This window comes from Aristolochia californica, unplaced genomic scaffold, assembly GCF_029961685.1.
Source record: "Aristolochia californica isolate CCGP_79_NKW_82.1479 unplaced genomic scaffold, dmAriCali1.0.hap1 SCAF_2, whole genome shotgun sequence".
Classification (NCBI taxonomy): domain Eukaryota; kingdom Viridiplantae; phylum Streptophyta; class Magnoliopsida; order Piperales; family Aristolochiaceae; genus Aristolochia; species Aristolochia californica.
In genome coordinates, this window is record NW_027181881.1 from 28655130 (window position 1) to 28727218 (window position 72089).

Sequence of the window (72089 nt, forward strand, 5' to 3'; positions counted from 1 at the left end):
ACTCTATAATTTTCATTTTGGTGTGATCTATTTGCGTTATGTTTTTGTTTATAAGAAAAATGGGAGAGTGAAAAGTCATGTTTGGATTTGAAAAAAAATTGAACGTCCAAAATGGAAATGTACAAATGCTGAGAGAGATAATTACAAAAAGTATCTGAGATTTTTAAGGATTGTAAACACTTTTAGTTTTTTTATATATTAGGTTTTGCAATCTTCAGAAAACATGGGGTGAGGTTTTTTTAACTGAGTGTTGACTCCCAAACCATCAGTCATTTCTTACAAAAATTATGGCCGTTACACATCATTAATCGATCAAAAAATTTACGATGATGTATGATTGTTAGGTCCGCTTTTTGTAAAAAGGCAAAACTTGGGCTGTTTCGCTGTCGTAAATATCCCACCGCACGTTAACTTGAGAATTTAGTTTTTTCTACTCCTTGAAATTTTTGGATCATTAGGTCATTTGCATCTTCAACATGTTTCAAGCATGCATATCCATATTTAAAACATGTTAGGATCAATTAGAAATCTCTTTCTTATAAAATTCAATGAAGCTATTAGGGATTGTAAAATTGGAATTTCCCAAACATGGATAACAAAACTTTGGTGTTCATTTTTAGTATGTAAAATAATTTTCTTCACTTAAATTTATTATAGTTTTCAATTTTTACATGCATAAATTCTAAAATTTTCATTTTGTTGTGATCTACTTGCCTTATATTTTTTTATTACGAGAAAAATGGTATACTGAAAACTCATGTTTGGATTAGAAAAAATATTGAACATCCAAAATGGAAATGCACAAATGCAGAGAGTGATCATTCCAAAAAGCATCTGTGATTTTTAAGGATTGTAAACTCTTTTAGTTTTTAATATATTAGGTTTTGCAATCATCAGACATGGTGAGGTGAGGCATTTTTAACAAAGTGTTGACTCCCAAACCATAAGTCATTTCTAACAAAAATTATAGCCGTAACACATTATTAATCGATCAAAACTTTTACGATGATCTATGATTGTTATGTCCACTTTTTGTACATAGGCAAAAACTGGGTTGTTAGGCTTCGGTAAATATCCCAATGCACATTAACTTGAGAATTTAATTTTTTCTACTCCTTGAAATTTTTGGATCATTAGGTCATTTGCATCTTCAACATGTTTCAGGCATGCATATCCATATTTAAATCATGTTAGGATCAATTAGAAATATCTTTCTTATAAAATTCCACCAAACTATTAGGGGTTTTAATAGTGAAATTTCCCAAACATGGATAACAAAGTTTTGGTGTTCATTTTTAGTGCGTGAAATAATTTTCCTCACTTAAATTTATTACGGTTTTCAATTTTTGCATACATAAATTCAAAAAATTTCATTTTGTTGTGATCTATTTGCCTTATCATTTTGTTTACGAGAAAGATGGGAGAGTGAAATTTTCATTTTGTGGTGATCTATTTGCCTTTTTTTTTTTTATGTGAAAAATGGGAGAGTGAAAACTCAAATTTGGATTTGAAAAAAATTTAACATCCAAAATGGAAATGCACAAATGCTGAGAGAGATAATTACAAAAAATATCTAAGATTTTTAAGCTTTGTAAACACTTTTAGTTTTTTATATATTAGGTTTTGAAATCATCGGAAAAAGGGGGGGCGAGGCATTTTCAACTGAGTGTTGACTCCCAAACCATCAGTCATTTCTAATCAAAATTATAGTCATTAATTTTTTTTTTAATATATTAGGTTTTGCAATCATCCGAATACAGGGGGGGAGGCATTTTTAACACAGTGTTGACTCCCAAACCATTAGTCATTTCTAACAAAAATTATAGCCGTTACACATTATTAATCGATCAAATCATTTACGATGATCCATGATTGTTAGGTCCACTTTTCGAAAATAGGCAAAAACTGGGTTGTTCGGCTCTTGTAAATATCCCAAGGCACGTTAACTTAAGAATTTAATTTTTTCTACTCCTTGAAAATTTTGGATCGTTAGGTCATTTGCATCTTCAACATGTTTCAGGCATGATTATCCATATTTAAAACATGTTAGGATCAATTAAAAATCTCTTTCGTTTAAAATTCCACCAAGCTATTAGGGGTAGTAATAGTGGAATTTCGCAAACATGGATAACAAAACTTTGGTGTTCATTTTTAGTGAGTGAAATAATTTTCTTCACTTAAATTTATTATAGTTTTCAATTTTTTGCATACATAAATTCTAAAATTTTCATATTTTTGTGATCTATTTGCTTTATCTTTTTATTTACGAGAAAAAGTTGGATAGTGAAAACTCATGTTTGGATTTCAAAACAAAATTGAACTGCCAAAATGGAAATGCAGAAATGCTGAGAGTGATAATTCCAAAAAGTATCTGTGATTTTTAAGGGTTGTAAACACTTTTAGTTTTTGATTTATTTGGTTTTGTAATCATTGAAAAAGGGAGGGCTGGGCATTTTTAACAGAGTGTTGACTCCCAAACCATAAATCATTTCTAACAAAAATTATAGCCGTTACGCATTATTAATCGATCAAAACATTTACGATGATCTATGATTGTTCGGTTCGCTTTTTGTAAATAAGCAAAAACAGGGTTGTTAGGCTTGGTAAGTATCCCAACGCACGTTAACTTGAGAATTTAATTTTTCTACTCCTTGAAATTTTGGATCATTAGGTCATTTGTATCTTCAATGTTTCAAGCATGCATATCCATATTTAAAACTTTTTAGGATCAATCAAAAATCTCTTTCTTATAAAATTCCACCAAGCTATTAGGGGTTGTACTAGTGGAATTTCCCAAACAAGGATAAGAAAACTTTGATGTTCATTTTTAGTGCGTGAAATAAATTTCTTCACTTAAATTTATTAAAGTTTTCAATTTTTTCATACATAAACTCTAAAATTTTCATTTTGTTACGATCTATTTGCCTTATCTTATTATTTACGAGAAAAAGGGCGACTAAAAACTCAAGTTTGGATTTTTAAAAAAAATTGAACTTCCAAAATGGAAATGCACAATGATGAGAGAGATAATTCCAAAAAGTATCAGTGATTTTTATAGATTGTAAACTCTTTTAATTTTTTATATATTAGGTGTTGCAATCTTTGGAAAAGTGGGGGCAAGGAATTTTCAACGGAGTGTTGTCTCCCAGACCAAAAGTCATTTCTAACAAAAATTATAGCCATTACACAATTTAATTTATCAAAACATTTACGATGATCTATCATTATTAAGTCGGCTTTTTGTGAATAGGGAAAAAGTGGGTTCTTTTGCTCTGGTAAATATCCCACCGCACGTTAACTTGAGAATATATTTTTTTCTACTCGAAATTTTTGGATCATTAGGTCATTTGCATCTTCAACATGTTTCAGATATGCATATCTATATTTAAAACATGTTAGGATCAATTAGAAAACTCTTTCTTACAAAATTCTACATAGCTATTAGGGGTTGTACTAGTGGAATTTCCCAAACAAGGATAACAAAACTTTGGTGTTCATTTTTAGTGCGTGAAATAATTTTCTTCACTTACATTTATTATCTTTTTCAATTTTTAGCAGACTTAAACTGTAAAATTTTTATTTTGTTGTGATCTATTTGCCATTTCTTTTTCTTTACGAGAAAAATGGAAGAGTGAAAACTCAAGTTTGAATTTGAAAAAAAATTGATCACCCAAAATAGAAATACACAACTGCTGAGAGAGATAATTAAAAAAAGTATCTGTGATTTTTATGGATTGTAAACTCTTTTAGTTTTTTATATATTAGGTTTTGCAATCATTGGAAAAGGGGGGTCGAGGCAATTTTAACTGAGTGTTGACTCCCAAACGATCAGTCATTTCTAACAAAAATTATAGCCATTACACATCATTAATCGATCAAAACATTTACGAGGATCTATGATTGTTAGGTCCCTTTTTTTGTAAATAGGCAAAAACTGGGTTATTTGGCTCTAGTAAATATCCCACCACACGTTAACTCTAGAATTTTTTTTTCTACTCCTTAAAATTTTTGGATCATTAGGTCATTTGCATCTTCAACATGTTTCAGGCATGCATATCCATATTTATAACATGTTAGGATCGATTAGAAATCTCTTTCTTATAAAATTCCACCAATCTATTAGGGGTTGTAATAGCGGAATTTCTCAAACAAGGATAACAAAACTTTGGTGTTCATTTTTAGTGTGTGAAATAATTTTCTTCACTTAAATTTATTATAGTTGTTAATTTTTTCATTCATAAATTCATAAATTTTCATTTTGTTGTGATCTATTTGCCTTATCTTTTTGTTTACAAGAAAAATGGGAAACTTAAAACTCATGTTTGGATTTGAAAAAAAATTGAACATCCAAAATAGAAATGCACAAATGCTGAGAGAGATAATTCCCAAAAGTATCTATGATTTTTAAGGATTGTAAACTCTTTTAGTTTTTAATATGTTAGGTTTTGCAATCCTCGGAAAAGGGGGGTGTGGCATTTTTAACAGAGTGTTGACACCCAAACCATAAGTCATTTCTAACAACAATTATAGCCGTTACACAATATTAATCGATCAAAACATTTACGATGATCTATGACTGTTAGGTCCGCTTTTTGTAAATAGGCAAAAACTGGGTTCTTTGGCTATGGTGAATATCCCAATGCACATTAAGTTGAGAATTTAATTTTTTCTACTCCTTGAAATTTTTAGATCATTAGGTCATTTGCATCTTCAACATGTTTCAAGCATGCATATCCATATTTAAATTTTTTTTAGGATCAATTATAAATCTCTTTCTTATAAAATTCCACCATTCAATAAGGGGTTGTACTAGTGGAATTTCCCAAACATGGATAACAAAACTTTGGTGTTCATTTTCAATGCGTGAAATAATTTTCTTCACTTACATTTATTATAGTTTTGAATTTTTTGCATACATAAACTCTAAAATTTTCATTTTGTTGTCATCTATTTGCCTTTTCTTTTTGTTTATGAAAAAAATGGGAGAGTAAAAACTCTTGTTTTGATTTTAAAAAAATATTGAACATCCAAAATGGAAATGCTCAAATGCTGAGAGAGATAACTTAAAAAAGTATCAATAATTTTTATGGATTGTAAACTCTTTTAGTTTTTTATATATTAGGTTTTGCAATCTTCTAATATGGAGGGCGAGGCATTTTCAACTGAGTGTTGACTCCCAAACCATTAGTCATATCTAACAAAAATTAAAGCCGTTACACATCATTAATCATTCAAAATATTTACGATGATGTATGATTGTTAGGTCCGTTTTTGTAAAAAAGGCAAAAATTTGGTTGTTTGGCTCTGGTAAATATCCCAACGCACGTTAACTTGAGAATTTAATTTTTTCTACTCGAAATTTTTGGATCGGTTAGGTCTTTTGCATCTTCAACATGTTCCAAGCATGCATTTCCAAATTTAAAACATGTTAGGATCAATTAGAAATCTCTATCTTATAAAATTCCACCAAGTTATTAGGGGTTGTAATAGTGGAACTTCCCAAACATGGATAACAAAAACTTGGTGTTCATTTTTAGTGCATGAAATAATTTTCTTCACTTAAATTTATTATAGTTTTTAAGCTTTGCATACTTAAATTCTAAAATTTTCATTTTGTTGTGATCTATTTACCTTATCTTTTTTATTAAGAGAAAATTGGGATAGTGAAAACTCATGTTTGGATTTGAAAAGAAATTAAACATCCAAAATGGAAATGCACAAATGCTGAGAGTGATAATTCCAAAAATTATCTGTGATTTTTAAGGATTGTAAACTCTTTTAGTTTCTAATATATTAGGTTTTGCAATCCTCAAAAAAGGGGGGCGAGGTATTTTTAACAGAGTGTTGACTCCCAAACTAGAAGTCATTTCCAACTAAAATTATAGCCATTACACATTATTAATCGATCAAAACATTTATGATGATCTATGATTGTTAGGTCCGCTTTTCGTAAATAGGTAAAAACTGCGTACTTAGGCTTTGGTAAATACCCCAATGCACGTTAACTTGAGAATTTAATTTTTTCTACTCGAAATTTTTGGATCATTAGATCATTTGCGTCTTCCAAATGTTTCAAGCATGAATATCCATATTTAAATTTTTTTAGGATCAATTAGAAATCTCTTTCTTATAAAATTCTACCAATCAATTAGGGGTTGTACTAGTGGAATTTCCCAAACATGGAGAACTAAACTTTGGTGTTCATTTTTAATGCATGAAATAATTTTTTTTGCTTACATTTATTATAGTTTTCAATTTTTTGCAACTGAAACTCTAAAATTGTCATTTTGTTGTGATCTATTTCCCTTTTCTTTTTGTTTATGAGAAAAATGGGAGAGTAAAAACTCATGTTTGGATTTTAAAAAAAAATTGAAGATCCAAAATCGAAATGCGGAAATGCTGAGAGAGATAATTCTAAAAACTATCAGTGATTTCTATGGATTGTAAAATCTTTTAGTTTTTTATATATTAGGTTTTGTAATCTTTGGAAAAGGGGGGCAAGGTATTTTCAACGGAGTGTTGTCTCCCAAGCCAAAAGTCATTTCTAACAAAAATTATAGCCGTTACACAACTAAATTGATCCAAACATTTACGATGATCTATGATTGTTAGGTCCGATTTTTGTGAAGAGGCAAAATGTGGGTTGTTTTGTTCTAGTAAAATATATGTCTGCACGTTAACTTGAGAATATAATTTTTTCCTCTCCTTAAAATTTTTGGATCATTAGGACATTTGCATCTTCGACATGTTTCAGTCATGCATAAACATGTTAGGATCAATTAGAAATCTCTTTCTTATAAAATTCCACCAAGCTATTAGGGGTTGCAGTAGTGGAATTTCCCAAACATGGATAACAAAACTTTGCTGTTCATTTTTACTGCGTGAAATAATTTTCTTCACTTACATTTATTATAGTTTTAACCTTTTTACAGATAAACTCTATAATTTTCATTTTTTTATGATCTATTTGCCTTATCTTTTTGTTTACAAGAAAAATGGGAGAGTGAAAAGTCATGTTTGGATTTGAAAAAAAATTGAACACCCAAAATGGAAATGCACAAATGCTGAGAGAGATAATTAAAAAAAGTATCTGAGATTTTTAAGGATTGTAAACACTTTTAGTTTTTTTATACATTAGGTTTTGCAATCTTCGGAAAACATGGGGTGAGGCTTTTTTAACTGAGTGTTGACTCCCAAACCATCAGTCATTTCTTACAAAAATTATGGCCGTTACACATCATTAATCGATCAAAAAATTTACGATGATGTATGATTGTTAGGTCCGCTTTTTGTAAAAAGGCAAAAATTGGGTTGTTTCGCTGTCGTAAATATCCCACCGCACGTTAACTTGAGAATTTAGTTTTTTCTACTCCTTGAAATTTTTGGATCATTAGGTCATTTGCATCTTCAACATGTTTCAGGCATGCATAACTATATTTAAAACATGTTAGGATCAATTAGAAAATCTCTTTCTTATAAAATTCCACCAAGCTATTAGGGATTGTAAAAGTGGAATTTCCCAAACATGGATAACAAAACTTTGGTGTTCATTTTTAGTAAGTGAAATATTTTTCTTCACTTAAATTTATTATTGTTTTCAATTTTTGCATACATAAATTCTAAAATTTCATTTTGTTGTGATCTATTTGCCTTATCTTTTTTATTACGAGAAAAATGGTATAGTGAAAACTCATGTTTGGTTTAGAAAAAATATTGAACATCCAAAATGGAAATGCACAAATGCAGAGAGTGATCATTCCAAAAAGTATCTGTGATTTTTAAGGATTGTAAACTCTTTTAGTTTTTAGTATATTAGATTTTGCAATCATCAGACAAGGTGAGGTGAGGCATTTTTAACAAAATGTTGACTCCCAAACCATAAGTCATTTCTAACAAAAATTATAGCCGTACCACATTATTAATCGATCAAAACCTTTACAATGATCTATGATTGATATGTCTTCTTTTTGTAAATAGGCAAAATCTAGGTTGTTAAGCTTCGGAAAATATCCCATTGCACGTTAACTTGAGAATTTAATTTTTTCTACTCCTTGAAATTTTTGGATCATTAGGTCATTTGCATCTTCAACATATTTCTGGCATGCATATCCATATTTAAAACATGTTAGGATAAATTAGAAATATCTTTCTTATAAAATTCCACCAAACTATTTGGGGTTTTAATAGTGAAATTTCCCAAACATGGATAACAAAGTTTTGATGTTCATTTTTAGTGCGTAAAATAATCTTCTTCACTTAAATTTATTACTGTTTTAAATTTTAGCGTACATAAATTCAAAAAATTTCATTTTGTTGTGATCTATTTGCCTTATCTTTTTTTTTACGAGAAAAATGGGAGAGAGAAAATTTCATTTTGTGGTGATCTATTTGCCTTATCTTTTTGTTTATGTGGAAATGGGAGAGTGAAAACTCAAATTTGGATTTGAAAAAAATTGAACATCCAAAATGGAAATGCACAAATTCTGAGATAGATAATTACAAAAAATATCTAAGATTTTTAAGCTTTGTAAACACTTTTAGTTTTTTATATATTAGGTTTTGAAATCATCGGAAAGGGGGGGCCGAGGCATTTTCAACTGAGTGTTGACTCCCAAACCATCAGTCATTTCTATAAAAAATTATAGCCATTATACATCATTAATTGATCAAAACATTTACGATGATGTATGATTGTTAGGTCCGCTTTTTGTAAAAAGGAAAAAATTGGGTTGTTTGGCTCTGGTAAATATCCCACAGCATGTTAACTTGAGAATTTAATTTTTTCTACTCCTTGAAATTTTTGGATCATTAGGTCATTTGCATCTTATACATGTTTCAGGCATGCATATCCATATTTAAAACATGTAAGGATCAATTAAAAATCTCTTTCTTATAAAATTCAACCAAGCTATTAGGTGTTGTAATAGTGGAATTGCCCAAACATGGATAACAAAGCTTTGGTGTTCATTTTTAGTGCGTGAAATAATTTTTTTCACTTGAATTTATTATTTTTCTCAAGTTTTTGCATACATAAATTCTGAAATTTTCATTTCGTTGTGATCTATTTGCCTTATCTTTTTTATTACGTGAAAAAAGGGAGAGTCAAAACACATGTTAGGATTTTAAAAAAAAATGAGCATCCAAAATGGAAATGCACAAATGCTGAGAGCGATAATTCCAAAAAGTATCAGTGATTTTCAAGGATTGTAAACTCTTTTAGTTTTGTATATATTAGGTTTTGTAATCTTCGGTAGAGGGGGGTGAGGCATTCTTAACAGAGTGTTGACTCCCAAACCATAACTCATTTCTAACTAAAATTATAGCCCTTACACATTACTAATCGATCAAAACATTTATGATGATCTATGATTTTTAGGTCCGCCTTTTGTGAATAGGCGAAAAGTGGGTTGTTTGGCTCTGGTAAATATCCCAACGCACGTGAACTTGAGAATTTAATTTTTTCTACTCCTTGAAATCTTTGGATCATTTGGTCATTTGCATCTTCAACATGTTTAAAGCATGTATATCCATATTTAAAACTTTTTAGGATCAATTAGAAATCTCTTTCTTATAAAATTCCTCCAAGCTATTAGGGGTTGTACTAGTGGAATTTCCCAAACATGGAAAACAAGTTTTCATTTTTAGTGCGTGAAATAATTTTCTGCATTTACATTCGTTATAGTTTAAAATTTGTTGGATACATAAATTCTAAAATTTTCATTTTGTTGTGATCTACTTGCCTTATCTTTTTTATTACGTGAAAAAGGGGAGAGTAAAAACACATGTTAGGATTTTAAAAAAATTGAGCATCCAAAATGGAAATGCACAAATGCTGAGAGCGATAATTCCAAAAAGTATCAGTGATTTTCAAGGATTGTAAACTCTTTTAGTTTTGTATATATTAGGTTTTGTAATCTTCAGAAGAGGGGGGTGAGGCATTCTTAACAAAGTGTTGACTCCCAAACCATAAGTCATTTCTAACTAAAATTATAGCCCTTACACATTACTAATCGATCAAAACATTTACGATGATCTATGATTTTTAGGTCCGCTTTTTGTAAATAACCAAAAATTGGGTTGTTAAGCTCTGGTAAATATCCCAATGCACGTTAACTTAAGAATTTAATTTTTTCTACTCCTTGAAATTATTGGCTCATAGGTCATTTGCATCTTCAATATGTTTCAGGCATGCATATCCATATTTAAAACTTGTTAGGTTCAATTAGAAATCTCTTTCATATAAAATTCCACCAAGGTATTAGGGGTTGTACTAGTGGAATTTCCCAAACATGGATAACAAAACTTTTGTGTTGATTTTTAGTATGTGAAATAATTTCCTTCACTTACATTTATTATAGTTTTCAATTTTTTGCATACATAAACTCTAAAATTTTCATTTTGTTGAGATCTAATTTCCTTATCATTTTGTTTACGAGAAAAATGGGAGAGTAAAAACTCATGTTTGGATTTTAAAAAAAAATTGAACATCCAAAATGGAAATGCGCAAATGCTGAGAGAGATAATTCCAAAAAGTTTCAGTGATTTTTATGGACTGTAAACTCTTTTAGTTTTTTATATATTAGGTTTTGCAATCTTCGAAAAAGGGGAGGCGAGGCATTTTCAACTGAGTGTTGTCTACAAAACCAAAACTCATTTCTAACCAAAATTATAGCTGTTACACAATTTAATTGATCAAAGTATTTACGATGATCTATGATTGGTCCGCTTTTTTTGAATAGGCAAAAAGTTGGTTGTTTGACTTATGTAAATATCCCACCGCACGTTAACTTGAGAATTTAATTTTTTCTATTGCTTGAAATATTTGGATCATTAGGTCATTTGCTTCTTCAACATGTTTCAGGCAAGCATATCCATATTGAAAACATGTTAGGATCAATTACAATTCTCTTTCTTACAAAATTCCACCAAGCTGTTAGGTATTGTACTATTGGAATTTCACATCTTCACCATGTTTCTGGCATGCATATCCACCACATTTAAAACATTTTCAGATCAATTATAATATCCTTCTCATAAATTTCCACAAAGCAATTAGGGGTTGTACTGGTGGAATTTCCCAAACATGGATCACAAAACTTTTGTGTTCATTTTTAGTGCGTGAAATAATTTTCTTCACTTACATTTATTATAGTTTTCAAATTTTTTTGCATAAGTAAACACTAAAATTTTAATTTTGTTGTGATCTATTTGCCTTTTCTTTTTTTTTTAAGAGAAAAAAGGAAGAGTGAAAACACAAGGTTGGATTTAAAAAAAAATTGAACACGCAAAATGCACAAATGCTAAGAAAGAGAATTCCACAAACGTATTTGTGATTTTTAAGGATTGTAAACTCTTTTATTTTTTGATATATTGGATTTTTCAATCATCGGAAGAGGAGGGGGGGGGGGGGGGAGGCAAGCTTTTTTATCTGAGTGTTGACTCCCAAACCATAAGTTATTTTAAAAAAAAATTATAACCATTACACATCATTAATTGATCAAAACATTTACAATTTTCTATGTTAGTTAGGTCCGCTTTTTGTAAAATAGGAAAAAAATTTGGTTGTTTGGCTCTGGTAAATATCCCACTGCACGTTAACTTGAGAATTTAATTTTTTCTACTCCTTGAAAATTTTGGTTCATTAGGTCATTTGCATCTTCAACATTTTTCTGGCATGCATATCCACCACTTTTAAAACATGTTAGGATCAACTAGAAATCTCTTTCTTTAAAAATTCCACAAGCTAATAGGGGTTGTACGAATGGAATTTCCCAAACATGGATAACAACACTTTGGTCTTCATTTTTAGTGCGTGAAATAATTTTCTTCACTTACATTTATTATAGTTTTCTAATTTTTTTGCATATATAAGCTCTAAAATTTTCATTTTGTTGTGATCTATTTGCCTTTTCTTTTTGTTTATGAGAAAAATGGGGGAGTGAAAACTCAAGTTTGGATTTGAAAAAAAATTGAACTTCCAAAATGGAAATTCACAAATACTGAGTGAGATAATTCCAAAACATATCTGTGATTTTTTAGGATTGTAAACTCTTTTTAGTTGTTGATATATTGGGTTTTGCAATCATCAGGCGTGGCTATTTTCACTGAGTGTTGACTCCAAAACCATAAATCATTTCTAACAAAAATTATAGCCGTTACACATCATTAATCGATCAAAAAATTTACGATGATCTTTGATTGTTAGGTCCGCTTTTTGTAAAATAGGCAAAAAGTGGGTTGTTTGGCTCTAGTAAATATCCCACCGCACGTTAACTTGAGAATTAAAATTTTTCTACTCCTTGAAATTTTTGGATCATTTGGTCATTTGCATCTTCAACATTTTTTTTGCATGCTTATCCACCACATTTAAAACATGTGAGGATCAATTAGAATCTCTTTCTTATAAAATTCCACCAAGCTATTAGGGGTTGTACTAGTGGAATATCCCAAACATGGATCACAAAACTTTGGTGTTCATTTTTAGTGCGTGAAATAATTTTCATCACTTACATTTATTATAGTTTTCGAAAAAATTTCCATACATAAAATTTTACATTTTCATTTTGTTATGATCTATTTGTCGTATCTTTTTAATTACGAGAAAAAAGGGAGAGTGAAAACTCAAGTTTGGATTTGTAAAAAAGTTGAACACCCAAAATGCACAAATGCTGAGAGAGATAATTCCGCAAACGTATCAGTGATTTTTAAGGATTGTAAACTCTTTTAGTTTTTTATATATTGGGTTTGGGAATCAACGGAAGAAGGGGGAGCGAGGCATTTTTAACTAAGTGTTGACTCCCAAACCATAAGTTATTTTTAAAAAAAATTATAATCGTTACACTTCAATAATCGATCAAAACATTTACGATGATCTATGATTGTTAGGTCCGGTTTTTGTAAAATAGGAAAAAAGTGGGTTGTTCTGGCTCTGGTAAATATCCCACTGCACATTAACTAGAGAATTTAATTTTTTCTACTCCTTAAAATTTTTAGATCATTAGGTCATTTGCATCTTCAACATGTTTCTGGCATGCATATCCACCACATTTAAAAAATGTTAGGATCAATTAGAATCTCTTTCTTATAAAATTCCCCCAAGCTATTATGGGTTGAACTAGTGGAATTTCCCAAACATGGTTCACAAAACTTTGGTGTTCATTTTTAGAGCATGAAATAATTTTCATCACATACATTTATTATAGTTTTTAATTTTTTTTGCATACATAAACTCTTGAATTTTCATTTTGTTGTGATCCATTTGCCTTATCTATTTATTTACGAGAAAAAAAGGAGAGTGAAAACTCAAGTTTGGATTTGAAAAAAATTTGAACACCCAAAATGCACAAATGCTAAGAGAGATAATACCACAAACGTATCTATGATTTTTAAGGATTGTAAACTCTTTTAGTTTTACATATATTGGGTTTTGCAATCATCGGAAGAGGCATTTTTCACTGAGTGTTGACTCCCAAACCATAAGTCATTTCTAACAAACATTATAGCCGTTACACATCATTAATCGATCAAAACATTTACGATGATCTATGATTGTTAGGTCCGCTTTTTGTAAAATAGGAAAAAAGTTGGTTATTTCGCTCTGGTAAATATCCCACCACACGTTAACTTGAGAATTTAATTTTTTCAACTCCTTGAAATTTTTGGATCATGAAGTCATTTGCATCTTCAATATTGTTTTTGGCATGCGTATCCACCACATTTAAAACATGTTAGGATCAATTATAATCTCTTTCTTCTAAAGTTCCACCAAATTATTAGGGGTTGTCCTAGTGGAATTTCCTAAACATGGATAACAAAACTTTGGTGTTCGTTTTTAGTGCGTGAAATAATTTTCTTGACTTACATTTAATATAATTGTCAATTTTTTGCATACATAAACTCTAAAAATTTTATTTTGTTGTGAACTATTTGTCTTATCTTTTTGTTTACGAGAAAAAAGGGAGAACGAAAACTCAAGTTTGGATTTGAAAAAAAATGAACTCCCAAAATGCACAAATGCTAAGAGAAATAATTCCACAAACATATCTGTGATTTTTAAGGATTGTAAATTCTTTTAGTTTTTCATATATTGGGTTTTGCAATGATCGGAAGAGAGAGGGGGGGGGAGGCATTTTTAACTGAGTGTTGTCTCCCAAACCATAAGTCATTTTTAAAAAAAATTAGAAGCGTTACACATCATTAATTGATGAAAACATTTACGATGATCTATGATTGTTAGGTCCACTTTTTGTAAAATAAGTAAAAAGTGTGTTGTTTGGTTCTGGTAAATATCCCACTACACGTTAACTTGAGAATTTAATTTTTTCTACTCCTTGAAATTTTTGGATCATTAGGTCATTTGCATCTTCAACATGTTTCTGACATGCATATCCACCACATTTAAAACATGTTAGGATCAACTAGAAATCTATTTCTTATAAAATTCCTCCAAGCTATTAGTGGTTGTACTAGTGGAATTTCCCAAACATGGATAACAAAACTTTGGTGTTCATTTTTAGTGCGAGAAATAATTTTATTCACTTACATTTATTATAGTTTTCTAATTTTTTTTATACTTAAACTCTAAAATTTTCATTTTTTTTGTGATCTGTTTGCCTTATCTTTTTGTTGACGAGAAAAATGGGAGAGTGACAACTCAAGTTTGGATTTGAAAAAAAATTGAACACACAAAATGCACAAATGCTGAGAGAGATAATTCCACAAACATATCTATGACTTTTAAGGTTTGAAAACTCATTTAGTTTTTCATATATTAGGTTTTGCTATCATCAGAAGAGGGACTGGGGGGAGAGGGTGGGCTTTTTTAATTGAGTATTGACTCCCAAACTATAAGTCATTTTAAAAAAAAATTATAACCTTTGCACATCATTAATTGATCAAAACATTTACGATGATCTATGATTGTTAGGTCCCCTTTTTCAAAAATAGGCAAAAAGTGGGTTGTTTGGCTCTTGTAAATATCCCACTGCACGTTAACTTGAGAATTTAATTTTTTCTACTCCTAGAAATTTTTGGATCATTAGGTCATATGCATCTTCAAAATCTTTCTAGCATGCCTATCCACCACATTTAAAACATGTTAGGATCAACTAGAAATCTATTTCTTATAAAATTGCACCAAGCTATTAGGGGTTGTACTAGTGCAATTTCCCAAACAAGGATAACAAATATTTGGTGTTCATTTTTAGTGCGTGAGAAAATATTCTTCGCTTACATTTATTATAGTTTTCTAATTTTTTTTCATACATAAACTCTAAAATTTTCATTTTGTTGTGATCTATTTGCCTTATCTTTTTATTTACGAGAAAAATGGGAGAGTGAAAACTCAAGTTTGGATTTGAAACAAAATTGAACTTCCAAAATGGAAATGCAAAAATGCTGAGAGAAATAATTCTAAAAATTGTCAGTTATTTTTTAGGATTGTAAAATCTTTTAGTTGTTTATATATTGGGTTTTGCAATCATCGGAAGATGTATTTTTCACTGAGAGTTGACTCCCAAACCATAAGTCATTTCTAATAAAATCTATAGCCATTACACATCATTAATCGATCAAAACATATACGATGATCTACGATTGTTAGGTCTGGTTTTTCTAAAATGGGAAAAAAGTGGGTTGTTTGGCTCTAGGTAATATCCCACCGCACGTTAACTTGAGAATTTAATTTTTTCTACTCAAAATTTTTGGATCATTAGGTCATTTGCATCTTCAACATGTTTCTGGCATGCATATCCACCACATTTAAAACATGTTAGGATTAATTAGAATCTCTTTCTTATAAAATTCCACCTAGCTATTAGAGGATGTACTAGTGGAATTTCCCAAACATGGATCACAAAACTATGGTGTTCATTTTTAATGCTTGAAATAATTTTCTTCACTTACATTTATTATAGTTTTTAATTTTTTTTGCATACATAAACTCTAAAATTTTAATTTTTTTGTGATCTATTTGTCTTATCTTTTTGTTTACGAGAAAAAAGGGAGAGAGAAAACTCAAGTTTGGATTTGAAAAAAAATTGAACACCCAAAATGCACAAATGCTGAGAAAAATAATTCCACAAACATATCTCTGATTTTTAAGGTTTCAAAACTCTTTTAGTTTTTCATATAGAGGGTTTTGCTATCATCGGAAGAGGGGGGAGGAGGCATTTTTAACTGAGTGTTGACTCCCAAACCATTAGTCATTTTTAAAAAAAACTATAACCGTTACACATCATTAATCAATCAAAACATTTACGATGATCTATGATTATTAGGTCTGCTTTTTGTAAAATAGGCAAAAAGTGGGTTGTTTGGCTCTGGTAAATATCCCACTACATGTTCACTTGAGAATTTAATTTTTTTACTCCTTGAAATTTTTGGATCATTTGGTCATTTGCATCTTCAACATATTTCTGGCAGGCATATCCACCACATTTAAAACTTGTTCGGATCAATTATAATCTCTTTCTTATAAAATTCCACAAAGCAATTAGGGGTTGTACTAGTGGAATTTCCCAAACATTGATCACAAAACTTTGGTGTTCATTTTTAGTGCGTGAAATAATTTTCTTCACATACATTTATTATAGTTTTCATATTTTTTTGCTTATATAAACTCAAAAGTTTTCATTTTGTTCTGATCTATTTGCCTTATCTTTTTGTTTACGAGAAAAAAGGGAGAGTGAAAACACATGTTTGGATTTGAAAAAAATTGAACACCCAAAATGCACAAGTGCATAGAGAGATAATTCCACAAATGTATCTGTGATTTTTAAGGATTGTAAACTCTTTTAGTTTTTCATATATTGGGTTTTGCAATCCTCAAAAGAGGGGAGGGGGCAGGGGGTGGCTTTTTTAACTGAGTGTTGACTCCCAAACCATAAGTCATTTCTAACAAAAGTTATAGCTGCTACACATCTTTAATTGATCAAAACATTTACGATGATCTATGCTTGTTTGGTCTGCTTTTTGTAAAATAGGAAAAAAGTGGGTTATTTGCCTCTGGTAAATATCCCATCGCACGTTATCTTAAGAATTTAATTTTTCTACTCCTTGAAAATTTTGGATCATTAGGTCATTTGCATCTTCAACATGTTTCTGGCATGCATATCCACCACATTTAAAACATGTTATGATCAATTAGAATCTCTTTCTTATAAAATTCCACCAAGCTATTAGGGGTTGTACTAGTGGAATTTCCCAAACTTGGATCACAAAACTTTGGTGTTCATTTTTAGTGCATGAAATAATTTTCTTCACTTTCGTTTATTATTGTTTTTAATTTTTTTTGCATACATAAACACTAAAAGTTTCATTTTGTTGTGATATATTTGCCTTATCTTTTTGTTTATGAGAAAAAAGGGAGAGAGAAAACCCAAGTATGGATTTGAAAAAAAATTGAACACCCAAAATGCACAAATGCTGAGAGAGATAATTCCACAAACGTGTCTATGATTTTTAAGGTCTATAAACTTTTTTAGTTTTTCATATATTGGGTTTTGCAATCATCGGAAGAGGGGGGAGGGGGGGATTGTGAGGCTTTTTTAACTGTATGTTGACTCCCAAACCATAAGTCATTTCAAACAAAACTTATAGCCATTACACATCATTAATCGATCAAAACATTTACAATGATAAATGATTTTAGGTTTGATTTTCTTAAAATAGGCAAAAAGTGGGTTGTTTGGCTCTAGTAAATATCCCACTGCATGTTAACTTGAGAATTTAATTTTTTCTACTCGAAATTTTTGGATCATTAGGTCAGTTGCAACTTCAACATGTTTCTGGCATGCATATCCACCACATTTTCAACATGTTTCTGGCATGCTCATCCACAACATTTAAAACATGTTAGGATCAACTAGAAATCTCTTTCTTATAAAATTCCACCAAGCTATTAGGCGATGTACTAGTGGAATTTCCCAAACATGGATAACTAAACTTAAGTGTTCATTTTTAGTGCGTGAAATAATTTTCTTCACTTACATTTATTATAATTTTCTAATTTTTTTGCATACATAAACTCTAAAATTTTCATTTTGTTGTGATTTATTTGCCTGATCTTTTTGTTTACGAGAAATGGGAGAGTGAAAACTCAAGTTTGAATTTGAAAAAAAATTGAACACCTAAAATGCACAAATGCTGAGAGAGATAATTCCACAAACGTATCTGTCATTTTCAAGGATTGTAAACTCTTTTAGTTTTTCTTATATTGGGTTTTGGAATCATCGGAAAAGGAGGAGGGGGGGGGGGGGGGGGGGGGGGGGGGAGGCATTTGTTTCTCCAAAATCATAAGCCTATTCTATAAAAAATTATAGCCATTAAAAATCATTAATCGATCAAAACATTTCCGATGATCTATGATTGTTAAGTCCGCTTTTTCTATAATAGGCAAAAAGTGGGTTGTTTGGCTTTGTTAAATATCCCACCACACATTAACTTGAGAATTTATTTTTTCTACTCCTTGAAGTTTTTGGATCATTAGGTCATTTGCATCTTCAACATGTTTCTGGCATGCATATCCACCACATTTAAAACATGTTAAGATCAATTAGAATCTCTTTCTTATAAAATTCCACCAAGCTATTAGGGGTTGTACTAGTGGAATTTCCATAACATGGATCACAAAACTTTGGTGTTCATTTTTAGTGCAAAAATAATTTTCATCATTTAAATTTATTATATTTAGAAAGAATGATGAAATATAGAGGGTAAAATGTAACATGAAATATTGAAAGAAAAAAGAAATATAGAAAAAAAAGAAATATAGAAAAAATGATTAAATAAATAAAGTAAAATGAAATACAAAAAGAAAGATGAAATATAGAAAGTAAAATGAAATATAGAATGAAAGATGAAATATATAAAGTAACATGAAAAATAGAATGAAAGATGAATTATAGAAATTAAAATGAAATATAGAAAGAAAGATGAAATATAGAAAGAAATAAAAAATATAGAAACTAAAATGAAATAGTGAAAAAAATATGAATTATAGAAAGTAAAATAAAATATTGAAAGAAAAAGAAAACATTGAAAATAAAAGAAATTATAGAAAGTAAAATGAAATATAGAAAGAAAGATGAAATATACAAAGTAAAGTAAATATAGAAAGTAAAATGAAATATCTAAGGAACCATGAAATTTAGAAAGAAAGTAGATATATAAAAAGTAAAATAAAATATAGAATGAAAGAGGAAATATAGAAAGAAAGATGAAAAATAGAACGTAAAATGAAAAATAAAAAGAAAGACGAAATATAGAAAGTGAAATAAAATATTGAAAGAAAGATGAAATATCGAAAGTAAAATGAAATATATAAAGAAAGATGAAATATAGAAAGTAAAACTAAATATAGAATGAACGATTAAATATAGAAAGTAAAATGAAATACAAAAATAAATATATAGAAAGTAAAATGAAATATAGAATGAAAGATGAAATATATAAAGTAACATAAAATATGGAAAGAAAGATGAAATCTAGAAAGAAAGATGAAATATAGATAGTAGAATGAAATAAAGAAAGAAAGAAGAAAAATAGAAAGTAATGTGAAATATAGAAAGTAAAATGAAATACAGAAAGAAAATAAAATATAGAGAGTAAAATGAAATTTAGAAAGAAATATGAAAAATAAAAAGTAAAATGAAATATAGAAAGTAAAATGAAATGAAGAAAGAGAGATAAAATATAGAAAGACAGACGAAATATATAAAGTAACATGAAATATAAAAAGAAAGATGAAATATAGAAAGTAAAATAAAATATTGAAAGAAAAAGGAAATATAGAAAGAAAGAGGAAATATTGAAAGTAAAATGAAATACAGAAAGAAAGATTAAATATAGAAAGTAAAGTAAATATAGAAAGAAAGATTAAATATAGAAAGTAAAATAAAATATTGAAAGAAACGTGAAATATAGAAAGATAGTTGAAATATAGAAAGTATAAAAAATATAGAAAGAAAAATGAAACATAGAAAGTGAAATGAAATATTGAAAGAAAGATGAAATACCGAAAATAAAATGAAATATAGAAAGAAAGTTGAAATACCGAAAATAAAATGAAATATAGAAAGAAAGATGAAAATATAGAAAGTAAAACTAAATATAGAAACAACGATTAAATATAGAAAGTAAAATGAAATACAGAAAGAAAGATATAGAAAGTAAACTGAAATATAGAATGAAAGATGAAATATATAAAGTAACATGAAATATGGAAAGAAAGATGAAATGTAGAAAATAAAATAAAATATAAAAAGAAAGATGAAATGTAAAAAGAAAATATGAAATAGAAATTAACATGAAATATAGAAAGAAAGATACAATATAGAATGACGGATAAAATATAAAAAGTAAAATTAAATATAAAATGAAGGAAGAATTATAGAAAGTAACATAAAATATAGAAAGTAAAACTAACTATAGAAAGAAAGATGAAATATAGAAAGAAAAATTAACTATAGAAAGAAATATGAAATATAGAAAGAAAGATGAAATATAGAATGTAAAATGAAATATAGAAAGAAAGATGAAATATAGAATGTAAAGTGAAATATAGAAAGAATCCTGAAATATAGAAAGAAAGATAAAATATTGAAAGTAAAAGGAAATATAGAAATTAAGAAGAAATGTAGAAAGTAAAATAAAATATAGAAGGAAAGTTGAAATGTAGTAAATAAAATGAAATATAGAAAGAATGATGAAATATAGAGAGCAAAATGTAACATGAAATATTGAAAGAAAAAGGAAATATAGAAAGTAAAACAAAATATAGAAAAAATAATTAAATAATTAAAGTAAAATGAAATACAGAAAGAAAGATGAAATATAGAAAGTAAAATGAAATATAGAATGAAAGATGAAATACATAAAGTAACATGAAGTATAGAATAAAAGATGAAATATAGAAAGTAAAATGAAATATAGAAAGAAAGATAAAATATAGAAACTAAAATGAAATAGTGAAAAAAATATGAATTATAGAAAGTAAAATAAAATATTGAAAATAAGAGAAAATATAGAAAGTAAAATTAAATATAGAAAGAAAGATGAAATATACAAAGTAAAGTAAATATAGAAAGTAAAATAAAATATCTAAGGAAACATGAAATTTAACAAGAAAGTTGAAATATAAAAAGTAAAATAAAATATAGAATGAAAGAGGAAATATAGAAAGTAAAACGAAATATTGAAAGAACGATTAAAAAGAAAATGTAAAATGAAATACATAAAGAAGATGAAATATAGAAAGTAAAATGAAATTTAGAATGAAAGATGAAATATATAAAGTAACATGAAATATAGAATAAAAGATGAATTATAAAAAGTAAAATGAAGTATAGAAAGAAAGATGAAATATAGAAAGTAAAATGAAATAGTGAAAGAAAGATGAAATATAGAATGTATAATAACTTCTGAAGAGAACTAATTTTCTCTTTTATATCTATAGTTTCCAGCTGTTGTTCAAGGGTTAAAAATTGCATTTCTTTATGCAGGAAACTCAAATGTTCTTTCACATTTCTCAATTCGGTAATCTCATTTATAAAACTAATTTGAGGAGGAGATTTGAAAGAGAAATATATAGGTTTATTATTAACCTGTCCATGAATTCCATGGTTGTCTATGCCTTTAATGGGCATTATTTTTTCCAAAAAAGGAGTACCTAATATGACTTGTTGAGTCATATTTTTTACTAACAAAAAGTCGGTAATAATGCACTGATTATTTGTGCAGATGGAGGCATTATTTAATTTATATTTAATTTTCATTTTGTCTCCATTGGCATTTGCCAGGGTTTGAGTTGTTTTCTCAAAATATTGGGTTGGAATCAACCCTTCCTGGATGCAGTTTAAGTCTGCCCCACTATCAATCAGAGCTGTCAATTTAGGAATGACAAATTTCTGATCAAGAACTAATTTAATCACAGTATGCCATCTTTGATGGATGACTTTCGTTTCGTGATTTGATTTAGAAAAGATTCCTCAGATTTCTTTTCTTGTGGTACATTGTTTACACATTTTTCTTCAAACTTTTTATACAGGGATTTTAACTCTTTTAATTCTAGCTTGATCTCTTTGATTTCTCCTTGTAATTAGGAGATTGACACTGGTTGTTTTGAAGACTTAGTATCTTCATAACGACCAATAATTTCCTTCAAAGAATAAGGTTTGATACCTTGAATGGAAGGTTTCTTTGAAGTATTTTGTATTTTTTCAAGATATTCTTTGATTAAATATCATTTTGTTTGAGGATCTTCCTCTTGATCAATGTTCTCTAGCATTCATTGTTGATCATTGGTAAGAACATTAATCTGATGCATTTGAGCCACAGATTGTAGATGCGAACAACTGCAATCTGGGTCATCATCTGATTGGCTGGATGAGGCGTAATCAATATCGTCTCCAGAATCAGAATTTAAGAGAATTTTAGCCAACTGGATACTCAATCCTTCATCTATTTGAAGTTGGTTCAATTTCTCTTTTGTTTTGCATCTATTAGAATAGTGGCCTAATTTACCACATTTATAGCAGACAATTTTCTTTTTGTCTGGTGGATTTCTTCTAGGAGGAGGTCTCTGACGAGGAGGAGGTCTCCTAGGTTCATGACGAGTCTGTTGATGAGATTGTCGTTTGGGATATTTCCTACTCTGGGTGAGTAGGGTTCTGGTCTCTTTCCATGAGAGACTTTTCCTTTGCCCTTCCTTTGAGTGGAAGGTTGTGGTCCTGTGTCACAGGCAAATTGTTCACAGAATTCACCAAGCTCTCGCTTTCCAGTAAGATTTTGTTTCTTAAGCTAAGCTTGAAGTTTTAAATCATTACATAAGGTCAATCCTTCTTGGATGATAGCACTGGTAAGGAGACCGTATCTATATTGTTGGTAGTTGATCATTCCTACCTCATTACCTAACCTTTTGCGAACTTTGCTAGCAAAAAGTGTTGGTAATCCATCAATAAATTTGGCTTTCCAATATTCATTATTGGCATCGATTCTTTGCATAACCTTAGTAAGGAAAATACAGCGGGAAGTAGGAAAATAAAACAGAAGGCAAAAGGACGAAATTCAAGAGTAATCACACGATATTTACAATATCATAAAGTACTTACAGAAAACTTCAATACTTCAAAGCACACGAGTAGGCAACCTTGATGACAAAGGGGATGGTGTTTCAAGTGATGCCTTAACAAACGAAAACTAACTCCTTATATAGACGCAGTGCACAAAAGTGGATTTGAAAATATTTGAAATCCACCACTAACCATAAAATAACCTCTATAATGGAGGTGGTTGTGAGTCATCATCTCTATAATTGAGATTCTTGGGATGCTTTGGTGACTCATCCTTATCCTTTGGTGATGCATCCTTATCTCCATGATTGAGATTGGAACAAGACATTTGATGTGCTTGGTCCCATAGCAACTTTTGTTGTTGAAGAGCTTTCACTCTTATCTGATGAAGGAGGCTACTGGCGGCATCCCATGAATGTGACTTTATGGAGAATGGCTGACCAAATATACTGTAGGAGCCTTGATTGATATGACAAATAGGCCAACTGTGGGCCGGAAGATAAGATTTCTTCTGTAGCTTTTGGACGGACTTGGCCTACGAATCTGGCACAGATTTATCTATCATAGTCATATCCTGCAAAATTATTTCCCTTTAGATGTTGCTTTAAACATCTCTATCATTGCATTAATATATTCGTCAGGATCCTCTAGGGGCTGACTATCTGGTAAGAATTCATTAGCATTATCATCATGCTCTGTACTAGTAAAATCTTCAATGTCTTCATCATCTGCAGCTGACAGTTCTGAAACTGGCATATTGTCATCGGCAGGGTGAGAAGATGTGCCTTCATTGCACTTAGTAGCCATAGAATCCTTCATTGATTCGAATAATTTTTTCATAATATCTTTTTCCGATATATTCGGAATCAAACTCTTTAATTGAGTTTTGAAACTTGCAAATAAATTGTCGGAGTCATAATGGACTTCCGGGATGCTATGCAATCCAAGATTGTTTTCATTTTGCATGATAGCAGACTTGATTTCTGCAACTTTAGTATCAATGTTGGGGAAATTTTTCCACCAACGAACATGAAATGTTCTTAATAACACTGGTAAGCTTTTATCATTAAAACCTGTGGTACAATCCCATCTCCAAATCCATGGTAGAGAAAATACCATAAAGAAGATAAGACTGTCCCAATTCTTTGGGGGTTTTCCATAACCCAGAGCTTTCAGTTCAGGACTGAATTGAGTCCATTTCACAAAATAAGCCTTGATGGGCTCAGGTCATATTGAAATGGGTGGCCCAAATTTATTCCACCATGCAAATACCCAACTGGGTAGAGGAAAGGACCTCTGAAAGACATTCTTTTCCCATTGGAAAAACCATGAATGTCTATGGGAGGGATTTTGGAAATAAAATGTATTATACCAAGAATCCATATAATCCCAATAATTAAATTCCTTATCATTAGGAAGATTAGCTGCTTTAGCTAAATCAAATTTTCCCCATGTTGAGGGATGCATAAATCTTTGTATCGTACATTTATTGTACGCTCTTGGGCTATCCCATTTAGCCACATTAGTCAGTGTATGATGCACTGATATGGAATTAAGATGAACCAAAATGGATTCAAAGGAATACCATCGTTTTCCTGCACAGATGGGACAGTAGGCTTCTCCAAGCCATTTCTGTAACATCTCCCTGGAATCCAATGTACCCTCAAGGTCCTCTTTACTGAGGAGTAGAATTGTCTCCGTATCTGGAAGAGTAATATACTCTGGTTCAACTTCAAGTGTCTCTTTATACGACACTGGGGCTTTGCCCTTCTTGTTTGAGGAATTTCCACGTTCTTGATTCTTTCGGCCTCGGCCTCTGGATTGTTGATTACCACGTCCTCTCATAGGCAGTGGATTGCCCCTTGCGGGGTTATACATGATTTTGACCCTGGAAAAATTCATGGGTTAGAAAATCAGGTAAGGAGTTTAATTCTCCTTTGATATGTTCTATATCAAAATCAAAGGCGCTTAATTCCGCCTGCCATCTGGCAAAAATTTGTTTGGAAGTAAGATTCTTCACATCCTTCTTAAGAATCGATTTTGCAGCTGAACAATCAACTCTTAAAAGAAATTTCTGATTTAATAAATCATCTTGAAATTTATGAATGCACTTAATTATTGCCAATATTTCTTGTTTAACAGTGGAATAATTAATCTGTGCATCATGCCAGTTACCAGAGGTAAATCGAACAAGTTCTTCTTTACCAGATGGATTTCTTTGTTTTAATATGCCACCATATCCTATATGGTAGGCATCAGTCTCTACTACGTTCGGATACAAAGGATTGGTTAGGTTAAGACAAGGGAGTTGTTTAACCTTACTCTTGATTAATTGGACTGCCTATGTATGTTTGGGAGTCCAAGGCTCAGGATTCTTTCTGAGTCTTTTATGTAATATTGCGGAGTCTTGGGCAAGATGAGGATAATAATCCGCAATATAATTGAAACTTCCTAGAAATCTCTGCAGTTGAGTTTTCTCCAGTAATTCATCAGGAAACTTAGAGGCAAACTCAATACTTCTATCAATGGGAACTATTTTTCCCTTGTGAATATTGTGACCTAAAAATCTAACAGAGGTCTGAAATAATTTCATTTTTGGTGCCGAGATCACCAACCCATGTTTTCGAATAACTGATTTGAAAACATGTAAATGCTTAAAATGAGCATCTATCGATTCTGAATAAACAAAGATATCATCAATATACACAATGGTAAATTCAGAATAAGGAGCAAATATATCATTCGTGATATTTTGAAATTCAGATGGAGCATTTTTCAAACCGAAAGGCATAACATTCCATTCAAAGTGACCAAAAGGGACAGTGAATGCAGTTTTATATTTATCCTTTTCATTAATATGAATTTGCCAATATCAAGATTTCAAATCAAATTTGGAAAAGATTTTAGCAGAAAACAATATGTCTAATAAATCTTTTTTATTTGGAATAGGATACCTAATCCAACGTAAACAATCATTGAGTGGTTTATAATTAACCACTAATCTAGGAACACCTCTTTCCTTTTCTGCATTTTTATTGACATAAAAAGCAGTACAACTCCATGGAGAGTAAGATTTTCTAATTAATTTTTTATCCAATAGATTTTGGATTTCCTTTTTGCACAGATCTAGCAAGGCATGTTTCATTTGACTAGGTCGTGCTTTTGTTGGAATGGTTCTTTCATTGAACTCATCAATATAACGTAAAGACACAATATATTTAAGTCTATCCCAGAATGCTGTAGGAATATCACTACAAATTTCTTGGGTTAATAACTTCTGATGAGAACTAATTTTCTCTTTTATATCTATAGTTTCCAACTGTTGTTCAAGGGTTAAAAATTGCATTTCTTTATGCAGGAAACTCAGATGATGTTCTTTCACATTTCTCAATTCGGAAATCTCATTTATAAAACTAATTTGAGGAGGAGATTTGAAAGAGAAATATATAGGTTTATTATTAACCTGTCCATGAATTCCATGGTTGCTTATGCCTTTAATGGGCATAATTTTTTCCAAAAAAGGAGTATCTAATATGACTTGTTGAGTCATATTATTGACTAACAAAAAGTCGGTAATAATGCACTGATTATTTGTGCAAAAGGAGGCATTATTTAATTTATATTTAATTTTCTTTTTGACTCCATTGGCATTTGCCAGGGTTTGAGTTTTTTTCTCAAAATATTGGGTTGGAATCAACCCTTCCTGGATGCAGTTTAAGTCTGCCCCACTATCAATCAGAGCCGTCAATTTAGGAATGACAAAGTTTTGATCAAGAACTAAATTAATCACAGTATGCCATCTTTGATGGATGACTTTCGTGATTTGATTTAGAAAATATTCCTCAGATTTCTTTTCTTGTGGTACATTGTTTACACATTTTTCTTCAAGCTTTTTATACAAGGATTTTAACTCTTTTAATTCTAGCTTGATCTCTTTGATTTCTCCTTGTAATGAGGAGATTGACACTGGTTGTTTTGAAGACTTAGTATCTTCATAACGACCAATAATTTTCTTCAAAGAATAAGGTTTGATACCTTGAATGGAAGGTTTCTTTGAAGTATTTTGTATTTATTCAAGATATTCTTTGATTAAATATCTTTTTGTTTGAGGATCTTCCTCTTGATCAATGTTCTCTAGCATTCGTTGTTGATCATTGGTAAGAACATTGATCTGATGCATTTGAGCCACAGATTGTAGATGCAAACAACTGCAATCTGGGTCATCATCTAATTGGCTGGATGAGGCGTAATCAATATCGTCTCCAGAATCAGAATTTAAGAGAATTTTAGTCAACTGGATTCTCAATCCTTCAACTATTTGAAGTTGGTTCAATTTCTCTTTTGTTTTGCATCTATTAGAATAGTGGCCTAATTTACCACATTTATAGCAGACAATTTTCTTTTTGTCTGGTGGATTTCTTCTAGGAGGAGGTCTCTGACGAGGAGGAGGTCTCCTAGGTTCATGACGAGTCTGTTGATGAGACTGTCGTTTGGGATATTTCCTACTCTGGTGTGAGTAGGATTCTGGTCTCTTACCATGAGAGACTTTTCCTTTGCCCTTCCTTTGAGTGGAAGGTTGTGGTCCTGTGTCACAGGCAAACTGTTCACAGAATTCACCAAGCTCTCGCTTTCCAGTAAGATTTTGTTTCTTAAGCTGAGCATGAAGTTTTAAATCATTACATAAGGTTAGTCCTTCTTGGATGATAGCACTGGTAAGGAGACCGTATGTATATTGTTGGTAGTTGATCATTCCTACCTCGTTACCTAACCTTTTGCGTACTTTGCTAGCAAAAAGTGTTGGTAAACCATCAATAAATTTGGCTTTCCAATATTCATTATTGGCATCGGTTCTTTGCATAACCTTAGTAAGGAAAACATCTTTATACCATCTAAAATGGCTAAGTGTTCTACATCTAAGATTTTGCAAAACCTCTCGTCCCTTATCAGTAGTGGACATCAAATTACTAATAAAATGATGAACAATACATGAAATCAAGGTATATACTGCATCATCCTCACCAAGGTAGGCTTGGCCTGATTCAGTCTTGATAACCTTTTTGGAATTATAAATTTCATGATGTTGTTCAGCAGTGAGGATATTATCCCACCAACCTTTTAAGAGTCCGGAAAATCCTGCAGTTAACATTTCTGCTATGCCTTGATCAGAGTTCTTATGTTGTCTACAAATGGTAGCATACATAAGCATTCTTCGACAATGTTCTAAAATCTGATACTCAAACATAGAATCTATGTTCCATTCATAAATGGATCTGCCATCATAGACTTTTTGATCTATATACACATTCTCTTCATATAATAGGTCCTGAGGTGTGGGCCTATGATAATAGAGCTTGTGATTCAGATCCCAACGCCGAGTAGATTTCTTTGTATAATCCAATTTTTGAATACTCAGTTGGTCTTTAATCATTTCCTGAAGAATTTCTTCAGTCTGTCTAATGTTTGTTAAACCAAAATCTTGGGGATTTTGACTAACATCAGAATCAGAGTATGCTGAAGGAGTTAAATCTTCAGTATTATTTTGTGATAAAGACTCTTCTTGAGATTCTTCATCATGTGATTCAACAGCTTCCATAACATGGAGACTTTTTCGAACTGCATTAGCTTGGGCATCATGAGCCTGTTGGGCTTGTTTGATTTGATCTTCGGAAAGATTTAATTTGCCAAGCCTAGTTAATAATTCTTCAACAACCTCAGAATTATTATCCAATTTAAAGTTCCTAATTGGAACAGGTGGTTTGATGAGTGGTTTACCATCCATCAACAAAGGTAATTTTCTAGAAGATAAATCAAAAGGATTTTGATAATATTTCTCTGGATTTCCATGATCCAATAAATCTTCAATACGAGTTTGCTGTTGGCCGATCGTTTGGAGATTTAAATTGGTAAAGTTGTTCTGTCTTTTGATTTGTCCCATCGGATTTAAGGAGATTCAGGATTGACAAAAGCAATTGCTTCCACAAAATCAGGGGTTTTCCCTGAAGGACTTGGAAATTCAAGTCTGATGGGATCAGTAGGAGGATGTACTGATCGGATATTGATGCCAGACATTAGGTGCCATTCTTTCGTAAGGGTAGAAAGAGTGGGGGCATTAGAAGAAACTAAGGGTCGTTTTTCCGCTTGCTTTAGTCTGGTTTGCATGAACCAATCAACAAAGGACATGATAATCTTATTTGTTTCCAAATAAAGATAAAAGTCATTTGATAATTCCATGCGTTCTACGGCTCCATAGGTGTCAAAAAACCAATTTTTGAAACCTAGATTATTGGGGTGAAAGAATTCAGCTTTAATGGCTGCTCTGTCCACCACAAAAGGTGGTGGATCCTGGTAACTCTGTTGAGGTGTAAAAATCATAATCACAGAGTAAAACCAGTCATTTCACTGGGAGTGGGAGAAGTCCTGTCATACTCCCTTTCTCGGTAGACCCCATGAGGTATCTGGGTGTCTGATAGGTGGATTCCTTTTAATGAGAAATCATCCTTTATGGATTGTTTTTCATCCAATTCCTGTAGGTGAGAAGATGTGCCTACATCCGAATATCGGGATGATTGTGGTAAAGTGACTCGATAAGGAGTCTTATCCTTGAAATTAATTACCACGTCACCATCAGCTGATTGGATGACTTGATCAATAGCCTGATTAATCAGGAGTCGTGGAGGAACAGCCTGAGGAATAGTCTAGTTGGCTGGGAAATGAATTTCCTCCCAATTGATCATCCTTGGAGTAGCAACATTGGCACTCATAAGATCGGTTTCGATCAATACAGTCTTACCCTGATCCGGTAAGTGTAATACCTTAGGGACTAAGGTATTCATAATTTTGAAATGAATCCTTGCAATTACTGCAATGGTTTCAGTTCCAGGAATAAAATTGTATCCCTGTGTTAGGATCCTCAACTGGATGGATTCTAACAAATTCCTATCCGTTAAAGATAGGGTAAGGTTTGGATGGACATTAAAATAAACAGGTCCCCTAGTGAGACTTGTTTCCACAATACCCATTAAGGAGGGTTTCCAATCCAAACAACGACCATCTCGGAGTATGGCCTGCCGACAAGTGTTCATCCCTAGTAAGGTCAAGGGTTTGAACGCAATCTGTATGCATCCTATATGCATATATTTTTTCTCAGTATCAGCAAGATACTTATTGAGATCTGTTAACTCTAATAATTTAAGAGTTGAATCTTGATTTTCAAGATTAATGGTTTGTTCTATGGTTTTAATTCCCATGGTAATAGAAAGGGTGAAAGTTCCTTTCTGGTAAATTGAGGTAGGTTTAATGGACGGAATTGTCCAATCATTCAATTGTTGTTGAACTTTATATTCAACCAAAGATGCATTCTTAACTGATCCAGTAATCCTACGACTGGATGCCATGCTTCAATAAATTTAAAATATAAAACCAAATTTAAACACAATTAAATTAAACTAAAAGTAAACTAAATTAAACTACCACTACGATGGTAATAGAAAACCAGAAGGAGGAATATCCTAGTATGGAGTAAACATATTATAAACTGATTATATGGTAATCATGAACGAAGCAAACTTTGATTCCTAATATCATAATAAATTTACTGTTCATCATCTTCTTGATGAGATACACGTTTGTCAATGATTTAAGAGTATAGCGGCCCCTCAACGCCTACGGCTATCCACGGCAACGGCAACACGGGCATACCTCAACGCGACTTGGGTGACGTCCCATACCATAACAAGAAGGACGATGAATAGTAAAGCATTATAACATTACGAAGTAAGTTAACTCCCCTGATGATTAAGATATAAAAAATTTATAATAGCTTACTCCATACCTGGATATTTTGGATTTAGCCTTCCATGGGTCTGATTCCAAATACAGCGGGAAGTAGGAAAATAAAACAGAAGGCAAAAGGATGAAATTCAAGAGTAATCACACGATATTCCTAAATTAATCACAGTATGCCATCTTTGATGGATGACTTTCGTGATTTGATTTAGAAAAGATTCCTCAGATTTCTTTTCTTGTGGTACATTGTTTACACATTTTTCTTCAAGCTTTTTATACAGGGATTTTAACTCTTTTAATTCTAGCTTGATCTCTTTGATTTATCCTTGTAATGAGGAGATTGACATTGGTTGTTTTGAAGACTTAGTATCTTCATAATGACCAATAATTTCCTTCAAAGAATAAGGTTTGATACCTTGAATGGAAGGTTTCTTTGAAGTATTTTGTATTTGGTATCAAAGCCATGGAAGGCTAAACCCTGAATATCCAGGTATGGAGTAAGCTATTATAAATTTTTTATATCTAAATCATCAGGGGAGTTAACTTACTTCGTAATGTTATAATGCTCTACTATTCATCGTCCTTCTTGTTATGGTATGGGACGTCACCCAAGTCGCGTTGAGGTATGCCCGTGTTGCCGTTGCCGTGGATAGGCGTAGGCGTTGAGGGGCCGCTATACTCTTAAATCGTTGACAGACATGTATCTGATCAAGAAGATGATGAACAGTAAATTTATTATGATATTAGGAATCAAAGTTTGCTTCGTTCATGATTACCATATAATCAGTTTATAATATGTTTACTCCATACTAGGATATTCCTCCTTCTGGTTTTCTATTACCATCATAATGGTACTTTAATTTAGTTTACTTTTAGTTTAATTTAATTGTGTTTAAATTTGGTTTTATATTTTAAATTTGTTGAAACATGGCATCCAGTAGTAGGATTACTGGATCAGTTAAGAATGCATCTTTGGTTGAATATAAAGTTCAACAACAATTGAATGATTGGACAATTCCGTCCATTAAACCTACCTCAATTTACAAGAAAGGAACTTTCACCCTTTCTAGTACCATGGGAATTAAAACCATGGAACAAACCATTAATCTTGAAAATCAAGATTCAACTCTTAAATTATTAGAGTTAACAGATCTCAATAAGTATCTTGCTGATACTGAGAAAAAATATATGCATATAGGATGCATACAGATTGTGTTCAAACCCTTGACCTTACTAGGGATGAACACGTGTCTGCAGGCCATACTCCGAGATGGTCGTTGTTTGGATTGGAAACCCTCCTTAATGGGTATTGTGGAAACAAGTCTCAGTAGGGGACCTGTTTATTTTAATGTCCATCCAAACTTTACCCTATCTTTAACGGATAGGAATTTGTTAGAATCCATCCAGTTGAGGATCCTAACATAGGGATACAATTTTATTCCTGGAATTGAAACCATTGCAGTAATTGCAAGGATTCATTTCAAAATTATGAATACCTTAGTCCCTAAGGAATTACACTTACCGGATCAGGGTAAGACTGTATTGATCGAAACCGATCTTATGAGTGCCAATGTTGCTACTCCAAGGATGATCAATTGGGAGGAAATTCATTTCCCAGCCAACTGGACTATTCCTCAGGTTGTTCCTCCACGACTCCTGATTAATCAGGCTATTGATCAAGTCATCCAATCAGCTGATGGTGACATGGTAATTAATTTCAAGGACAAGACTTCTTACCAAGTCACTTTACCACCATCATCCCGATATTCGGATGTAGGCACATCTTCTCGCCTACAGGAATTGGATGAAAAACAATCCATAAAAGATGATTCCTCATTAAAAGGAATCCACCTATCAGACACTCAGATACCTCATGGGGTCTACCGAGAAAGGGAGCATGACAGGACTTCTACCACTCCCAGTGAAATGACTGGTTTTACTCTATGATTATGATTTTTACACCTCAACAGAGTTACCAGGACCCACCAACTTTTGTGGTGGACAGAGCAGCCATTAAAGCTGAATTCTTTCACCCCAATAATCTAGGTTTTAAAAATTGGTTTTTTGACACCTATGGGGCCGCAGAACGCATGGAATTATCAAATGACTTTTATCTTTATTTGGAAACAAATAAGATTATCATGTCCTTTGTTGATTGGTTCATGCAAACCAGACTAAAGCAAGCGGAGAAACGACCCTTAATTTCTTCTAATGCCCCCACTCTTTCTACCCTTACGAAAGAATGGCACCTAATGTCTGGCATCAATATCCGATTAGTACATCCTCCTACTGATCCCATCAGACTTGAATTTCCAAGTCCTTCAGGGAAAACCCCTGATTTTGTGGAAGCAGTTGCTTTTGTCAATCCTGAAATCTCCCTGAATCCGATGGGACAAATCAGAAGACAAAACAACTTTACCAATTTAAATCTCCAAACGATCGGCAAATAGCTAACTCGTATTGAAGATTTATTGGATCATGGAAATCTAGAGAAATATTATCAAAATCCTTTTGACTTATCTTCTAGAAAATTACCTTTGTTGATGGATGGTAAACCACTCATCAAACCACCTATTCCAATTAGGAACTTTAAATTGGATAATAATTCTGAGGTTGTTGAAGAATTATTAACCAGGCTTGGCAAATTAAATCTTTCCGAAGATCAAATCAAACAAGCCCAATAGGCTCATGAAGCCCAAGCTAATGCGGTTCGAAAAAGTCTCCTTGTTTTGGAAGCTGACAAATCACATGATGAAGAATCTCAAGAAGAGTCTTTATCACAAAATAATACTGGAGATTTAACTCCTTCAGCATACTCTGATTCTGATGTTAGTCAAAATCCCCAAGATTTTGGTTTAACAAACATTAGACAGACTGAAGAAATTCTTCAGGAAATGATTAAAGACCAACCGAGTATTCAAAAATTGGATTATACAAAGAAATCTACTCGGCGTTGGGATCTGAATCACAAGCTCTATTATCATAGGCCCACACCTCAGGACCTATTATATGAAGAGAATGTGTATATAGATCAAAAAGCCTATGATGGCAGATCCATTTATGAATGGAACATAGATTCTATGTCTGAGTATCAGATTTTAGAACATTGTCGAAGAATGCTTATGTATGCTACCATTTGTAGACAACATAAGAACTCTGATCAAGGCATAGCAGAAATGTTAACTGCAGGATTTTCCGGACTCTTAAAAGGTTGGTGGGATAATATCCTCACTGCTGAACAACATCATGAAATTTATAATTCCAAAAAGGTTGTCAAGACTGAATCAGGCCAAGCCTACCTTGGTGAGGATGATGCAGTATATACCTTGATTTCATGTATTGTCCATCATTTTATTGGTAATTTGATGTCCACTACTGATAAGGGACGAGAGGTTTTGCAAAATCTTAGATGTAGAACACTTAGCCATTTTAGATGGTATAAAGATGTTTTCCTTACTAAGGTTATGCAAAGAACCGATGCCAATAATGAATATTGGAAAGCCAAATTTATTGATGGTTTACCAACACTTTTTGCAAGCAAAGTACGCAAAAGGTTAGGTAACGAGGTAGGAATGATCAACTACCAACAATATACATACGGTCTCCTTACCAGTGCTATAATCCAAGAAGGACTAACCTTATGTAATGATTTAAAACTTCAAGCTCAGCTTAAGAAACAAAATCTTACTGGAAAGCGAGAGCTTGGTGCATTCTGTGAATAGTTTGCCTGTGACACAGGACCACAACCTTCCACTCAAAGGAAGGGCAAAGGAAAAGTCTCTCATGGTAAGAGACCAGAACCCTACTCACACCAGAGTAGGAAATATCCCAAACGACAGTCTCATCACCAGACTCATCATGAACCTAGGAGACCTCCTCCTCATCAGAGACCTCCTCCTAGAAGAAATCCACATAGACAAAAAGAAAATTGTTTGCTATAAATATGGTAAATTAGGCCACTATTCTAATCGATGCAAAACAAAAGAGAAATTGAACCAACTTCAAATAGATGAAGGATTGAGAATCCAGTTGGCTAAAATTCTCTTAAATTCTGATTCTGGAGACGATATTGATTACGCCTCATCCAGCCAAACAGATGATGACCCAGATTGCAGTTGTTCGCATCTACAATCTATGGCTCAAATGCATCAGATTAATGTTCTTACAAATGATCAACAACGAATGCTAGAGAACATTGATCAAGAGGAAGATCCTCAAACAAAAAGATATTTAATCAAAGAATATCTTGAACAAATACAAAATACTTCAAAGAAACCTTCCATTCAAGGTATCAAACCTTATTCTTTGAAGGAAATTATTGGTCGTTATGAAGATACTAAGTCTTCAAAACAACCAGTGTCAATCTCCTCATTACAAGGAGAAATCAAAGAGATCAAGCTAGAATTAAAAGAGTTAAAATCCCTGTATAAAAAGGTTGAAGAAAAATGTGTAAACAATGTACCACAAGAAAATAAATCTGAGGAATCTTTTCTAAATCAAATCACGAAAGTCATCCATCAAAGATGGCATACTGTGATTAATTTATTTCTTGATCAGAACTTTGTCATTCCTAAATTGACAGCTCTGATTGATAGTGGGGCAGACTTAAACTGCATCCAGGAAGGGTTAATTCCAACCCAATATTTTGAGAAAACCACTCAAACCCTGGCAAATTCCAATGGAGACAAAATAAAAATTAAATATAAATTAAATAATGCCTCCATCTACACAAATAATCAGTGCATTATTACCAACTTTTTGTTAGTCAAAAATATGACTCAACAAGTCATTTTAGGTACTCCTTTTTTGGAAAAAATTATGCCCATGAAAGGCATAGACAACCATGGAATTCATGGACAGGTTAATAATAAACCTATATATTTCTCTTTCAAATCTCCTCCTCAAATTAGTTTTATAAATGAGATTTCCGAATTGAGAAATGTGAAAGAACATCATCTGAGTTTCCTGCATAAAGAAATGCAATTTTTAACCCTTGAACAGCAGCTGGAAACTATAGATATAAAAGAGAAAATTAGTTCTCTTTAGAAGTTATTAACCCAAGAAATTTGTAGTGATATTCCTACAACATTCTGGGATAGACATAAATATATTGTGTCTTTACCTTATATTGATGAGTTCAATGAAAGAACCATTCCAACAAAAGCACGACCTAGTCAAATGAAACATGCCTTGCTAGATCTGTGCAAAAAGGAAATCCAAAATCTATTGGATAAAAAATTAATTAGAAAATCTTACTCTCCATGGAGTTGTATTGCTTTTTATGTCAATAAAAATGCAGAAAAGGAAAGAAGTGTTCCTAGATTAGTGGTTAATTATAAACCACTCAATGATTGTTTACGTTGGATTAGGTATCCTATTCCAAATAAAAAAGATTTATTAGACAGATTGTTTTCTGCTAAAATCTTTTCCAAATTTGATTTGAAATCTGGATATTGGCAAATTCAAATTAATGCAAAAGATAAATATAAAACTGCATTCATTGTCCCTTTTGGTCACTTTGAATGGAATGTTATGCCTTTCGGTTTGAAAAATGCTCCATCTGAATTTCAAAATATCATGAATGATATATTTGCTCCTTATTCTGAATTTACCATTGTGTATATTGATGATATCTTTGTTTATTCAGAATTGATAGATGCTCATTTTAAGCATTTACATGTTTTCAAATCAGTCATTCGAAAACATGGGTTGGTGATTTTGGCACCGAAAATGAAATTATTTCAGACCTCTGCTAGATTTTTAGGTCACAATATTCACAAGGGAAAAATAGTTCCCATTGATAGAAGTATTGAGTTTGCCTCTAAGTTCCCTGATGAATTACTGGAGAAAACTCAACTGCAGAGATTTCTAGGAAGTCTCAATTATATTGCGGATTATTATCCTCATCTTGCCCAAGACTCCACAATATTACATAAAAGACTCAGAAAGAATCCTGAGCCTTGGACTCCAAAACATACACAGGTAGTCCAATTAATCAAGAGTAAGGTTAAACAACTCCCTTGTCTTAACCTAACCAATCCTTCGTATCTGAAGGTAGTAGAGACTGATGCCTCCCATATAGGATATGGTGCCATATTAAAACAAAGAAATCCATCTGGTAAAGAAGAACTTGTTCAATTTACCTCTGGTAACTGGCATGATGCACAGATTAATTATTCCACTGTGAAACAAGAAATATTGGCAATAATTAAGTGCATTCATAAATTTCAAGATGATTTATTAAATCAGAAATTTCTTTTAAGAGTTGATTGTTCAGCTGCAAAATCAATTCTTAAGAAGGATGTGAAGAATCTTACTTCCAAACAAATCTTTGCCAGATGGCAGGCGGAATTAAGCGCCTTTGATTTTGATATAGAACATATCAAAGGAGAATTAAACTCCTTACCTGATTTTCTAACCCGTGAATTTCTCCAGGGTCAAAATTATGTATAACCCCGCAAGGGGCAATCCACTCCCTATGAGAGGACATGGTAATCAACAATCCAGAGGCCGAGGCCGAAAGAATCAAGAACGATGAAATTCCTCAGACAAGAAGGGCCAAGCCCCAGTGTCGTATAAAGAGACACTTGAAGTTGAACCAGAGTATATTACTCTTCCAGATATGGAGACAATTCTACTCCTCAATAAAGAGGACCTTGAGGGTACATTGGATTCCTAGGAGATGTTACAGAAATGGCTTGGAGAAGCCTACTGTCCCATCCGTGCAGGAAAACGATGGTATTCCTTTGAATCCATTTTGGTTCATCTTAATTCCATATCAGTGCATACACTGACTAATGTGGCTAAATGGGATAGTCCAAGAGCGTACAGTAAATGTATGATACAAAGATTTATGCATCCCTCAACATGGGGAAAATTTGATTTAGCTAAAGCAACTAATCTTCCTAATGATAAGGAATTTAATTATTGGGATTATATGGATTCTTGGTATAATACATTTTATAACCAAAATCCCTCCCATAGACATTCATGGTTTTTCCAATGGGAAAAGAATGTCTTTTAGAGGTCCTTACCTCTACCCAGTTGGGTATTTGCATGGTGGAACAAATTTGGGCCACCCATTTCAATATTACCTGAGCCCATCAAGGCTTATTTTGTGAAATAGACTCAATCCAGTCTTGAGCTGAAAGCTCTAGGTTATGAAAAACCCCCAAAGAATTGGGACAGTCTTATCTTCTTTATGGTATTTCCTCTACCATGGATTTGGAGATGGGATTGTACCACAGGTTTTAATGATCAAAGCCTACCAGTGTTATTAAGAACATTTCATGTTCGTTGGTGGAAAAATTTCCCCAACATTGATACTAAAGTTGCAGAAATCAAGTCTGATATCATGCAAAATGAAAACAATCTTGGATTGCATCGCATCCGGGAAGTCCATTATGACTCCGACAATTTATTTACAAGTTTCAAAACTCAATTAAAGAGTTTGATTCCGAATATATCGGAAAAAGATATTATGAAAAAATTATTCGAATCAATGAAGGATTCTATGGCTACTAAGCGCAATGAAGGCACATCTTCTCACCCTGCCGATGACAATATGTCAGTTTCGGAACCGTCAGCTGCAGATGATGAAGACATTGAAGATTTTACTAGTACAGAGCATGATGATAATGCTAATGAATTCTTACCAAATAGTTAGCCCCCAGAGGATCCTGACCAATATATTAATGCAATGATAGAGATGTTTAAAGCAACATCTAAAGGGCAATAGTTTTGCAGGATATGACTGTGACAGATAAATCTGTACCAGATTCGTCGGCCAAGTCCATCCAAAAGCTATAGAAGAAATCTTATCTTTCGGCCCACAGCTGGCCTATTTGTCATATCAATCAAGGCTCCTACAGTATATTTGGTCGGCCATTCTCCATAAAGTCACATTCATGGGATGCCGCCAGTAGCCGCCTTCATCGGATAAGAGTGAAAGCTCTTCGACAACAAAAGTTGCTATGGGACCAAGCACATCAAATGTCTTGTTCCAATCTCAATCATGGAGATAAGGATGCATCACCAAAGGATAAGGATGAGTCACCAAAGCATCCCAAGAATCTCAATTATAGAGATGATGACTCACAACCACCTCCATTATAGAGGTTATTTTATGGTTAGTGTTGGATTTCAAATCTTTTCAAATCCACTTTTGTGCACTCCGTCTATATAAGGATTTAGTTTTCGTTTGTTAAGGCATCACTTGAAACACCTTCCCCTTTGTCATCAAGGTTGCCTACTCGTGTGCTTTGAAGTATTGAAGTTTTCTATAAGTACTTTATGATATTGTGAATATCGTGTGATTACTCTTGAATTTCGTCCTTTTGCCTTCTATTTTATTTTCCTACTTCCCGCTGTATTTGGTATCACTACAAATATCACTACAATATGCCATCTTTGAGTGATGCACGAACAGGTTTACTCCCTTCCTCTTCTTCTTCTTCTTCTACGACTTCCGCTTCCCACCCTTGTTCTCCTCCTCCCCTTCACTGCAACCTTTACCTTCGTATCCGTCTCTCTCTCTCTCTCTCTCTCTCTCTCTCTTTTCTCTTCTCCAGGGAGTCTCACAAAACCCCTGTTCTCTCTTTCCTCTTTCTACATTTCTTCTTACTTTCAATATTTTATCTTTCTTTCTATATTTCAGGTTTCTTTCTATATTTCATTTTACATTCTATATTTCATCTTTCTTTCTATATTTCATTTTACATTCTATATTTCATCTTTCTTTCTATATTTCATCTTTCTTTCTATAGTTAATTTTGCTTTCTATATTTCACCTTTCTTTCTATAGTTAGTTTACTTTCTATATTTTATGTTACTTTCTATATTTCTTCCTTCATTTTATATTTAATTTTACTTTTTATATTTTATCCGTCATTCTATATTGTATCTTTCTTTCTATATTTCATGATAATTTCTATTTCTATTTCATATTTTCTTTTTACATTTCATCTTTCTTTTTATATTTCATTTTACTTTCTATATTTCATCTTTCTTTCCATATTTCATGTTACTTTATATATTTCATCTTTCATTCTATATTTCAGTTTACTTTCTATATCTTTCTTTCTGTATTTCATTTTACTTTCTATATTTAATCGTTGTTTCTATATTTAGTTTTACTTTCTATATTTTCATCTTTCTTTCTATATTTCATTTTATTTTCGGTATTTCATATTTCTTTCTATATTTCATTTTATTTTCGGTATTTCATCTTTCTTTCAATATTTCATTTCACTTTCTATGTTTCCTTTTTCTTTCTATATTTTTTTTACTTTCTATATTTCAACTATCTTTCTATATTTCACGTTTCTTTCAATATTTCATTTTACTTTCTATATTTAATCTTTCTTTCTATATTTACTTTACTTTTTATATTTTATCTTTCTTTCTGTATTTCATTTTACTTTCAATATTTCCTCTTTCTTTCTATATTTCCTTTTTCTTTCAATATTTTATTTTACTTTCTATATTTCATCTTTCTTTCTATATTTCATTTTACTTTATATATTTTCTCTTATTTTCAATATTTTCTTTTTCTTTCAATATTTTATTTTACTTTCTATAATTCATATTGTTTCACTATTTCATTTTAGTTTCTATATTTTTTATTTCTTTCTATATTTCATCTTTCTTTCTATATTTCATTTTACTTTCTATAATTCATCTTTCATTCTATATTTCATGTTACTTTATATATTTCATCTTTCATTCTATATTTCATTTTACTTTCTATATCTTTCTTTTTGTATTTCATTTTACTTTCGATAATTCATATTGTTTCACTATTTCATTTTAGTTTCTATATTTTTTATTTCTTTCTATATTTCATCTTTCTTTCTATATTTCATTTTAATCGTTCATTCTATATTTAGTTTTACTATCTATATTTCATCTTTCTTTATATATTTCATTTTACTTTCGATATTTCATCTTTCTTTCAATATTTTATTTCACTTTCTATATTTCATCTTTCTTTTTATTTTTCATTTTATGTTCTATTTTTCATCTTTCTTTCTATATTTCCTCTTTCAATATATATTTTATTTTACTTTTTATATATCAACTTTCTTTCTAAATTTCATGTTTCCTTAGATATTTCATTTTACTTTCTATATTTACTTTACTTTGTATATTTCATCTTTCTTTCTATATTTCATTTTACTTTCTATAATTTCTCTTATTTTCAATATTTTCTTTTTCTTTCAATATTTTATTTTACTTTCTATAATCCATATTTTTTCACTATTTCATTTTAGTTTCTATATTTTTTATTTTTTTCTATATTTCATCTTTCTTTCTATATTTCATTTTACTTTCTATAATTCATCTTTCATTCTATATTTCATGTTACTTTATATCTTTCATTCTATATTTCATTTTACTTTCTATATTTCATCTTTCCTTTTGTATTTCATTTTACTTTATTTATTTAATCATTTTTTCTATATTTCGTTTTTTTTTCTATATTTCCTTTTTCTTTCAATATTTCATGTTACATTTTACTCTCTATAATTCATCATTCTTTCTATATATCATATTTCTTTCTATATTTCATTTTACTTACTACATTTCAACTTTCTTAGTATATTTCATTTTACTTTCTACATTTCTTCTTACTTTCTATATTTCTTTTTACTTTCAATATTTTATCTTTCTTTCTATATTTCATGTTTCTTTCTATATTTCATTTTACATTCTATATTTCATCTTTCTTTCTATATTTCATTTTACATTCTATATTTCATCTTTCTTTCTATATTTCATTTTACATTCTATATTTCATCTTTCTTTCTATATTTCATCTTTCTTTCTATAGTTAATTTTACTTTCTATATTTCATCTTTCTTTCTATAGTTAGTTTTACTTTCTAAATTTTATGTTCTTTCTATATTTCTTCTTTTATTTTATATTTATTTTTACTTTTTATATTTTATCCGCCATTCTATATTGTATCTTTCTTTCTTTATTTCATTTTACTTTCTATTTTTTATCTTTCTTTCTATATTTCATGTTAATTTCTATTTCATATTTTCCTTTTACATTTCATCTTTCTTTTTATATTTCATTTTACTTTCTATATTTAATCTTTCTTTCCATATTTCATGTTACTTTATATATTTCATCTTTCATTTTATATTTCAGTTTACTTTCTATATCTTTCTTTCTGTATTTCATTTTACTTTCTATATTTAATCGTTGTTTCTATATTTCATCTTTCTTTCTATATTTCATTTTATTTTCGGTATTTCATCTTTTTTTCAATATTTCATTTCACTTTCTATATTTCATTTTTCTTTCTATATTTTTCTTTACTTTCTATATTTCAACTATCTTTCTATATTTCACGTTTCTTTCAATATTTCATTTTACTTTCTATATTTAATCTTTCTTTCTATATTTACTTTACTTTCTATATTTTATCTTTCTTTCTATATTTCATTTTACTTTCAATATTTCCTCTTTCTTTCTATATTTCCTTTTTCTTTCAATATTTTATTTTACTTTCTAAATTTCATCTTTCTTTCTCTATTTCAAGTTACTTTATATATTTCATCTTTCATTCTATATTTCATCTCTCTTTCTTTATTTCATTTTACTTTCTATATTTTATCTTTCATTATATATTTTATTTTAATTTCTATATTTAATCTTTCTTTCTATATTTCATTTTACTTTCTATATTTCATCTTTCTTTCTAAATTTCATTTTACATTCTATATTTCATTTTTTTTCAGTGTTTCATTTTTCTTTCTATGTTTCATTTTTATTCTATATTTTTTCTTTCTTTCTATATTTCATCTTTCTTTCTATATTTCTACTTTCTTTCTTTATTTCATTTTACTTTCTATATTTCTTCCTTCTTTCACTATTTCATTTTACTTTCTATATTTTATCTTTCTTTCTATATTTCATCTTTCTTTCTATATTTGATTTTACTTTCTATAATTTTATCTTTCTATATTTCAAGTTACTTTATATATTTTAGCTTTCATTTTACTTTCTATATTTTGTCTTTCTTTCTGTATTTCATTTTCCTTTCTCTATTTAATCGTTCTTTCTATATTTCATTTTACTTTCTATATTTCCTTTTTCTTTCTATATTTAATTTTACTTCCTATATTGTATCTTTCTTTCAATATTATATTTTACTCTCTATATTTCGTATTTCTTTCTATATTTCATTTTACTTTCTACATTTCAACTTTCTTTCTATATTTCATGTTACTTTATATATTTCATCTTTCATTCTCTCTTTCATTTTACTTTCTATATTTCATCTTTCTTTCTGAATTTCTTTTTACTTTCTTTATTTAATTATTTTTTCTATATTTTGTTTTACTTTCTATATTTCATCTTTCTTTCTATGTATCTTCTTACTTCCTATATTTTCTCTTTCTTTCTATATTTCCCTTTACTCTCTATATTTCATCTTTCTTTCTATATTTCATTTTACTTTCTATATTTCTTCTTAGTTTTTATATTTCATCTTTCTTTTTACTTTCAATATTTTATCTTTCTTTCTATTTTTCATTTTTCTTTCTATATTTCATCTTTCTTTCTATATTTTATTTTACTTTCTATATTACATCTTTCATTCTATATTTCATGATACTTTCTATATTTCATCTTTCTTTTTGTATTTCATTTTACTTTCTATATTTAATCGTTCTTTCTATATTTCATTTTGCTCTCCATTTTCATCTTTCTTTCTATATATCATCTTTCTTTCTACATTTCAATTTCCTTTCTATATCTCATTTTACTATCTATATTTCTTCTTACTTTCTAAATTTCATCTTTCTTTCTACATTTATTTTTACTTTCAATATTTTATCTTTCTTTCTATATTTCATGTTTCTTTCTATATTTCATTTTACTTTCTAAATTTCATCTTTCTTTCTATATTTACTTTACTTTCTATATTTCCTCTTTCTTTCTATAGTTAATTTTACTTTCTATATTTTATCTTACATTCTACATGTCATCTTTCTTTCTATATTTCAAGATACTTTATAAATTTCGTCTTTCATTCTATAATTCATTTTACTTTCTATATTTAATCGTTGTTTCTATATTTCATCTTTCTTTCTATATTTCATTTTACTTTCGATATTTCATCTTTCTTTCAATATTTCATTTCACTTTATTTATTTCATTTTCTTTTTATTTTTCATTTTAATTTCTATATTTCATCTTTCTTTCAATATTTCACCTTTCTTTCTATATTTAATCTTTCTTTCTATATTTTATTTTACTATCTATATTTCAACTTTCTTTCTATATTTCATGTGTCCTTCTATATTTCATTTCACTTTCTATATTTCATCCGTCTTTCTATATTTAATTTACTTTCTATATTTCATCTTTCTTTCTATATTTCATCTTTCTTTCTATTTTTCAATTTACTTTCTATATTTCCTATTTCTTTCTATATTTTATTTTACTTTCGATATTTCATATTTCTTTCAATATTTCATTTCACTTTCGATATTTCATATTTCTTTCAATATTTCATTTCACTTTCTATATTTCATCTTTCTTTTTATTTTTCATTTTACTTGCTATATTTCATCTTTCTTTCTCTATTTTATTTTACTTTCTATATTTCAACTTTCTTTCTATATTTCATGTTTCTTTCAATATTTCATTTTACTTTCTATATTTCATCTTTCTTTCTTTATTTACTTTACTTTATATATTTCATCTTTCTTTCTATATTTCATCTTTCTTTCTATATTTCATTTTACTTTCTATATTTCCTCTAACTTTCTATATTTTCTTTTTCTTCCAATATTTTATTTTACTTTCTATATTTCGTCTTTCTTTCTATATTTCAAGTTATTTTTATATTTCATCTTTCATTCTATATTTCATCTCTCTTTATGTATTTCATTTTACTTTCTATATTTAACCGTTCTTTCTATATTTAGTTTCACTTTCTATATTTCATCTTTCTTTCTATATTTCATTTTACTTTTGATATTTCATATTTCTTTCAATATTTTATTTCGCTTTCGATATTTCATATTTCTTTCAATATTTCATTTCACTTTCTATATTTCATCTTTCTTTTTATTTTTCATTTTACTTGCTATATTTCATCTTTCTTTCTCTATTTTATTTTACTTTCTATATTTCAACTTTCTTTCTATATTTCATGTTTCTTTCAATATTTCATTTTACTTTCTATATTTCATCTTTCTTTTTATATTTACTTCACTTTCTATATTTCATCTTTCTTTTTATATTTCATCTTTCTTTCTATATTTCATTTTACTTTCTATATTTCCTCTATCTTTCTATATTTTTTTTTCTTCCAATATTTTATTTTACTTTCTATATTTCGTCTTTCTTTCTATATTTCAAGTTATTTTTATATTTCATCTTTCATTCTATATATTAACTTTCTTTCTTTATTTCATTATACTTTCAATATTTTATCTTTTTTTCTATATTTCATCTTTCTGTCTACATTTAATTTTACTTTCTTTATTTAATTTTACTTTCTATATTTCAACTTTCTTTCTATACTTCTTGTTTCTTTTATTATTTTCTTTTACTTTCTATATTTCATCTTTCTTTCTATATTTACATTACTTTCTATATTTCAACTTTCTTTCTATATTTCAGTTTACTTTCTGTATTTCCTCTATTTTTCTATGACTGGTTTTAATTAAAAAGCAGTACAACTCCATGGGGAGTAGGATTTTCTAATTAATTTCTTATCCAATAGATTTTGGATTTCCTTATTGCACAGATCTAGTAAAGCATGTTTCATTTGGCTAGGTCTGGCTTTGGTGGGAATGGTTCTTTCATTGAACCCATCAATATATGGTAAAGACACAATATATTTATGTCTATCCCAAAATGCTGTAGGAATGTCACTACAAATTTCTTGGGTTAACAATTTCTAAAGAGAACTAATTTTCTCTTTGATATATATAGTTTCTAGCTGCTGTTCAAGGGTTAAAATTTGAATTTCTTTATGCAGGAAACTAAGATGATGTTCTTTCACATTTCTCAATTCTGAAATCTCATTTATAAAACTAATTTGAGGAGGAGATTTGAAAGAGAAATAGATAGGTTTATTATCAACCTATCCATTTATTCCATGGTTGTCAATGCCTTTAATTGTCATTATTTTCTCCAAAAAAGGAGTACCTAATATGACCTGTTGGGTCATATTTTTGACTAATAAAAAGTCAGTAATAATGCATTGATTATTAGTGCAGATGGAGGCATTATTCAGTTTATATTTAATCTTCATTTTGTCTCCATTAGCATTGGCTAAAGTTTGAGTTGTTTTCTCAAAATATTGGGTTGGAATTAACCCTTCCTGGATGCAGTTTAAGTCTGCTCCACTATCAATCAGAGCTGTCAGCTTCGGAATGACAAAGTTCTGATCAATAACTAAATTAATCACAATGTGCCATCTTTGATGGATGACTTTAGTGATTTGATTGAGAAAAGAATTGTCAGATTTCTTTTCTTGTTGTACACTAGTTTGAGCATATTGTTGTTCAAGCTTTTTATATAGAGATTTTAATTCTTTTAATTCTTGCTTGATTTTTTTAATTTCTCCTTGTAATGAGGAGATGGATATTGGTTGTTTTGAAGAGGTTTCTTCTTCATAACGACCAATAATTTCCTTCAAAGAATAAGGTTTTACTCCCTGGATGGGAGTAACAACCTTTGAAGTACTTTGAATTTGATCAAGATATTCTTTGATTAAATATCTTTTTGTTTGAGGATTTTCCTCCTGATCAATGTTCTCAAGCATGCTTTGTTGCAGGGTGGTAAGAACATTAATCTGATGCATTTGGGCCACAGATTGTAGGTGAGAACAACTGCAATCGGGGTCGTCTTCTGATGGACTGGATGAGGCATAATCAATATCATCCCCAGAATCAGAATTTAAGAAAATTTTAGCCAACTGAACTCTTAATCCTTCATCAATTTGAAGTTGGTTCAATTTCTCTTTGGTTTTGCATCTATTGGAATAGTGGCCTAATTTACCACATTTATAACAGACAATTTTCTTTTTGTCTGGAGGATTTCTTCTAGGAGGATGTCTCTGACGAGGAGGAGGTCTCCTAGGTTCCTAACGAGTCTTTTGATGAGACTGTCTTTTGGGATATCTCCTACTCTGGTGTGAGTAGGGTTCCAGTCTCTTCAATTTAGAGGCGTTTTCTTTGCCCTTCCTTTGATGGCAAGGTTGGGGTCCTGTGTCACAAGCAAATTGTTCACAGAATTCCCCAAGCTCATGCTTTCCAGTAAGATTCTGTTGTTTAAGCTGAGCCTGAAGTTTTAAATCATTACATAAGGCCAGTCCTTCTTGGATAATAGCACTCGTAAGGAGACCGTATGTATATTGTTGGTAGTTGATACGTCCAACTTCATTACCTATTCTCTTTCTTACTTTGCTTGCAAAAAGAGTTGGTAATCCATCAATGTATTTAGCTTTCCAATATTCATTATTGGCATCAGGTCTTTGCATAACTTTTGTAAGGAAAACATCTTTATACCATCTAAAATGGCTAAGAGTTCTACAACGTAAGTATTGCAAAACCTCTCTTCCCTATCGGTTTGGGAAGTCAATCGACCAATAAAATGATGAACAATACAAGAAATTAAGGTATAAACTGCATCGTCTTCGCCAAGGTATGCGGGACCAGCTTCAGTTTTGATAACCTTTTTTGCATTATAAATTTCCTGATGTTGTTAATGGGTTAGGATATTATCCCACCAACCTTTGAGGATTCCAGAGAATCCAGCAGTTAACATTTCTACTATTCCTTGATCGGAATTCTTATGCTGTCGACAGATGGTAGCATACATTAACATCCGTTGACAATGTTCCATTATCTGATATTCAGATAAGCCATCTATACTCCATTCATAGATGGTTCTTCCATCATAGGATTTTTTATCTAAATACAAATTTTCTTCATACAATAGGTCCTGAGGTGTAGGCCTATGGTAATATCTTTTGTTTTTTAGATCCCATTCCAAAGTAGATTGTTTAGTAAAATCCAATTTTTGGATACTCGGATGGTCTTGAATCATTTCCTAAAGAATTGCTTCAGTCTGATGGATATTCGTTAAACCCAAATCATGAAGATTAGGAGTTTGACCTATATCAGAATCAGAATCTGCTGAAGGAGTTAAATCTTCAGTATTATTTTGCGATAAAGACTCTTCTTGAGATTCTTCATCAGGTGATTCGTCAGCTGCCAATACATGGAGGCTTTTATGAATCACATCAGCTTGGACGTCAGGCGTCTGCTGGGCTTGTTTGATTTGTTCTTCTGAAAGATTCAATTTTCCAAGCCTCAATAATAATTCTTCGACTACCTCAGAATTGTTATCTAATTTAAAGTTCCTGACTGGAACCGGTGGTTTGATGAGTGGTTTATCATTCATCAACAATGGTAATTTTCGAGAAGATAAGTCATAAGGATTTTGACAATATTTCTCGGGAGTGTCTTTCTCCAATAAATCTTCAATACGTGTCAGCTGTTGGCCTATCGTTTGGAGATTTAAATTGGTGAAGTTGTTTTGTCGACTAATTTGGCCCATAGGAGTTTTGGCCAATTCTGGGTTGACAAAAGCAACTGCTTCTACTATTTCAGGGAATTTCCCTGACGGGCCTGAAAATTCCAGTCTAATTGGATCAGTAGGAGGATGAACTGATCTGACATGACAGCCAGTCATAAGCTGCCATTCTTTCGTTAAAGTCGAAAGAGTGGGGGCATTAGAAGAAACTAAGAGTCGTTTCTCCGCTTGCTTTCGTCTTTTTTGCATGAACCAATCAACAAAAGACATAATAACCTTATTTGTTTCCAAATAAAAATAAAAGTCGTTTGATAATTCCATGCGTTCTGCGGCCCCATAGGTGTCATAAAACCAATTTTTGAAACCTAGATTATTGGGGTGAAAGAATGCAGCTTTAATTGCTGCTCTGTCCACCACAAAAGGTGGTGGGTCCTGGAAACTCTGTTGAGGTGTAAAAATCATAATCACAGAGTAAAACCAGTCATTTCACTGGGAGTGGGAGAAGTCTTTTCATTCTCCCTTTCTCTATAGACCCCATGAGGTATCTGGGTGTCGGATAGGTGGATCCCTTTTAATGAGGAATCATCCTTTATGGATTGTTTTTCATCCAATTCCGATAGACGAGTAGATGGGCCTACATCCGAATATCGGGATGACGTGGGTGGTAAAGTGACTCGATAAGGAGTCTTGTCTTTGAAGTTAATTACCACATCACCATCTGTTGATTGGATGACATGATCAATATCCTAATTAATCAGGAGGCGTGGAGGAACAGCCTGAGGAATAGTCCAGTTGACTAGGAAACGTATTTCCTCCCAATTGATCATCCTTGGCGTGGCAACATTTGCACTCATAAGATCGATCTCGATCAAAACGGTCTTACCTTGATCTGGTAAGTGTAATACCTTAGGGACTAAGGTATTCATGATTTTGAAATGAATCCTTGCGATAACAGCAATGGTTTCAGTTCCAGGAACAAAATTGTATCCCTGTGTTAGAATCCTCAACTGGATAGATTCTAACAAATTCCTATCGGTTAATGATAGGGTAAGGTTTGGATGGACATTAAAGTAAACAGGTCCCCTACTGAGACTTGTTTCAACAATACCCATTAATGAGGGTTTCCAATCCAAACAGCGACCATCTCGGAGTATGGCCTACAGACATGTGTTCATCCCTAGTAAGGTCAAGGGTTTGAACGCAACCTGTATGCATCCAATATGCATATATTTCTTCTCAGTATCTGCAAGATACTTATTGAGATCTGTTAACTCTAATAATTTAAGAGTTGAATCTTGATTTTCAAGATTAATTGTTTGTTCCATGGTTTTAATTACCATGGTACTAGAAAGGGTGAAAGTTCCTTTCTTGTAGATAGATGTAGGTTTAATGGACGGAATTGTCCAATCATTCAATTGTTGTTGAACTTTATATTCAACCAAAGATGCTTTTTTTACTGATCCAGTATGCCTACTACTGGATGCCATCTTTTAACAAATGAAAAGAAAAACCAAATTTAAAACACAATAAAAGCAAAAGTAAACTAAATTACACTACAGCTAAGAGTGGTAAAAGATAACCAGAAGGAGGAATATCCTAGTATGAAGTAAACATATTATAAACTGATTATATGGTAATCATGAACGAAGCAAACTTTGATTCCTAATATCATAATTAATTTACTGTTCATCATCTTCTTGATCAGATACACGTCTGTCAACGATTTAAGAGTATAGCGGCCCTTCAACGCCTACGCCTATCCACGGCAACACGGGCATACCTCAACGCGACTTGGGTGACGTCCCATATCGTAACAAGAATGAATAGTAAAGTATTATAACATTATGAAGTAAGTTAACTCCCCTGATGATTAAGATATAAAAAATTTATAATAGATTACTCCATACCTGGATATTCAAGGTTTAGCCTTCCATGGCTCTGATACCAAATACAGCGGGAAGAAGGGAAATTGACAGAAGGCAAATAAACTATGAACAGGCAGAGAATAACTTTAACTCACTAAATACTTTATTCACAATATCATAGAAGTACTTACAATAAACTTCAAAACTTCAAAGCACACAAATAGGCAACCTTGATGACAAAGGGGAAGATGTTTTTCAAGTGATGCCTTACCTAATGAAACTAACTCCTTATATAGAAGGAGCGAACTAATGTGGATTTGAAAATATTTGAAATCCACAACTAGTACAAAAAGTAACCTCTATGATTGAGGTGGTTGTGAGTCATTATCTCTATAATTGAGATTCTTGGATGAGTCATCCTTTTGATCATTGTTATCATCCTTATCATCTTGATATGATTGAGATTAGGACAAGACCTTTGATGGGTTTGGTCCCATAGCATCTTTTGTTGACGAAGAGCTTTTACTCTTATCCTATGCAGGCGGCAGCTGGCGGCATCCCATGCGTGTGACTTTATGGAAAATGGCCGACCAAAGATACTGTATGAGCCTGGCGTGATGTGACAAATAAGCCAACTATGGGCCAAAGGATAAGATTTCCTCTGCTGATTTTGGACGTACTTGGCCGACGAATCTGGAACAGATTTATCTGTCATAGTCATATCCTGCAAAATTATTTCTTTTTAGATGTTGCTTTGAATGCTTGCAACATAAGATTAATATATTCTTCCGGATCCTCATCTGGTGGCTGACTATCCGGTAGAAATTCATTAGCATTATCATCATGTTCGGTACTGGTAAAGTCATCAATATCTTCATCTTCTGCAGCTGACGGTTCCGAAATGGACATGTTATCATCGACAGGGTGAGAAGAAGATGTGCCTTCATTGCACTTAGGAGCCATAGAATCCTTCATTGATTCTAATAATTTTTTCACAATATCTTTTTCCGATATATTCGGAATCAAACTCTTCAATTGAGTTTTGAAACTTGCAAATAAATTATCGGAGTCATAATGGACTTCCGGGACGCGATGCAATCCAAGATTGTTTTCATTTTGTATGATGGCAGACTTAATTTCTGCAACTTTGGTATCAATATTGGGGAAATTTTTGCACCAACGAACATGAAATGTTCTTAATAACACTGGGAGGCTTTTATCATTAAAGCCTGTAGTACAATCCCATCTCCAAATCCATGGTAGAGAAAATACCATAAAGAAGATAAGACTGTCCCAATTCTTTGGGAGTTTTTCATAACCCAGATCTTTCAGCTCAGGACTAGATTGAGTCCATTAGATAAAACAAGCCTTAATGGGCTCAGGTAATATTGAAATGGGTGGCCCAAAGTTGTTCCACCATGCAAATACCCAACTGGGTAGAGGTAATGACCTCTAAAAGACATTCTTTTCCCATTGGAAAAACCAGGAATGCCTATGGGAGTGATTTTGGTAATAAAAGGTATTATACCAAGAATCCATATAATCCCAATAATTAAATTCCTTATCATTAGGAAGATTAGCTGCTTTAGCTAAATCAAATTTTCCCCAAGTTGAGGGATGCATGAATCTTTGTATTGTACATTTACTGTACGCTCTTGGGCTATCCCATTTAGCCACATTAGTCAGTGTATGATGCACTGATATAGAATTCAGATGAACCAAAATAAATTCAAAGGAATACCATCGTTTTCCTGCACGGATGGGACAGTAGGCTCCTCCAAGCCATTTCTGTAACATCTCCCAGGAATCCAATGTACCCTCAAGGTCCTCTTTATTGAGGAACAAAATTGTCTCCGTATCTAGAAGAGTAATATACTCTGGTTCTACTTCAAGTGTCTCTTTATACGACACTGGGGCTTTGCCTTTCTTGTCTGAGGAATTTCCTCTTTTCGGATTCTTTCGGCCTCGACCTCTGGATTGTTGATTACCACGTCCTCTCATTGGGAGTGGATTGCCCCTTGCGGGGTTATACATGATTTTGACGCTGGAGAAATTCACGGGTTAGAAAATCGGGTAAGGAGTTCAATTCTCCTTTGATAAAACAAGCCTTAATGGGCTCAGGTAAATTGAGTCCATTTGATAAAACAAGCCTTAATGGGCTCAGGTAATATTGAAATGGGTGGCCCAAAGTTGTTCCACCATGCAAATACCCAACTGGGTAGAGGTAATGACCTCTAAAAGACATTCTTTTCCCATTGGAAAAACCAGGAATGCCTATGGGAGGGATTTTGGTAATAAAAGGTATTATACCAAGAATCCATATAATCCCAATAATTAAATTCCTTATCATTAGGAAGATTAGCTGCTTTAGCTAAATCAAATTTTCCCCAAGTTGAGGGATGCATGAATCTTTGTATTGTACATTTACTGTACGCTCTTGGGCTATCCCATTTAGCCACATTATTCAGTGTATAATACACTGATATAGAATTCAGATGAACCAAAATGGATTCAAATGAATACCATCGTTTTCCTGCACGGATGGGACAGTAGGCTTCTCCAAGCCATTTCTGTAACATCTCCCAGGAATCCAATGTACCCTCAAGGTCCTCTTTATTGAGGAACAAAATTGTCTCTGTATCTGGAAGAGTAATATACTCTGGTTCTACTTCAAGTGTCTCTTTATACGACACTGGGGCTTTGCCCTTCTTGTCTGAGGAATTTCCTCTTTCCGGATTCTTTCGGCCTCGGCCTCTGGCAGCTTATGTCCGGCCGTCATGTCAGATCAGTTCATCCTCCTACTGATCCAATTAGACTGGAATTTCCAGGCCCGTCAGGGAAATTCCCTGAAATAGTAGAAGCAGTTGCTTTTGTCAACCCAGAATTGGCCAAAACTCCTATGGGCCAAATTAGTCGACAAAACAACTTCACCAATTTAAATCTCCAAACGATAGGCCAACAGTTGACACGTATTGAAGATTTATTGGAGAAAGACACTCCCGAGAAATATTGTCAAAATCCTTATGACTTATCTTCTCGAAAATTACCATTGTTGATGAATGATAAACCACTCATCAAACCACCGGTTCCAGTCAGGAACTTTAAATTACTGTTCATCATTTTCTTGATCAAATACACGTCTGTCAACGATTTAAGAGTATAGCGGCCCTTCAACGCCTACGCCTATCCACGGCAACAGCAACACGGGCATACCTCAACGCGACTTGGGTGACACCCCATATCATAACAAGAACGAATATGAATAGTAAAGTATTATAACATTATGAAGTAAGTTAACTCCCCTGATGATTAAGATATAAAAAATTTATAATAGATTACTGCATACCTGGATATTCAAGGTTTAGCCTTCCATGGCTCTGATAGCAATTACAGTATTCAGATAAGCCATCTATACTCCATTCATAGATGGTTCTTCCATCATAGGATTTTTTATCTAAATACAAAATTTTCTTCATAAAATAGGTCCTGAGGTGTAGGCCTATGGTAATATCTTTTGTTTTTTAGATCCCATTCCCGAGTAGATTGTTTAGTAAAATCCAATTTTTGGATACTCGGATGGTCTTGAATCATTTCCTAAAGAATTGCTTCAGTCTGATGGATATTCGTTAAACCCAAATCATGAAGATTAGGAGTTTGACCTATATCAGAATCAGAATCTGCTGAAGGAGTTAAATCTTCAGTATTATTTTGCGATAAAGACTCTTCTTGAGATTCTTCATCAGGTGATTCGTCAGCTGCCAATACATGGAGGCTTTTATGAATCACATCAGCTTGGACGTCAGGCGTCTGCTGGGCTTGTTTGATTTGTTCTTCTGAAAGATTCAATTTTTAAAGCCTCAATAACAATTCTTCGACTACCTCAGAATTGTTATCTAATTTAAAGTTCCTGACTGGAACCGGTGGTTTGATGAGTGGTTTATCATTCATCAACAATGGTAATTTTCGAGAAGATAAGTCATAAGGATTTTGACAATATTTCTCGGGAGTGTCTTTCTCCAATAAATATTCAATACGTGTCAGCTGTTGGCCTATCGTTTGGAGATTTAAATTGGTGAAGTTGTTTTGTCGACTAATTTGGCCCATAGGAGTTTTGGCCAATTCTGGGTCGACAAAAGCAACTGCTTCTACTATTTCAGGGAATTTCCCTGACGGGCCTGGAAATTCCAGTCTAATTGGCTCAGTAGGAGGATGAATTGATCTGACATGACGGCCAGACATAAGCTGCCATTCTTTCGTTAAAGTCGAAAGAGTGGTGGCATGGGAAGAAACTAAGGGTCGTTTCTCCGCTTGCTTTCGTCTGGTTTGCATGAACCAATCAACAAAAGACATAATAACCTTATTTGTTTCCAAATAAAGATAAAAGTCGTTTGATAATTTCATCTTTCTTTCTATATTTCATTTTACTTTCTATAATTTCTCGTATTTTCAATATTTTCTTTTTATTTCAATATTTTATTTTACTTTCTATAACTCATATTTTTTTCACTATTTCATTTTAGTTTCTATATTTTTTATTTCTTTCTATATTTCATCTTTTTTTCTATATTTCATTTTACTTTCTATAATTCATCTTTCATTCTATATTTCATGTTACTTTATATATTTCATCTTTCATTCTAAATTACATTTTACTTTCTATATTTCATCTTTCTTTTTGTATTTCATTTTACTTTATTTATTTAATCATTTTTTCTATATTTCGTTTTTTTTCTATATTTCCTTTTTTTTTCAATATTTCATGTTACATTTTACTCTCTATATTTCATCGTTCTTTCTTAATATCATATTTCTTTCTATATTTCATTTTACTTACTACATTTCAACTTTCTTTCTATATTTCATTTTACTTTCTACATTTCTTCTTACTTTCTATATTTCTTTTTACTTTCAATATTTTATCTTTCTTTCTATATTTCATGTTTCTTTCTATATTTCATTTTACATTCTATATTTCATCTTTCTTTCTATATTTCATTTTACATTCTATATTTCATCTTTTTTTCTATATTTCATCTTTCTTTCTAAAGTTAATTTTACTTTCTATATTTCATCTTTCTTTCTATAGTTAGTTTTACTTTCTAAATTTTATGTTACTTTCTATATTTCTTCTTTCATTTTATATTTATTTTTACTTTTTATATTTTATCCGTCATTCTATATTGTATCTTTCTTTCTTTATTTCATTTTACTTTCTATTTTTTATCTTTCTTTCTATATTTCATGTTAATTTCTATTTCATATTTTCCTATTACATTTCATCTTTCTTTTCATATTTCATTTTACTTTCTATATTTCATCTTTCTTTTCATATTTCATGTTACTTTATATATTTCATCTTTCATTTTATATTTCAGTTTACTTTCTATATCTTTCTTTCTGTATTTCATTTTACTTTCTATATTTAATCGTTGTTTCTATATTTAGTTTTACTTTCTATATTTCATCTTTCTTTCTATATTTCATTTTATTTTCGGTATTTCATCTTTCTTTCAATATTTCATTTCACTTTCTATATTTCAACTATCTTTCTATATTTCATTTTACTTTCTATATTTAATCTTTCTTTCTATATTTTCTTTATTTTCTATATTTTATCTTTCTTTCTATATTTCATTTTGCTTTCAATATTTCCTCTTTCTTTCAATATTTCATTTTACTTTCTATATTTAATCTTTCTTTCTATATTTTCTTTATTTTCTATATTTTATCTTTCTTTCTATATTTCATTTTACTTTCAATATTTCCTCTTTCTTTCTATATTTCCTTTTTCTTTCAATATTTTATTTTACTTTCTAAATTTCATCTTTCTTTCTGTATTTCAAGTTACTTTATATATTTCGTCTTTCATTCTATATTTCATCTCTCTTTCTTTATTTCATTTTAATTTCTATATTTTATCTTTCATTATATATTTTATTTTAATTTCTATATTTAATATTTCTTTCTATATTTCATTTTACTTTCTATATTTCATCTTTCTTTCTAAATTTCATTTTACATTCTATATTTCATTTTTTTTCAGTGTTTCATTTTTCTTTCTGTGTTTCATTTTTCATTCTATATTTTTTCTTTCGTTCTATATTTCATCTTTCTTTCTATATTTCAACTTTCTTTCTTTATTTCATTTTACTTTCTATATTTCTTCCTTCTTTCACTATTTCATTTCACTTTCTATATTTTATCTTTCTTTCTATATTTCATCTTTCTTTCAATATTTGATTTTACTTTCTATAATTTTATCTTTCTATATTTTATGTTACTTTATATATTTCAGCTTTCATTCTATATTTTATTTTACTTTCTATATTTTGTCTTTCTTTCTGTATTTCATTTTCCTTTCTCTATTTAATCTTTCTTTCTATATTTCGTTTTACTTTCTATATTTCCTTTTTCTTTCTATATTTAATTTTACTTCCTATATTTTATCTTTCTTTCAATATTACATTTTACTCTCTATATTTCGTCTTTCTTTCTATATTTCATTTTACTTTCTACATTTCAACTTTCTTTCTATATTTCATGTTGCTTTATATATTTCATCTTTCATTCTCTCTTTCATTTTACTTTCTATATTTCATCTTTCTTTCTGAATTTCATTTTACTTTCTTTATTTAATCATTTTTTCTATATTTTGTTTTACTTTCTATATTTCATCTTTCTTTCTATGTATCTTCTTACTTCCTATATTTTCTCTTTCTTTCTATATTTCCCTTTACTCTCTATAATTCATCTTTCTTTCTATATTTCATTTTACTTTCTATATTTCTTCTTAGTTTCTATATTTCATCTTTCTTTCTACATTTCTTTTTACTTTTAATATTTTATCTTTCTTTCTATATTTCATTTTTCTTTCTATATTTCATCTTTCTTTCTATATTTCATTTTACTTTCTATATTACATTTTTCATTCTATATTTCATGATACTTTCTATATTTCATCTTTCTTTCTATATTTCATTTTACTTTATATATTTAATCGTTCTTTCTATATTTCATTTTGCTCTCCATTTTCATCTTTCTTTTATATTTTCCTTTTTCCTCTTTTTCCTTTTATATTTTCCCTTTTCCTTTTTCCTCTTTTCCTTTTTCCTCTTTTTCCTTTTATCCGTCATTCTATATTGTATCTTTCTTTCTTTATTTCATTTTACTTTCTATTTTTTATCTTTCTTTCTATATTTCATGTTAATTTCTATTTCATATTTGCCTTTTACATTTCATCTTTCTTTTTATATTTCATTTTACTTTCTATATTTAATCTTTATTTCCATATTTCATGTTACTTTATATATTTCATCTTTCATTTTATATTTCAGTTTACTTTTTATATCTTTCTTTCTGTATTTCATTTTACTTTCTATATTTAATCGTTGTTTCTATATTTCATCTTTCTTTCTATATTTCATTTTATTTTCGGAATTTCATCTTTTTTTAAATATTTCATTTCACTTTCTATATTTCATTTTTCTTTCTATATTTTTCTTTACTCTCTATATTTCAACTATCTTTCTATATTTCACGTTTCTTTCAATATTTCATTTTACTTTCTATATTTAATCTTTCTTTCTATATTTACTTTACTTTCTATATTTTATCTTTCTTTCTATATTTCATTTTACTTTCAATATTTCCTCTTTCTTTCTATATTTCCTTTTTCTTTCAATATTTTATTTTACTTTCTAAATTTCATCTTTCTTTCTCTATTTCAAGTTACTTTATATATTTCATCTTTCATTCTATATTTCATCTCTCTTTCTTATTTCATTTTACTTTCTATATTTTATCTTTCATTATATATTTTATTTTAATTTCTATATTTAATCTTTCTTTCTATATTTCATTTTACTTCCTATATTTCATCTTTCTTTCTAAATTTCATTTTACATTCTATATTTCATTTTTTTTCAGTGTTTCATTTTTCTTCCTATGTTTCATTTTTCATTCTATATTTTTTCTTTCTTTCTATATTTCATCTTTCTTTCTATATTTCTACTTTCTTTCTTTATTTCACTTTACTTTCTATATTTCTTCCTTCTTTCACTATTTCATTTTACTTTCTATATTTTATCTTTATTTCTATATTTCATCTTTCTTTCTATATTTGATTTTACTTTCTATAATTTTATCTTTCTATATTTCATGTTACTTTATATATTTCAGCTTTCATTCTATATTTCATTTTACTTTCTATATTTTGTCTTTCTTTCTGTATTTCATTTTCCTTTCTCTATTTAATCGTTCTTTCTATATTTCATTTTACTTTCTATAATTCCTTTTTCTTTCTATATTTAATTTTACTTCCTATATTTTATCTTTCTTTCAATATTATATTTTACTCTCTATATTTCGTCTTTCTTTCTATATTTCATTTTACTTTCTACATTTCAACTTTCTTTCTATATTTCATGTTACTTTATATATTTCATCTTTCATTCTCTCTTTCATTTTACTTTCTATATTTCATCTTTCTTTCTGAATTTCTTTTTACTTTCTTTATTTAATTATTTTTTCTATATTTTGTTTTACTTTCTATATTTCATCTTTCTTTCTATGTATCTTCTTACTTCCTATATTTTCTCTTTCTTTCTATATTTCCCTTTACTCTCTATATTTCATCTTTCTTTTTATATTTCATTTTACTTTCTATATTTCTTCTTAGTTTCTATATTTCTTCTTACTTTCTATATTTCATTTTTCTTTCTATATTTTATTTTTCTTTCTATATTTCATTTTACTTTCTATATTACATCTTTCATTCTATATTTCATGATACTTTCTATATTTCATCTTTCTTCTGTTTTTCATTTTACTTTCTATATTTAATCGTTCTTTCTATATTTCATTTTGCTCTCCATTTTCATCTTTCTTTCTATATATCATCTTTCTTTCTACATTTCTATTTCCTTTCTATATCTCATTTTACTATCTATATTTCTTCTTTCTTTCTAAATTTCATCTTTCTTTCTACATTTATTTTTACTTTCAATATTTTATCTTTCTTTCTATATTTCATGTTTCTTTCTATATTTCATTTTACTTTCTAAATTTCATCTTTCTTTCTATATGTACTTTACTTTCTATATTTCCTCTTTCTTTCTATAGTTAATTTTACTTTCTATATTTTATCTTACATTCTACATGTCATCTTTCTTTCTATATTTCAAGATACTTTATATATTTCGTCTTTCATTCTATAATTCATTTTACTTTCAATATTTAATCGTTGTTTCTATATTTCATCTTTCTTTCTATATTTCATTTTACTTTCGATATTTCATCTTTCTTTCAATATTTCATTTCACTTTATTTATTTCATCTTTCTTTTATTTTTCATTTTACTTTCTATATTTCATCTTTCTTTCAATATTTCATCTTTCTTTCTATATTTAATCTTTCTTTTTATATTTTATTTTACTATCTATATTTCAACTTTCTTTCTATATTTCATGTTTCCTTCTATATTTCATTTCACTTTCTATATTTCATCTGTCTTTCTATATTTACTTTACTTTCTATATTTCATCTTTCTTTCTATTTTTCAATTTACTTTCTATATTTCATATTTCTTTCTATATTTTATTTTACTTTCGATATTTCATATTTCTTTCAATATTTCATTTCACTTTCGATATTTCATATTTCTTTCAATATTTCATTTCACTTTCTATATTTCATCTTTCTTTTTATTTTTCATTTTACTTGCTATATTTCATCTTTCTTTCTATATTTTATTTTACTTTCTATATTTCAACTTTCTTTCTATATTTCATGTTTCTTTCAATATTTCATTTTACTTTCTGTATTTCATCTTTCTTTCTATATTTCATCTTTCTTTCTATATTTCCTCTATCTTTCTATATTTTCTTTTTCTTTCAATATTTTATTTTACTTTCTATATTTCGTCTTTCTTTCTATATTTCAAGTTATTTTTATTTTTCATCTTCCATTCTATATTTCATCTCTCTTTATGTATTTCATTTTACTTTCTATATTTAACCGTTCTTTCTATATTTAGTTTCACTTTCTATATATCATCTTTCTTTCTATATTTCATTTTACTTTCGATATATCATATTTCTTTCTATATTTCATTTCGCTTTCGATATTTCATATTTCTTTCAATATTTCATTTCACTTTCTATATTTCATCTTTCTTTTTATTTTTCATTTTACTTGCTATATTTCATCTTTTTTTCTATATTTTATTTTACTTTCTATATTTCACCTTTCTTTCTATATTTCATGTTTCTTTCAATATTTTATTTTACTTTCTATATTTCATCTTTCTTTTTATATTTACTTCACTTTCTATATTTCATCTTTCTTTTTATATTTACTTCACTTTCTATATTTCATCTTTCTTTTTATATTTCATATTTCTTTCTATATTTCATTTTACTTTCTATATTTCCTCTATCTTTCTATATTTTCTTTTTCTTCCAATATTTTATTTTACTTTCTATATTTCGTCTTTCTTCCTATATTTCAAGTTATTTTTATATTTCATCTTTCATTCTATATATTAACTTTCTTTTTTTATTTCATTATACTTTCTATATTTTATCTTTTTTTTCTATATTTCATCTTTCTGTCTACATTTCATTTTACTTTCTTTATTTCATTTTACTTTCTATATTTCAACTTTCTTTCTATATTTCATGTTTCTTTTATTGTTTTCTTTTACTTTCTATATTTCATCTTTCTTTATATATTTACTTTACTTTCTATATTTCAACTTTCTTTCTATATTTCAGTCTACTTTCTGTATTTCCTCTATTTTTCTATATTTCCTTTTTCTTCCAATATTTTATTTTACTTTCTATATTTCGTCTTTCTTTCTATATTTCAAGTTTTTTTTTACATTTCAACTTTCATTCTTCATTTCATCTTTCTTTCTTTATTTCATTATACTTTATATATTTTATCTTTTTTTCTATATTTCATTTTAATTTCTATATTTCGTCTTTCTTTCTACATTTCATTTTACTTTCTTTATTTCATTTTACTTTCTATATTTCATTTTTCTTTCAAAATATCATTTTACTTTCTATATTTTATTTTCTTTTAGTATTTCATTTTAGTTTCTTTATTTCTTCTTTCTTTCTATATTTTATCTTTCTTTCAATATTTTATCTTTTTTCCTATATTTCATTTTAATTTCTATATTTCATCTTTCTTTCATCATTTCATTTTAATTTCTATATTTCATTTTACTTTCTAAATTTCATTTTACTTTCTATATTTTATTTTCTTTCAGTGTTTGATTTTACTTTCTATATTTCATATTACTTTCTATATTTCTTCTTTCTTTCTTTATTTCATTCTACTTTCTATATTTCGTCTTTCTTTCACTATTTTTTTTTACTTTCTATATTTCATTTTACTTTCTATAATTAATCTTTCATTCTATATTTCATGTTACTTTATATATTTCATCTTTCATTCTATATTTCATCTTTCTTTCTGTATTTCATTTTACTTTCTTTATTTAATCTTTTTTTCTATATTTCGTTTTACTTTCTATATATTTTTCTACTTCCTATATTTTCACTTTCTATATATTTTTCTACTTCCTATATTTTCACTTTCTTTCTATATTTCGTTTTACTCTCTATATTTCATCTTTCTTTCTATATATCATCTTTCTTTCAATATTTCATTTTACTTTCTACATTTCAACTTTCTTTCTATATTTCATTTTACTTTCTATATTTCTTCTTACTTTCTATATTTCATCTTTCTTTCTATATTTTATTTTCTGTCCTATATTTTCTCTATCTTTCTATATTTCCTTTTTCTTTCAATATTTCATTTTACATTTTATATTTCATCTTTCTTTCTGTATTACATTTTACTCTTTATATTTCATCTTTCTTTCTATATATCTTCTTTCTTTCAATATTTCATTTTACTTTCTACATTTCAACTTTCTTTCTATTCTCATTTTACATTCTATATTTTATTTTTTTTCCTACATTTCATTTTAATTTCTATATTTCATCATTCTTTCTTCATTTCATTTTACTTTCTATATTTCATTTTACTTTCTATTTTTCATATTTCTTTCTAAATTTCATTTTACTTTCTATATTTTTTTCTTCAGTATTTCATTTTACTTTCTATATTTTTTTCTTCAGTATTTCATTTTACTTTCTATATTTCATATTACTTTCTATATTTCTTCTTTCTTTCTTTATTTCATCTTTCTTTCAATATTTCTTTTTACTTTCTATATTTCATCTTTCTTTCTATATTTTATTTTACTTTCTATAATCCATGAAATGTAGTAAATAAGATGAAATATAGAAAGAAAGATGATATATAGAAACAATGACGAAATATAGAGAGTAAAATGTAACATGAAAACATTTTGTAAGGAAATGTAGTTAACTGCTGGGTTCTCTGGAATACTCAAAGGTTGGTGGGATAATATCCTAACCAATGAACAACATCATGAAATTTATAATGCTAAAAAGGTTATAAAAACTGAAGCTGGTCCTGCATACCTTGGCGAGGACGATGCAGTTTATACCTTAATTTCATGTATTGTTCATCATTTTATTGGACGATTGACTTCCCAAACAGATAAGGGAAGAGAGGTTTTGCAAAACTTACGTTGTAAAACTCTTAGCCATTTCAAATGGTATAAAGATGTTTTCCTTACAAAAGTTATGCAACGACCTGATGCCTATAATGAATATTGGAAAGCTAAATACATTGATGGATTACCAACTCTTTTTGCTAGCAAAGTAAGAAAGAGAATCGGTAATGAAGTTGGAAGTATCAACTACCAGTAATATACATACGGTCTCTTTACTAGTGGTATTATCCAAGAAGGACTGGCCTTATGTAATGATTTAAAACTTCAGGCTCAGCTTAAGCAATAGAATCTTACTGGTAAGCGTGAGCTTGGTGAGTTCTGTGAACAATTTGCTTGTGACACAGGACCCCAACCTTCCCATCAAAGAAAGGGCAAAGGAAAAACCTCTCATTCTAAGAGACCAGAACCCTACTCTCACCAGAGTAGGAGATATCCCAAAAGACAGTCTCATCAAAAGACTCGTCAGGAACCTAGGAGACCTCCTCCTCGTCAGAGACATCCTCCTAGAAGGACTCCTCCCGACAAAAAGAAAATTTTCTATTATAAATGTGGTAAATTAGGCCACTATTCCAATAGATGCAAAACATAAGAGAAATTGAACCAACTTCAAATTGATGAAGGATTAAGAGTTCAGTTGGCTAAAATTCTCTTAAATTCTGAGTCTGGGGATGATATTGATTATGACTCATCCAGTCCATCAGAAGATGATCCAGATTGCAGTTGTTCTCATCTACAATCTGTGGCCCAAATGCATCAGATTAATGTTCTTACCAATATGCAACAAAGCATGCTTGAGAACATTGATCAGGAGGAAAATCCTCAAACAAAAAGATATTTAATCAAAGAATATCTTGATCAAATTCAAAGTACTTCAAAGATCATTCCACCCATCCAGGGAGTAAAACCTTATTCTTTGAAGGAAATTATTGGTCGTTATGAAGAAGAAACGTCTTCAAAACAACCACTATCCATCTCCTCATTACAAGGAGAAATTAAAGAAATCAAGCAAGAATTAAAAGAATTAAAATCTTTGTATAAAAAGCTTGCACAAAAATGTGAACAAAAATATTTGCCTCCAGAAAAGAAATCTGAGGATTCTTTTCTAAATTAAATCACCAAAGTCATCCATCAAAGATGGCATACTGTTATTAATTTGGTTATTGATCAGAACTTTGTTATTCCTAAACTAACAGCTCTGATTGATAGTGGAGCAGACTTAAACTGTATCCAGGAAGGGTTAATTCCAACCCAATATTTTGAGAAAACAACTCAAACTTTAGCTAATGCTAATGGAGACAAAATGAAGATTCAATATAAATTGAATAATGACTCCATATGCACTAATAATCAGTGCATTATTACTGACTTTTTATTAGTCAAAAATTTGACTCAACAAGTCATATTAGGAACTCCCTTTTTGGAGAAAATCATGCCAATTAAAGGCATTGATAACCATGGGATTCATGGTCAGGTTAATAATAAACCTATTTATTTCTCTTTCAAATCTCCTCCTCAAATTAGTTTTATCAATGAGATTTCCGAATTGAGAAATGTGAAAGAACATCATCTGAGTTTCCTGCATAAAGAAATTCAATTTTTAACCCTTGAACAGTAGCTGGAAACTATAGATATCAAAGAGAAAATTAGTTCTCTTCAGAAGGTATTAACCCAAGAAATTTGTAGTGACATTCCTACAACATTCTGGGATCGACATAAATATATTGTGTCTTTACCACATATTGATGGGTTCAATGAACGAACCATTCCCACCAAAGCAAGGCCTAGTCAAATGAAACATGCCTTACTAGACCTTTGCAAAAAGGAAATCCAAAATCTCTTGGATAAGAAATTGATTAGAAAATCTTACTCCCCATGGAGTTGTATTGCTTTTTATGTCAATAAAAATTCAGAAAAGGAACGAAGTGTTCCACGATTAGTGGTTAATTATAAACCACTCAATGACTGTTTGAGATGGATTCGCTATCCTATCCCAAATAAAAAATATTTATTAGACAGATTGTTTTCTGCTAAAATCTTTTCAAAATTTGATTTGAAATCTGGATATTGGCAAATTCAAATTAATGAAAAGGATAAATATAAAACAACATTCATTGTCCCTTTTGGTTACTTTGAATGGAATGTTATGCCTTTCGGTTTGAAAAATGCTCCATCTGAATTTCAAAATATCATGAATGATATATTTTCTCCATATTCTGAATTTACCATTGTTTATATTGATGATATACTTGTTTATTCAGAATCTATTGATGCTCATTTTAAGCATTTACATGTTTTCAAATCAGTTATTCGCAAACATGGGTTGGTGATATCGGCACCGAAAATGAAATTGTTTCAGACCTCTGTTAGATTTTTAGGTCACAATATTCATAAGGGAAAAATAGTTCCCATTGAGCGAAGCATAGAGTTTGCCTCTAAGTTCCCTGATGAATTACTAGAGAAAACTCAACTTCAGAGATTTCTAGGAAGTCTCAATTATATTGCAGATTATTATCTTCATCTTGCCCAAGATTCCACAATATTGCATAAACTACTCAGAAAGAATCCTGAGCCTTGGACGCCCAAACATACACAGGCAGTCCAATTAATTAAAAGTAAGGTTAAACAACTTCCTTGTCTTAACCTGACTTACCCTTCTTATCCGAAGGTTGTAGAGACTGATGCTTCCCATATAGGCTATGGTGGCATCTTAAAACAAAGAAATCCATCTGGTAAAGAAGAACTTGTTCGATTTACCTCTGGAAATTGGCATGATGCACAGCTTAATTATTCCACTGTGAAACAAGAAATATTGGTAATAATTAAGTGCATTCATAAATTTCAGGATGATTTATTAAATCAGAAATTCCTTTTAAGAGTTGATTGTTCTGCTGCCAAATCGATTCTTAAGAAGGATGTGAAGAATCTTACTTCCAAACAAATCTTTGCCAGATGGCAGGCGGAATTAAGTGCCTTTGATTTTGATATAGAACATATCAAAGGAGAATTAAACTCCTTACCAGATTTTCTAATCCGTGAATTTCTCCAGGGTCAAAATCATGTATAACCCCGCAAGGGGCAATCCACTCCCAATGAGAGGACGTGATAATCAACAATCCAGAGGCCGAGGCCGAAAGAATCAAGAAAGAGGAAATTCCTCAGACAAGAAGGGCAAAGCCCCAGTGTCGTATAAAGAGACACTTGAAGTCGAACCAGAGTATATTACTCTGCCGGATACGGAGACCATTTTACTCCTCAATAAAGAGGACCTTGAAGGTACATTGGATTCCTGGGAGATGTTACAGAAATGGCTTGGAGAAGCCTACTATCCCATCCGTGCAGGAAAACGATGGTATTCCTTTGAATCTATTTTGGTTCACCTAAACTCTATATTAGTGCATCATACACTAACTAATGTGGCTAAATGGGATAGCCCAAAAGTGTACAGTAAATGTACCATACAAAGATTTATGCATCCCTCAACTTGAGAAAATTTTGATTTAGCTAAAGCAGCTAATCTTCCTAATGATAAGGAATTTAATTATTGGGATTATATGGATTCTTGGTATAACACCTTTTATTACCAAAATCCCTCCCATAGGCATTCCTGGTTTTTCCAATGGGAAAAGAATGTATTTCAGAGGTCATTACCTCTACCCAGTTGGGTATTTGCATGGTGGAACAAATTTGGGCCACCCATTTCTATCCTACCTGAGCCCATTAAGGCTTGTTTTATTAAATGGACTCAATCCAGTCCTGAGCTTAAAGCTCTGGGTTATGAAAAAACCCCAAAGAATTGGGACAGTCTTATCTTCTTTATGGTATTTTCTTTACCATGGATTTGGAGATGGGATTGTACCACTGGCTTTAATGATAAAAGCTTACCAGTGTTATTAAGAACATTTCATGTTCGTTGGTGGAAAAATTTCCCCAACATTGATACCAAAGTAGCAGAAATTAAGTCTGCTATCATGCAAAATGAAAATAATCTTGGATTGCATCGCGTCCCGGAAGTCCATTATGACTCCGACAATTTATTTGCAAGTTTCAAAACTCAATTGAAGAGTTTGATTCTGAATATATCGAAAAAAGATATTATGCAAAAATTATTAGAATAAATGAAGGATTCTATGGCTCCTAAGTGCAATGAAGGCACATCTTCTTCTCATCCTGTCAATGACAACATGTCCGTTTCTGAACCGTCAGTTGCAGAAGATGAAGATATTAATGACTTTACCAGTACTGAGCATGATGATAATGCTAATGAATTCCTACCAGATAGTCAGCCACCAGATGAGGATCCGGAAGAATATATTAATCTTATGTTGCAGGCATTCAAAGCAACATCTAAAAAGAAATAATTTTGTAGGATATGACTATGACAGACACATCTGTTCCAGATTCGTCGTCCAAGTCCGTCCAAAAGCTACAGAGGAAATCTTATCCTCCGGCTCACAGTTGGCCTATTTGTCACATCACGCCAGGCTCATACAGTATCTTTGGTCGACCATTTTCCATATAGTCTAGTCACATGCATGGGATGCCGCCAGTAGCCGCTTGCATCGGATAAGAGTAAAAGCTCTTTGTCAACAAAAGTTGCTTTGGGATCAAGCCCATCAAAGGTCTTTTCCTAATCTCAATTATGGAGATCAAGATGATAAGGATGATAAAAATGATCAAGATGATGACTCATCCAAGCATCTCAATTATAGAGATGGTGACTCACAGCCGCCTCAATCATAGAGGTTACTTTCATGTTCTAGTGGTGGATGTGAAATGTTTTCAAAAAGAGAGAGAGAGAGAGAGAGAGAGAGAGAGTGAGAGCATATGTATATTGCTGGTAGTTGATACTTCCAGCAGGAAGAAGGGAAATTGACATATTTCAACTTTCTACATTTCAACTTTCTTTCTATATTTCATTTTACTTTCTATATTTCTTCTTACTTTCTATATTTCATCTTTCTTTCTATATTTTATTTTATGTCCTATATTTTCTCTATCTTTCTATATTTCCTTTTCCTTTCAATATTTCATTTTACATTTTATATTTCATCTTTCTTTCTTTATTACATTTTACATTTTATATTTCATCTTTCTTTCTTTATTACATTTTACTCTTTATATTTCATCTTTCTTTCTACATATCTGCTTTCTTTCAATATTTCATTTTACTTTCTACATTTCAACTTTCTTTCTATATCTCATTTTACATTCTATATTTTATATTTTTTCCTACATTTCATTTTGATTTCTATATTTCATCATTCTTTCTTCATTTCATTTTACTTTCTATATTTCATTTTACTTTCTATTTTTCATATTTCTTTCTAAATTTCATTTTACTTTCTATATTTTTTTTTCAGTATTTCATTTTACTTTCTATATTTCATATTACTTTCTATATTTCTTCTTTCTTTCTTTATTTCATCTTTCTTTCAATATTTCTTTTTACTTTCTATATTTCATCTTTCTTTCTATATTTTATTTTACTTTCTATAATCCATGAAATGTAGTAATTAAAATGAAATATAGAAAGAATGATGAAATATAGAGAGTCAATGTAACATGAAATATTGAAAGAAAAAGGAAATATAGAAAGTAAAACAAAATATAGAAAAAATGATTAAATAAATAAAGTAAAATGAAATATAGAAAGAAAGATGAAATATAGAAAGTAAAAGGAAATATAGAATGAAAGATGAAATATATAAAGTAACATGAAGTATAGAATAAAAGATGAATTATAGAAAGTAAAATGAAATATAGAAAGAAAGATAAAATATAGAAACTAAAATGAAATAGTAAAAAACAATATAAATTATAGAAAGTAAAATAAAATATTGAAAATAAGAGAAATTATAGAAAGTAAAATGAAATATAGAAAGAAAGATGAAATATACAAAGTAAAGTAAATATAGAAAGTAAAATGAAATATCTAAGAAAACATGAAATTTAAAAAGAAAGTTGAAATATAAAAAGTAAAATAAAATATAGAATGAAAGAGGAAATATAGAAAGTAAAACAAAATATTGAAAGAACGATTAAAAAGAGAAAGTAAAATGAAATACATAAAGAAGATGAAATATAGAAAGTAAAATGAAATATAGAATGAAAGATGAAATATATAAAGTAACATGAAATATTGAATAAAAGATGAATTATAAAAAGTAAAATGAAGTATAGAAAGAAAGATGAAATATAGAAAGTAAAATGAAATAGTGAAAGAAAGATGAAATATAGAATGTAGAATGAAATAAAGAAAGAAAGTTGAAATATTGAAAGAAAGAAGAAATATAGAAAGTAAAATGAAATACTGAAAGAAAATAAAATAGAGAAAGTAAAATGAAATTTAGAAAGAAATATGAAATATAGAAAGTAAAATGAAATGTAGAAATAAAGATCAAATATAGAAATTAAAATGAAATATGAAAAAAAGATAAAATATAGAAAGTATAATGAAATAAAGAAAGAAAGATGAAATATAGCATGAAAGATGAAATATATAAAGTAACATGAAATACTGAAAGAAAGATGAAATATAGAAAGTAAAATAAAATATTGGAAGATAAAGGAAATATAGAAAGAAAGAGGAAATATAGAAAGTAAAATGAAATATAGAAAGAAAGATGAAATATAGAAAAAAAGATAAAATATAGAAAGTAAAGTAAATATAGAAAGAAAGATGAAAGATAAAAAGTAAGATGAAATATTGAAAAAAACATGAAATATAGAAAGAAAGTTGAAATATAGAAAGTAAAATAAAATATAGAAAGAAAGATGAAATATAGCAAGTAAAATGAAAAATAAAAAGAAAGATGAAATATAGAAAGTGAAATGAAATATTGAAAGAAATATGAAATATCGAAAGCGAAATGAAATATTGAAATAAATATGAAATATCGAAAGTAAAATAAAATATAGAAAGAAATAGGAAATATAGAAAGTAAATTGAAAAATAGAAAGAAAGATGAAATATAGAAAGAAAGATGAAATATAGAAAGTAAAACTAAATATAGAAAGAACAGTTAAATATAGAAAGTGAAAAGAAATACATAAAACAGATCAAATATAGACAGTAAAATGAAATGTAGAATGAAAGATGAAATATATAAAGTAACTTGAAATATAGAAAGAAAGATGAAATATAGAATGTAAAGTGAAATATAGAAAGAAAGATGAAATATAGAAAGAAAATAGGAAATATAGAAATTAAAATGAAATATAGAAAGAAAGATGAAATATGGAAAGTAAAATGAAATAAAGAAAGAAAGATGCAATATAGAAAGAATGATAAAATATAAAAAGTAAAATTCAATATAAAAAGAAAGATGAAATATAGAAAGTAAGATAAAATAAAGAAAGTAAAAATAACTATAGAAAGAAAGATCAAATTTAGAAAGTAAACTGAAATATAGAAACAAAGATGAAATATAGAAAGTAAAGTAAATATAGAAAGAAAGATGAAACATAGAAAGTAAAATGAAATATTCAAAGAAACATGAAATATAAAAATAAAGTTGAAAAATAAAAGGTAAAATAAAATATAGAAAGAAAGATGAAATATAGAAAGTAAAATGAAAAATAAATAGAAAGATGAAATATAGAAAGTGAAATGAAATATTGAAATAAAGATGAAATATCGAAAGTAAAATGAAATATAGAAAGAAATATGAAATATAGAAAGAATGACTAAATATAGAAAGTAAAATGAAATACAGAAAAAAGGATGAAATATAAAAAGTATAATGAAATATAGAAGGAAAGATAAAATATATAAAGTATCATGAAATATAGAAAGAAAGATGAAATATAGAAAGTAAAATGAAATATAGAAGGAAAGATGAAATATAGAAAGAAAGATAAATATTGAATGTGAAAAGAAATGTAGATAGAAAAATAAAATATATAAAGAAAGATGAAATGAAATAAAGAAAGAAAGATGAAATATAGAAAGAAAGATAAAATATTGAAAGTGAAAAGAAATGTAGAAAGAAAGATGAATCATAGAAAGTAAGAAGAAATATACAAAGTAAAATGAAATATTGAAAGAAAGTTGAAATGTAGTAAGTAAAATGAAATATAGAAAGAAAGATGATATATAGAAAGAAAGATGAAATATAGAGAGTAAAATGTAAAATGAAATATTGAAAGAAAAAGGAAATATAGAAAGAAAGATAAAATATAGGAAGTAAAAAGATATATAGAAAGAAAGATGAAATATAAAAAATAAAATGAAATATAGAAAAAAATGATTAAATAAAGAAAGGAAAATGAAATACAGAAAGAAAGATGAAATATAGAAAGTAAAATGAAATATAGAATAAAAGATGAAATATATAAAGTAACACGAAATATAGATTGAAAGATAAATTATGGAAAGCAAAATGAAATATAGAAAGAAAGATTAAATAAAGAAAGAAAGATAAAATATAGAAACTAAAATGAAATAGTGAAAGAAAGATGAAATATGGAAAGTAAAATAAAATATTGAAAGAAAAAGGAAATATAGAAAAAAGAGGAAATATAGAAAGTAAAATGAAATAAAGAAAGAATGAAGAAATATACGAAGTAAAGTAAATATAGAAAGAAAGATGAAATAAATAAAGTAAAATGAAATATCGAAAGAAACATGAAATTTAGAAAGAAAGTTGAATATAAAAATTAAAATAAAATATAGAATGAAAGATGAAATATAGAAAGTAAAATGAAAAATAAAAAGAAAGATGAAATATAGAAAGTGAAATGAAATATTGAAAGAAAGATGAAATATCTTAAGTAAAATAAAATATATAAAGAAAGATGAAATATAGAAAGTTAAAGTAAATATAGAAATAACGATTAAATATAGAAAGTAAAAAGAAATACAGAAAGATAGATGAAATATAGAAAGTAAAATAAAATATAGAATGAAAGATGAAATATAGAAAGTAATATGAAATATGGAAAGAAAGATGAAATATAGAAAGTAATATGAAATATAGAATGAAAAATAAAATATAGAAAGAAAGTATGAAATATTAAAATTAAAATGAAATATAGAAAGAAAGATAAAATATAGAAAGTAAAATGAAATAAAGAAAGGAAGATGCAATATAGAATGAAAGATAAAATATAAAAAGTAAAATTAAATATAGAAAGAAAGATGAAAAATAGAAAGTAAGATAAAATAAAGAAAGATGAAAT

General features: G+C 29.7%; 1 protein-coding gene across 1 annotated transcript; it reads right to left on the bottom strand.

Moving 5' to 3' along the window:
• Positions 1 to 46234: 46234 nt before the first annotated feature.
• LOC137954953 (uncharacterized) lies at positions 46235 to 47936 on the bottom strand. The gene is made up of 5 exons (XM_068801846.1): positions 47621 to 47936; positions 47396 to 47521; positions 46977 to 47330; positions 46509 to 46817; positions 46235 to 46269 (listed from the first exon to the last, which is right to left on the bottom strand). The coding sequence occupies exons 1-5, from the start codon at positions 47934 to 47936 to the stop codon at positions 46235 to 46237; spliced, it is 1140 nt and encodes a 379-aa protein (XP_068657947.1).
• Positions 47937 to 72089: the final 24153 nt, after the last annotated feature.

Excerpts from the sequence above, each read along its gene's own strand:
- LOC137954953 (XM_068801846.1), bottom strand. The coding sequence starts at position 47,936 with ATGATTCAAGACCATCCGAGTATCCAAAAATTGGATTTTACTAAACAA. Across the intron at positions 47,331-47,395 it reads ACTCTTAGCCATTTTAGATG|CTAAATACATTGATGGATTA; the intron begins GTATAAAGATGT and ends AATATTGGAAAG. Across the intron at positions 46,818-46,976 it reads ACAGTCTCATCAAAAGACTC|GATTAAGAGTTCAGTTGGCT; the intron begins GTTAGGAACCTA and ends AAATTGATGAAG.